This window comes from Desmodus rotundus, chromosome 6 (assembly GCF_022682495.2).
Source record: "Desmodus rotundus isolate HL8 chromosome 6, HLdesRot8A.1, whole genome shotgun sequence".
Classification (NCBI taxonomy): domain Eukaryota; kingdom Metazoa; phylum Chordata; class Mammalia; order Chiroptera; family Phyllostomidae; genus Desmodus; species Desmodus rotundus.
Genome location: NC_071392.1, coordinates 29,438,228 through 29,510,316, shown reverse-complemented (window position 1 = coordinate 29,510,316; position 72,089 = coordinate 29,438,228). Strand labels below are relative to the sequence as shown.

General features: G+C 37.3%; 1 protein-coding gene across 2 annotated transcripts; it reads left to right on the top strand.

Moving 5' to 3' along the window:
* Window positions 1–27,163: 27,163 nt before the first annotated feature.
* Window positions 27,164–71,878, top strand: CASD1 (CAS1 domain containing 1). Of its 2 annotated transcripts, XM_053926428.2 has the most exons (18): window positions 27,164–27,798; window positions 35,224–35,320; window positions 35,872–35,992; window positions 43,549–43,593; window positions 45,053–45,115; window positions 49,740–49,784; window positions 50,198–50,321; window positions 51,465–51,679; window positions 53,468–53,890; window positions 54,897–54,986; window positions 60,346–60,465; window positions 61,466–61,622; window positions 62,849–62,928; window positions 65,162–65,263; window positions 66,580–66,720; window positions 67,225–67,302; window positions 68,536–68,628; window positions 70,407–71,878. In XM_053926428.2, the coding sequence occupies exons 1-18, from the start codon at window positions 27,228–27,230 to the stop codon at window positions 70,674–70,676; spliced, it is 2,835 nt and encodes a 944-aa protein (XP_053782403.1). In that variant the 5' UTR covers window positions 27,164–27,227; the 3' UTR covers window positions 70,677–71,878. The 2 variants fall into 2 exon arrangements, with proteins under 2 accessions (XP_053782403.1, XP_053782404.1); XM_053926429.2 differs by lacking the exons at window positions 27,164–27,798; window positions 35,224–35,320; window positions 35,872–35,992 and adding an exon at window positions 42,817–42,870.
* The last annotated feature ends 211 nt before the right edge of the window (window positions 71,879–72,089 follow it).

Below are 72,089 nucleotides of genomic sequence, written 5' to 3'. Positions count from 1 at the left end.
AAGATGCGGAGACAATAAAATCCTTTCATGCTGCTGTAGGCAATGTAAAAAGATAAAAAGAACTTTTTAAAAACAGTTCATCAGTTTCTTGAATGGTAAAAATTACCATATGACCTAGAAATTTTATTTCTAGCTATCTACTCATAAGTAATAAAAACATATGCTCACACAAAGACTTGTACACAAATGCTCATGGCAGCAATATTCTAAACTGCCAAAAACTGGAAACAAGACAACTGTCCGTTCACTGGTGAACGGATGAACACTATATGGCGTATCCATATAATGGAATACTATTCGGCAACACAAAGAAACTACTGAAAGCAGCAACAGCATAGATGAACTTCAAAAATATTATACTAAGTGAAAAAGACAGGGGCAAATGTTTATATAATGCTTGGTTCCATTTGTATGAAACTTCTAGAACAGGCAGAGCTATAGAGACAAAAAGCAGATCAGTGGATACCTGGGGTGAGGGGTGGGAAGGGGGATTGACTACAAATGGGCAAAATAAACTTTGTGGATAATGGAAATGTTCTAAAACAGAATAGCAATGATGTCTCGCAGATTCATAAATCCACTAACACTTATCAAACTGGACTCTTATGTTGGGTAAATTTATGCTGTATGAAATTGTAAGTTAAACTCAATTTATATGTTTAATCTCAGGTCGACTCTCAAATCATGTCATGTGTCAGAAAAATCCAGAAAATGATTAAAGAACTTAACTGTGATTTTAGCAGCTACACAGGAGACAGAGTTTGAAGTTTGAGTTCAACAAAGTTTATGTCCTACTAAAATGAATCAAAAAGTCTGAACTTTTCGGAGACTATAACAGAATCCATAGTATTAACAGTGACAGTATCCAGGATACATTCCAAAGTTTCTGAATATACTTAAAAAACCATGAAAATGTTACCCATTCTCAAGAGAAAAGACAACTGATGCATGTATGCCAACCATGCATGAGGCAGAAGTTGAAATCAGCAGATGTCAAAAATCCAGAAGTAGCAAAATTAAAATCACCAAACCAGTCAATACTATTTAGTAAGAGTTTGTTGTACGTTTAAAACAGTTCATGAGCTGGGAACTTTCAAATTTAAAATTGATATAAAACTCAGTGGCATGGTGTTATGGGACTGTTTATAAGTGAAAATGAGGAAATTGTTTAACTTTGACAGTAACTGGCTATTACAGTGGGGTTTTCAGGTGACAAGGGATTGGTTGATTAAAAGTGATTATCTTACACTATTTTTACAAAGATAACTCAAGTTTGTCTTATGATTATCAGAGAAGGGACTTTGTAACAAGCAGCCCAGGTTTTGTTTTGCTTAAATTAAGCTTCACTCGTGTGACTTAAATGATTCTGTCTGCTCAGGGAATTTTCAAGTCTGGTCTATATTTTATATTTAATTTTAATACAGAAAAGGATTTTATAGTACCTATTGAAATTATACTGAGTGAGATAAAGGAAAACATTCTGGTAATAAATGAAATATTAGGAAATCTCAGCAAAGATATAGAAACTATGCAAAAGAAACAAATGAATTCTAAAACTGAAAAATGAAATCTCTGAAATAAAAAAAAATTCTTGGATAGGTGTAGCAACAAAATAGAGATGACAGAGGAAACAGTGAAATTGGTGATACGAGAATAGAAAATACTGAACTGAAAAAAGACCCCCCAATATTAGAAGAAAACGAACAGATTTCAACACTGTACTAGCCAAAATTTCTGATTGACCAGAACACCCATTCCCCGTCTTCGGTGGATCACGTGTCATGTAACTTCACCATGTTAGGAAAGCTTTCGTATTTTCACAACATTGATTTTGTGTCCACAACTGAAAAACAAGATTGGCTCTACGGACCTATCAGATGAAATAAGTACAATGCAGATCAAGAGTCCCTTTGGGTTTGTTTTTTTCCTCTTGTCGTCTTTTAGAATTCAGAACTTCTTGGATTTAAGAAAGTTGCAGATGTCTTATGTAACAACCTAGGGTGGTCTGGCAGTAGCTTTTAATCGTGCACATTAATAATTCTTCAGTCATACATACGAATATTCGCACAAAGGGGGATAAAGTACATAAATTGCCACAGATCAGTTCATGTCAGACCTTATCACTTAATGGGTTTGCTAAAATATGTCACTTTTCACCTGGCTTTTTAACTTTAGAATTGCAAATAAAGGATTGTGAACCCATGATAGGAAACACTGAAATTACAATTATCATGAGTCAGGTGTGTTCTAAAAGCTTTACATATCAACGTATTTGAACCACAAAAAGCCTAACATGGAGACACTATGATCAGGCTCATTTTACAAATGAGGAAACTGAGGCACAAAGAACTTAAATAATTTACCCAAAATTACATAATTAATGACGATGTAGAATGAGGATTCTGCTCCAGAGTTTATTCCTTAACCGCATTGCCCTGCTGGCTTTCTGAAATCCAATTTAAATCCCAATTATCTGGAAAGCAACACTTTTAAAGGTTATCCTAAACAACAGTTTAAAAATTCAGCAGGATATGTCAGTTTCTGGCCAAAGGGACTATTAGGGCTGTAGAAAAACGTCACTGCTCTGCTCTATGTGCATTCTTGCACTTCAAACAGAAATAGAAAACCCTACTCAACGTCCCAATATGTACAATATCCACCAATATGTACCAAGAACCACATTTTTTTTCTCTGCTATGCCGGCAGTTGAAGAAATAGCAGGGAGTGAGAAACTGGTGGGGGAGGCAAGCAGAAGGGAAAATAACGTGTGAAAATCAATAGAATCCCAGTGGGTAGTCTTTTGTCATTCCCATGTGTTCATCCTTTCTCTTGAGAGAACAGGGTGGCAAGTTGTCTGGGCTTGACTAGAAGTCACATTGCCATTGGGTCCCCTAGATTATGAGTCACATTAGAATGCTGGTTGTTGGTTTAGAACAAATTCTCTACCTCTCACTTACTCAATATATTAAATGCAACTTGAAAAGCTTTAGCAGAATTTTCTACAGGTTAAATTCAACTACAATGACGTTTTTGAGGTCTCTATGGTAACTGTAGCAAAGTATTACTTTTCCTTTGAAAATCAAATGATGAGTTTTCCAAATTGGACATCTCCATAGGTATACCATAGGTATACAGTAACCATACTCGGTCCCAGTATCTTCTGTTTAGGTGATTGGCTTTGCAACCTAGGACATTAGTGTTGGAAATGTATTTTTTTAATGAGGTGTTTTGATTGTTAGTCAAATAAACAAGGTATTCATTGTGTCCCTTGTCATCCTGGGTACAGCCAAATCTAAGCAGTGTCTGTAGATTGAAAATCATCTTTATTATATGTCTGTATCCCTGTTGGAAAACAAGCTGACTTATTTTCTACCCTTGTTTTTCTGTTCTGATTTCATGCCCTGGGGCCCCCAGGGAATCACAGTGCTGGCTCTTGGTTGTGAAAAACAAGTTTAGTGAGATTAGATTTGATTCTCCTTGGTGAACATGTCGGTCCACTTTAATGTTGTCTTTATGGTATTCAGAGAAGAGACAGAAGATAAAGAAATCTAAGAATCAAAGGGTTCAAGAAGTTACTGAGTTCTAAACAAATGAAAAGCTAAGTCAGCTGGACTTATCCTGAAAGATCTGAAAAACAAATGAGAATCTAACAATAAATGAACAACCACCAGGCCATGGCCTTGGATGACATCAAGTAGTATTATTTTCCCTAAATGAAAAATAACTTATTTTACTGAGATATTTTAATAAATAAAATTTAGTTAATTTATTCATCAATCTCAAACAGAATCTCCCAAATTCTCTTTTCTTTTTCAGTTCAATGGGAATTTTAAATTTGTACAATACAATCACTACAGAAAACTAAATATAGATTATTCCCCCAATCCCAAACCATGTCTATGCAGTTTCAGTCAATCCCCTCTCCAGCAGTATTTAAAAACAAACAAAAACTTAAGATCCATTGGGCAGAGGTGGAAAAGGACCAAATTATACAGACAAAACTTTCAAATAACTCGGTAGCCCCTATTATCTCTCCCCCAAGGACAGAAGGGTCATTACCTACACAATAGTTCCATCAGAGTAGCACAATTCAGGATACCTCCTTTGCAGTTACTAAGGTATGGGGAGTGGGTGGGGGAGTGGGGGTTGCAGGGAGGTGGGCACTGGACTCCAAGGAGATTACATGGACAGTGTTTATGGATATTTGGTCCAGGTTATATAGATGCATAGTAAATTATTCTCGCCACAGAAGTGTTCTTGAGAGAGCAAAATTTTTCTGTCCTTCAGATTTGGCATCTCCCTTCCGGTCTGACAATCCTTCTGAGCTGTCTTAGTCATAAGACAGACAACTCTTTTTTTTCCCCTGAAATTCAGCATTACTCAAATTTATTAGACTCTCAGCTTTCTGAAAATCCCTGTGACTTCAATGGGTTCCCTATACACACATTTTTAAAACTGCAATCATAATCTTAATGTATACTTTATAAATGATAACCAATGAGAGTAAAAGTTAAAAGAAAAATTCTCCCAAAGTCACTACATGAAGGATTATAGTTTTCCCTAAAATTGGAAAATGAGGGAAGAGAGACCTTAAATGGTTGAGCTTAGCACACGATGACTAATAACAAGAAACATAAAAGAAGAGAAGAAAAAGTCTTATGCCAGTCTTGAATGCATTAACAGTTAAAGAATGTTTATTTAATCAATTCCCTTTGTTCTGATCTCTCCTTCATCAAGTAAACTTCAGGTTATAAGCTGACATTGCATGTTCAATTATCTATGGAAAGAAAGAAAATGCACTGGTCATAGATTACAGTTTTTTGGTTGGTGTTACAACTGCATTTCCCATTAAAAATTAATAAACTGGCACTCAATTTTGGATATCAACTTTGTGAGCTGGGTTTACACGGAACTGTCACTGAGAAATGCATCCATTCTTAGGAGTTGACTAAAATTTCAGGGCTTCAAGCCTAGACGAGCTCAGGGCCAGATCATGTGCTGTGCTAAATCCACCAGAATAAAGCCCCTCACGGGGTTCTACCGTAAGGGGTCTGGAAAGCCAGCAGCTGGCTTGGCTCTGACAACATACCTCCCAGACTGGGTCTGTCTTCACATTTCTATTACTTCTGCACCCCGGCGTTAACCATAGCGGCCCAGTCATTGTTGACATCTTAGTCAGCCTCATGCTCAGGAATTTACCAAAAACAGAACATATTCTTTCCATCTAACTGGGGGAGGGGGGTGCACTTTTGTTGTCCTCTCATCCACTTAGGTCAGTTTTCAACTGTCACTTTCAGCAAGGAAAATGGAATTAAAGAAGAGAAAGTCAGTAATCACTGTCCGCCCCTCACCACCAAGAACATCAAGCGATACTTTTAAAAATATATGCTGGACTTACAGACTCTTTCCAAACTACTATCCATGTTTACTTTCACCAGTTTTGATTTTTTAAAAAAATTCAAGTTTTTTTCCAGTGCAATTTTTCTGTCTTGAACATCTGAAAGCAGACAGGTTTGCACAGCCATCATCAAGGTAGGATACTATAAACATATTTTATTCATGTTTACCCGTGTTATCTAGAGAGTTGTTTGCTTTCCCCACTGTTTCTGGGGAAAGTGAGAGCTCTCCTTTACAGCACTGCCACAAACAACACTAACTAGCTTCATGGCAGACATGAGGCAGCACTTCTCTGCCCGTTTCCAGGTGCAGTTTGAATTAAATCAACCAATATTTAGAGTCCCCCATAGAGGTGTTTAGCAGAGTAATCCTCAAATTTATGTTCATAAAGCTGTTAGATTAAAGTAGGCTATATGTATGTATTCAAAATTGTGTTGGGACAGAGACAGGTGGGGTGGGCTTCGTTTGTTCTCATGTTGCTACCATAAAAAGTTTTTTTCTGTGAAAAATTAAATAAGACCTATAAGCTTCAACTATAACTATATTCAGGAAGGAGAAAATTAAAATTAAACTTGAAAATCTCAGTCATGGAAGTATTAGGTGTAGTCCTATTGATCGCTAATAGCCTTTGAAACTGGTTGATCAAAGATGGCTGCTGGCATGCAAGCCGCACAGGCCAGTGGAATGAGAGTGTGCTTCTCTGACTAGGAATTATAAGCAACATCACAATATAAACCAACCTATTCCAATTCGTCAATAGAATCTTGGTCAAAGTGAGAAGAAAAAATATCCATAACAAAAGTATAATTTGTTACCTTTTATATTAGCTCTTTTTAAATACAGTCTGTGCTTATTGTTTTTATAATATAGGGGATGATATGTCAGTGTCTTCTAAGTGGGTGGAGAGACTGAAGAACCAGAAATATCTCAGCGTCCTGGGGAATGTGAGTGACTGCATTTTCCAGATGCCTTTGGAAAAAGAGTGTGATCACTGATAAGCCGATACAATTTGCTCGGTTTAGAGAATAAACTATGCCAAGAGGTATACATTCCCTTTCTCATGAGTGACCGTAAATCCTTTCTGAGAATGAAAAGACACAGTGTAACTAGTTAGAAACAATAATGAAAATCCCACAGACTGAGTTTTGGTGGCTTAGGTATTTTATTTGTTCATTTGTTTGTTTATCGGTGTTTCCTTCTTTCTTTGAGGTAGCATTTTTAATCTTCCTTCATCAACCTCATCTCACCCACTATTTTTTCAGTCTTTTTCATTAAGTCTCTCAATAGTTCCAGTGAAAACTCATCTAGCTTCTCTAGCCCCTGTGACTTACTATATAGTAGACATTTGTCATTAACCATTCTACTTCTTAATAGTGCTGTAACATCCTTTTAGAAAATGGTTTCACCCTTTTTTGTACAAGCCTAGTTAGAGAATAATTGTACGTGCCTGCCTTGTTAGGCTCCCGTCTTTAAGTACAGCCAAAGGGCGGGCACGCGATCTGACATCAGCATGTTGAACTCTGCATTCTACACCGTGAATCTGAGCGAGTGAGGCAAAAACGAAATAATGATTGACAGTCACTACAGCAGTGTCTGCAGAACAGCAGAATCCTGGCCCGACTGTCGCAGCCACGCTATGGTGTCTGTACTTCCTGCTCCTTTGCTCACCCAACCTTCCTGGAATCCTCCTCATTCTCAAGTTGGGCCTCCTACCTAGTATTCAACTAGTTTTGAGAGGCCCTGACATCTTTTGAAACAACTTGATGTTTGCTTAATTTAGTCGGTGGATTTCTTTTGTTTGTAACCAATACCCCTTACCAACATACTACATGAGTCAGTACAGATGCTCATTGACTTTGATGGGGCCATGTCCTGATAAGCCTGTTGTAAGTTGAAAATCTCATAAATCAAAAATGCATTTAACACATCTAACCTACTGAGCATCGTGGCTTAGCTTAGCCTGCCTTCAACTTTTCTCAGAACACTTACATGGGCTTACACAAGGGCAACTTTCCCTGATACATTGAAGTGCCGAATATCTCATGTAATTCACTGAACACCATCCTGAAAAGGAAAAGCAGAACAGTTGTGTGGGTAATCACCATTAACGTCCACAGATAAAAGCACAGGGGGCCTGAGGAATGTTTGAGGCATTGAACTAACATTAATTGCTGGATGATGCAGATGCTACAGCAACAATTTCATCAATTTCTCTCTCTTCTGATGAGGCTTGAGAATAGCTGACAGACAGCACTGGGGCATCGACACTTGTTGATGGTTCAGCAAGCAGAGTGCTCTTCAGCAGATTGCTTCCGCAGCATCGTAAAGTCAAAAATTCCTAAATCAAACCATCGTAGGTCAGGGACCATCTGTACTTAACTATATATTTCCCATAATTTTTGTACTTCAGTTTTGCCTCTCCAGTAGGATATTAAGTTACAGAGGTGATTTTTACTAAATGCTGAAAATCTTAGGATAATAGAAAACATAAACTGAGGGGGTTTAAAAACAAGTTATAGAAAATAGAAACTGATAGTTACAGAGAATAGACTGATGGTTGCCAGAGGGAAGGAGGGGGACAAGGTGAAAGAGGTGATGGGATTAAGAAGTGCAAATTGGTAGTTACCGAATGAATAGTCACAGAGATATAATTATAACATAGGCAGTACAGTCAATAAGATTGTCATAGTTATGTACGGGGCCAGGCGGGTACTTGAAATGTTGAGGGAACCACTCTGTAAGGCACATGATGTCTAACCGCTATGCTGTACAGCTGAAACTAATATAGAATAGTATTGGATGCAAATGTCATTTTAAAAAAAGATTCTATTTACAGTACTAATGAAGGCTTGTTCACATGTGTGCATAGATACATATTAACAATAATTATAAAATTCTAATAAAAAATAAGGACTTAAATGTTAAAAAAAAGAAAAAATAAGTTCTAGATGAAGAAACAGACACTACAGCTAAAGTAACTTGCCACAGGTCACATTCTTAGCAGTGAAATCGGGATCAGAACCAGAATTCCCTGCTCTGCTGTTTGTTACTCTTCCCATTATGACAAGTTTCCTCCATGTTCATGAAGTGATTTTTTTGGAAAACATCGAGACTAAACTATGAATCATAATCTCAGAAAACATTCAAAGAGAGTATCAGATCCCTTCAAACAAGGGGGCTTAACAGCAGTTACAGAGTGCTCTCACTAAACAACAGAACGGCCTCTGTCATTTTAAGACGTCACCCCGCAGAGCTGATGGAACACAGAACCCAGCTCCCAAGATTGTGCCCAAGAAAGTCATTTCCCATAAGAACCCAAGGAAATACACCGCTCTAATGATGACTGCACTAACGGACATGCTGTTCATAAGCCTTCATTTACCATGAGCTTTACAGAGTTATTTCCACACTGAACAGAAATTTTCCTCGCAGTTTCTTCCATGAGACAGCAACAATACCTAACGTTCAGGGTTAATGAGAAGGTGCCACGTTGGATCCAGCGTGACTACTTGCATAAGTGTAGCAGAGGGAAGTTTAAGGGGTCTGCTAAGGGGTCTGGAATTCACACTGGAGAAGACGTCAGGATCGTTGCTGAGGGAGGACTGAGCACACCTCCCCTGCAGCCTGTGTGTCCTTTCCCGTGGTTATGAGCAACGGCTCTAACAAGAGACATCATGTGAGGCTCCTGCCGGAGACGTCCAGCTCTGGAGTTGAAGTCTAAATCCAAGAGGAAATCTTTCCTGTTCTGGGGTTTAAGTCATAAACATCAAAGAGCAGAACTTTTAGCTGCCATGCTTTCATTATTTCCCACACATTTTCTCCATTTTCCACACAATCCCTATAGCGAATTGATAGTTTGCTCTTCTTCCTTTGGGCAGATTAATACGAACTATTTACAAGAAGACGTGAACCCTTCATTTCAGTCTTACAGCAAACAGATATATCATCTAGAATTTAGATGTCAATTGTAACGACTTAAGTATATGCACCCCTATGATAGACAAGAATTTAATCCTTGGGTATGAAGAGTTGAGCAAGATAAAAAAAATAGCACAGCATAAATAACATTTTTATAACTATCTTGGTATAGTAGTAGCATTAAGGTGATAAAATAACAAATGTAAGATATCTTAGTATAATAGTTTCTTACCTCTGCGACCAGAAGTATTTAGAATTATATGCTATGTGTGATCCATTAAATCCAGTCTTATACAAGCAGACTAGGGCCAAGAAAATCAAGAAAACGCTAAAACTAGGGGAGAGGGTGGCAAAGTTGACATTAACACATTTCACCATGGCCTACAAGCCCTTCTCCTTGCTTCTTGGACTCTGCCCACTTTGCCAGACTATCTTCTATCACCATCTGCCTCACTAACCAAACTCCATCCACACTGACCTTCTTTCTCAGTCTTACCCAGGAGCATTTAACTCTTTTGCCCCAGAGTGTGGAATGAGTGGCTCTTTCTCAGCATGGAAGTCCTCAACCCAAAGAAGCTTCCTAGACCACCATGGCTAAAGTAGCTTCCTACCTACCTACTCCCATCGTACCTGTTACTCTATTTGCTTCACGGCAGTAACATCAAAAAATTGATCCCACTTATTTGTGATCAGTTTACTTACAATTTGAACTTTATAGAGAAACAAACATGAAACAGTTTTATTTTTTTTTCCAATTACTGCCTGCAACCTTGCAACGTTCAGTGTTCCTTTCCGGCCTCTTAACGACTCAGGCAGCTCTCAGAGTTGTTGGATCACTTTCCATTATTAAAATTCCAGTCTAGTTGAATTTTAAACCTGTCTTACTTTCTTTCTAGGATGTGTCTTCCCGGTAGCCTTTACATCTCCTCTCCATTCTCTCTAGGGCTTCTGGAATTGGGGATGAAAAGGAAAAAAATACAGGAGTTAGCCAAGAGCTAACAGGTTGCCTGTTGATGGCTCTCTCTTGCTCATAGAGGCTTCTCTGGGTAACACCACCTGGCCTTTGATGGTCTCTGTGCCGCAAGCCTCAAAGTGCTGGTTCTTCAGAAAACCCTGAGGGATCCTTGACACAGACAATCCCCCTGTAGCTCACTCCTTCCAACCTCTCCACAGCAGCAGCCCCACAGTACACCTCCATGCTCTTGCTGTTAAGACCTCAGGTGAGGTACCAGGAGGTCAGCTCAAGTCCACCTACACTTTATAATGTCTATTTGAACTGGAGAATTCTCACATCTTTGTCATGCAAAGCTCAAGGACAGGCCATCTTCTCTCTGTTCTGCCATTTGTTTCTGACTTTTTCCTCTATATTAAAATAGCAAAGAGGCAGATCAGAAAGTATAGCACGAGCAGATGATCCAATAGAAAATGAGATGCAGTCTCGCTTCCTTGCAGATATCCTCCATCCCTAAGGGTGGCTTTCCAGCACTTCCCTTCACTTGGCTTTTGGGGTTAACAAACATTCCCTTGGCTTTTAAGGGACACCTCCCCAACTCCACCAAGTAGATTGAGGAGAAGAAAAATGCCAAGAACTCTCACTTGAGATAGTTGTTTCTTTATCTCTCTATCTCCTCTCTAATCTCCTCTAGCAGAAACTGAAGGGGAATGAAATAATCGAAAATGTCCTGAAGTGTGGAAGAATCAGTTAAAAACTCACAAGCCTTGAGGGGATGACTGTTTCCAATTTGTCTCTGTTGACTTTAGAATCTGCAACACATAGCATATTTTTCACCTCAGATTTTGGCTTCTAGTCATGAATGTAGGAATAACAAAGAAAAAAAGTCTCTTTTACTCATCATCCTATATTAAATTTTATTTTATTTGTGTGTGTTTATTTTTTAGCACATCCACCAGAGCAAAAGGTTAAAGAAGGCAAGGATGCCTTAGTTCACGACAACATTGCCATCCTATAGTATAGGGCTTGGCATATACAAGGTGCTGAATAATATATGTTGATTGATGGTATTCTTGAAAGAATATGGAGTTTAAGCAAAGTTGTAGTTTGAGGGGCTTACTACCCAGTGCTCAGGACAGGAAAGGGGGGTCGTAGGTTTACAGTAGTGAACAGACTAACTCTTCTGTAACAAGCTACTGACTAAAATGGAACTTTCATTCTCTCTCTCTCTTCCCTTCTTCCTCCATTCCTGAGTCCTTCCCTTCCTTTCTCCTTTCCTCCCTCCCCTTCTCCCCTTCCCTCTCCTTTCTTGCATTCCTTCCTCCCTTCCTTGCTTCTTTTCTTTCTTAAACAAGGAACAAAAAATATAGTACCTTATATCCATATATGGAATAAACACAGAAGCTTATACTAATTTAAGGTGAAATTTGTAAAATGTTGTGAAACCAGAACAGCAAGTTGACTAGTTCAAAGTAGATCTTTGATATAAAACTGAGTTTCAAAGGACCTTAAGTGAAGCAAACAGTAATACAGCCATAAACAAAGAACATAGTGTTCTTCGTATCTTTAATATGAAAAAGATTCCTGGACATATAATTCCCTTTTCACCCAAACTTTTAAAGGAGAAAATAAAATCTCTTCAGTTCCTTCTCCTATTTTTTTTTTTAACTCAGAACATTCTCTTATCAAATTCACATTGGGAAAAGAAACGTACTGAGCAATGTCTGCCTTGGTTGCCGGCACGACTTTCCTAAATTCCCTCCTCAATCTTTTCTGTAGGTCCATGAATGATTCCTGATCAAGCGCATCAAAAAAGGTGATACATTCTAAACCAATTTCAAAAGGGAAACCCAAAGGACGTACCCAGGAGCTGCCAAGCAGAGCAAGCAACTATTTTCACTTAGATTGCATGATTATCTCAGGTGGCTTTAAACTGGAGGGTCTAAAGACAATGGAGCAGATGGCAACCCTGCCCCCCTAACCCCGCCCCAAAGGGCCTCTTTTTACTGTCATGGAGCTTAAGTTTCTATTATGATCCCTTCTTAAAATATTTTGTTGTTTCTTCCCCTCATTGCCTCTGACACCACGTGGGCGATTACCTTAGTCCACATGAAGCAACCACTAAACACTTTGGCAATTGCCACACTTGTGATGAATGATCTTTGACTCCTTCTTCCCACTTAATACATCTAAGCAACTATCAAAATCTGTAGTTTCTGCCCCTAAAGCAATTTGCAAATCTGTCCCAGCGGTTTCCCATCACCAAGCCAGTCAAGCTCCGTGTAAGGACAAAATTATGCATCAGTGTAAAAAAGTATGTATCATTTAGCTCATACCCTTCCAGGTATCTGATTCTAGTCTTTCACTGGCCTTTAGTTATTTTAGAACTCCATAAATTTTAGATACCTGATAACAATGCGAAAATAATTATTATCTATAATTGTGTAAATTCTGTCTGGTGGAGTCAATTAAATTTCCTCCCTGTCTACCCACTCCAATGAGGCCATTTTTACCTCCATTTGCACATTTATTTCAATATTCCAGTGTCTAAGTGTGCCTTTTTAAAATACTCATTTCAGTTCTGGCCAAGATGGAGGCATAGGTAGAAACCCTTCCCTTCCTCGCACAACCAAAAGGAGGATAACAACCAATGTAAAATCAACAAACAACCAGAAGTGCCAGAAAATCAAACTGCATGGAAATCCAACAACCAAGGAAATAAAAAAGTCAACCAGAACAACCAGACCAATGCTCCGAGACAAAGAAATACGGCCCAAATGAAAGAATAGAGAAAAACTTCAGAAAGAGAGCTAAGCAATGAGGAGATAACCAACCTATCTGATGGACAATTTAAAGCCCTGGTAGTCAAAATACTCACAGAACTGATTGGGCTTGGTTCATGTTTTTTTTCAAAAAATGAAAAAACAAAGGAAAGATACCCAAAATGAAATAAAATAAAATATTCAGGGAACCAACAGTGACAGGAAGGAAACCAGGACTCAAAGCAACAATTTGGAACAAAAGGGAAAATAAACATCCAACTGGAGCAGAATGAAGAAACAAGAATTAAAAAAAGTGAAGAGAGACTTAGGAACCTCTGGGACAACCTAAAACCCAAATTATAGGGGTGACAGAAGGAAAAGAAGAACAGCAAGAAATTGAAAACTTATTTGAACAAATAATGAAGGAGAACTTCCCCAATCTGGTGAAGGAAATATACTTCCAGGAAGTCCAGGAAGCTCAGAGAGTCCCAAAGAAGTTGAACCCAAAGAGGAACGCATCAAGGCACATCATCCTTAAGTTACCCAGGGTTAAAGATAAGGAGAGAATCTTAAAAGCAGCAAGAGGAAAGGAGAGAGTTACCTACAAAGGAGTTCCCATAAGACTATCAGCTGATTTCTCAAAACAAACGTTGCAGCAACAAGTGGCTGGAAAGAAGTATTTGAAGTCCTGAAAGGCAAGGACATACATCCAAGATTACTCTATCTAGCAAAGCTTTCATTTAGAATGGAAGGACAGATAATGTGTGTCCCAGATAAGGCCAAGTTAAAGGAGTTCATCATCACCAAGGCTTTATTACATGAAATGTTAGAGACCTATCTAAGAAAAAGAAGATAAAAAATATGAACAATAAAATGACAACAAACTCACAACTATCAACAAATGAACCTAAAAGAAAAGAAAAACAACAAAAACAAAAGCTAAGCTAACAACTACAACAGGAATAGAATCAGGGAAATGGACATCACATGGAAGGATTTCAGTGGAGAGGAGGAAGGGAGGAATGGGGGGGAAAGTACAGGAAAGAAGAAGCATAATTAGTAGGCATAAAAGAGATGGGAAAGATTTAAAATGGTATAGGAAACAGAGAACTCGAAGAACTCGTATGTACAACCCTTGGACATGAACTAAGTCGGGGGCAGGGAATGCTGGAGGATTGGGGGTACAGGGTGGAGAAGGGATAAAGAGGGTAAAATTGGGAAAATTGTAATAACATAATCAATAAAAAATACTTAAATATAAACAAATAAATAAAAAAATAAAATAAAATACTCATTTCAGTTAAAGACAATTCTTAACCTCTATTCTTTGTTATAGTTTTGTTATAGAAACATATTTTAACATATTCAACAATGAAAGACTGTCACTTCTTCATAGCCAAGGTCATCAGTAGTATGGCCTTTGGCCATCCTACTCCCCATGTAAAGTCTTTGATACTAAAACAGTCTAAATCATTGTTCTCTAAGTACACCATGGTAGCTTTTATTTCTTTTTTCTGGTTCTTGACCAAGACTATTTAACTGTTTATGTCTTGTCTAACTCCACAGCTGGAACCATGGGCCAGTGGGTACACTGGACCACTGGTACAGTCTTGATTTCATTGTCAAGAAAGTGCCCTATGCCCTGGCAAAAATAAGCCTGGCATTTAAGGCAAAAATAAACGTTTTACTAAAAAAGTCATATACCTAGGCCCTAGGTCAATATTGCAGGTTTGATCACTGGTCAGGGCATGTATAAGAGTCAACCAGTGAATGCATAAATAAGTGGAAAACAAAGCAATGTTTCTCTCTCTCCTACTCTCTCTCCCCGCCCCCCCCCAAAAGTTATATACCTGGGTTGTGACTATCCACCCTGACTTGCTCATTTAGAAATTTATGATCAGATCACCTTGTGAGCTGCCTTTATGACCAGAACACCTTTTTCAATCAGTGGAAGCAACAAAAACATAAAGCTCCTCATTTCTGAGACAGCTAAGATTCCTTTCAATTGTGATACCTTTTTGTTATTTAGATTACTGTATTGTCACTTTGATTAATAGGTAGCCAATTTATTGTTTCTCAGGCACACCTGATTTCTGTCTTAATAGTTGATGTATTATACTCTGAAAATTCTTCTGATTTTGCTTTCCCATGATCATATTCTAGAATCAGAAAAATAAAATGTTCAGGATTTTTTTTTACACATAAAACTTCTTTGAAATTTGCCACAAGGCCTCTGGTAATTCATGAAGGTTTTTTCTTTTGCCTCATAAAAGAATTAATGACTAAAGTAATTGTTTCTTGACATCTTTATTTCTTAGTTAGCTCAACACTATTATAAGAACTGATAAAAAAAAAAAGTGGTCAAATTGACAGGCAAATTTTCCAGATAAAATGTTACTCGTGTGCATGTGTCTGAGGTTGCACGCACTACAGAGTGGATCGGAAGGCCCTGGAGCATCGTCAGTGCCCTCCCTGTCCATGAAGCAGGAGGCTCCTTTTCTCCGCGGGGATCCATTCAAAGGCCCTCCAGTGAATGCTTGCAACCTTAGGTACTACCTGGCCCTATACACACTGTGTTTTTCCTATACACACACACTGTGATAAAGTTTAGTTTATAAATTAGGCACAGTAAGAGATTAGCAACAATAATAATGAAAAAGGAAAATTATAATAATCCACTGTAATAAAAGTTGTGAATGACTTTGGGCCATTACCAAGTAAAATAAGGATGACCTGAACACAAGAACTGAGATAGTCCAACAGCCGATCTGGTAACTGAGACAGCTAAGTGACCAGTGCCAGCGGGGGGGGGGCAGTGTATATGGCATGAATATGCTGGACAAAGGAATGATTCACGTCCCAGGCGGGGTGGCAAAAGATTTCATGACATTACTCTGAATGATGTGCAATTCAAATCTTATGAATTGTTTTTTTTCTGGAATTTTCCATTTAATGTTTTTGGAGCACAAGTAACTGAAACCACAGAAAGCAAAACATCAAATAGAGTGGGACTACTGTATGTTCTTCCTCCATGGAAAACTTGATCAAATTCTTACACAAAACTATGTACAGCACTCAACAGAGGATTTTACTGTCTTCAGTTTTGATAATGTTGGTTACAACAATAAATTAACCATAATCATTTAGTCTCACTGACAGGGGATTCTGTTATTTTCTGATGCTCACCAAAAGGCTCAGAAGTTAACATTTTTATTTTCAATAAAGAGGGGCAGTGTCGCTATATACTCTGCTGATATTTCAATGGATAGGCTCATGTGTAACTACTTTGCTTAGAGGGCATTGCTTGCACAGTCGTCAGACATATGTGGAAACCAGCTGGATTTCCAGGACTCTAGTTCAGAAGCAGATGACTGACTTCAAGAAAATAGCCCAATGACCCAAGATGCAACAGAACAAGAAATACATACATAAAACTAAATAAACTAATAAGAGAAATTGAATTACAATTATTTGGTTTGGAATACTGATGACATCTACTTGTTAATTGTCTGTTTTCTGATGCTTGCATAAAGAAGCCCTTTCTTTTACTTGGTAATTTATCTCTAACTCTCTAACTCTGAACAACAAATGGAACATTTAAAAAATCACTTCTCTTAGTGCCTTCTTCAGAATTTAGAACCAAGTACCTTTACTGAGTCTCCATATCTAACATGAAAATAAAGTTACTCACATGAAGTCAATCAGAAGCTATCTTCCTTTCCCTAGGTATCAAACACTTATTTTAAAAAAACTATGGCTCTGGCTGGTGTAGCTAAGTGGACTGAGCATGGGCCTATGAACCAAAGGGTCAGCGGGTTGATTCCCAGTCAGGGCACATGCCTGGGTTGTGGGTCAGGTCCCCAGTTGGAGGTGCATGAGGGACAACCACACATTGATGTTTCTCCCTCTCTTTCTCCTTTCCTTACCCTCTCTCTAAAAAATAAATAAATATTTTAAGAAATAAAAATTATGTATTGCACCCCAATAGAGAATTTTACTGTCTTCAATGTTGGCATCATTATACAAGGGCATAGCTGACTGTCATATTTGAAAATATATGATATTTAATTAGGTATAGAAATACCATCATTAGGGAGCAAGTGTTGCATTTTATATGTGAAAATAATGTCTAAAAACCCCACCCAGGAGAACTACTGTGGTACTAGTTTTATGGTTAAAGTTCCAGGCTATAAGCATATTTGAGACTTCAAGTGGAAATGAATTCACCAGAATCTAGGAGCAATGAAGGTGAAGTCTTGATGGGTAGATTTTCTTGAGCTTGGTTCCCTAATCTTGAGATAGGAGGGAAAAAAATAAAGATGCTTTTAAATTATTGAATCCTATATTACTTAATGAAATTATGCGGCAGAACTTAATTATTTGGCCTCTCTCATTACTCAATACTTACTGCTCAATGACGCATATATGGTTAGTTAATACCTCTGGCTGCACTAGGTAAACAATCAGGCCAAAGCATAATGAAACCAGCCTTTTGTATGTGTGTGGTCAAAAATAATCTGTAGAGGTTATTAACAATCAAGAGAATGGACTGTTAAGCTCAATTATTTAAAACTTGGAAAAAAAGAAGGTGGATAGCAGGACTTTTCTGTGTCATACTGGGGTACTGTTTAACAGACTAAACCAAGGGTTATTTAATTATCTAAAGCAATGTATCTGTGCCTGGCTTGGCTATTTTCTATTAACTAAGCACTCAGTCTCTATGTCATATATATTAACTTGTAGATATTGACTGGCAGAGAGCAAACTTAAGAACAATTGCTGGTGAATTTACCAGTGGCAAGGAACTGTGAAGAAAGAAAGAATATTTGATTGAGCGTCACCAAAATGTCAAAAACTATACATTACTCACATAGTCATAAAAACAACCTTGAGTGATAGGTGTTTTTATCTCCATTTTATAAGTAAGATAGTTGAACAGATAAAATGATTTGCCACATTATTTAGCTGGTAAATGCTGGAGCCAGGTGTCAAATCCTGAACGCTCATTTCAAAACCTACTCCCTTTTTGCTACATCATTCTACCCCCATAGTATGAACTTTCTCCTAATGACCACAAAATCATACCTGCCACTTTTGCAAAGTGAAAATGATATCTAAATGTCACCCCCTTACAAACACGAGAATATGCTAGTTAGAAAGACAGATTCTCATGATGGGAAATGTAAGTACATGTTTCGTGTGCATAGAGTAAAATATCTATGAGTCATCTCCTGAATCTAAGGAGATGTTGAAGATCTCAGTGTTTAGTTGAAGATTGCTCTTCATCATCCAGCTAGATGGCCATTAGAAGTATGTGAGACAAACCACCCCTTGGGAAAATCTGGCTAAACAATAAATCATTTAAAGTGCTTTACAGACATCACCTAATACATTTTCACAGCTCCCTGTGAACTACACAACCCTACACAGAAGGACCCTAATTTGCTTACACACATTCAAAGGTGATAGAGTACAAAGAGGAAGGCCAAGATACTGCTAACAACATTAGACTTACCTGAGGCCTAAGCATTTTCCGGCCATTTCAGCGGAAATACCACTAAGTTAATTAACCTCTAGTGTTTTCCTTAACCTACTTAATGAAAATGTCAGTACTATTTGGGCCAGAAGCCTGTGAAGCCCGTGGGTCATTTAGAATTTTTTTCCCCCATTCTAGTTGTCCCCCTCTGATCTGATCAATGCCTAATTCCCTTCACCTTAGAAACAATGGGAGATATTCATATTCGCCTTCCCTAAGAGACATGGTACCTTTTAAAAAACAGTGAACTGTGAATTTCCAGCTAATTTAAAACAACTGTTCTACAGGAAAGAGAATTTGTCTTAGCCTGTGAGGAAGACCCAGGGGAAAATAACTGTTACACTACCATCCCTCTCTCCCTTTATTTCTTTAACTGATAGGAAATGTTGATTTCACCCGAAAAAAAAGTGTGCGATTTGGGAATGGAATGGGAGGTGCAATTTTCTGTCCTACACAGGGTATTGAAGGTGGTGCAGTGGGGCCAAATTTCACAAATGAAAATTTAATATGTACTGTATTTGGGGGGCTTTAATTTTTAAACATACTTCAATATAAACAAAAAAGAAACTCAGGAAACGTTATGATGATCTTTCCCAAGCTTGTCCCCATTCCAGTCTTTCCCGGGTCAGCAAATGGTCCCTGAAGCCAGCATCTGCTCAAGCCAGAAACAGGAGTCACCCTGGACTCCCACTCTCCCTTATCTCCCACATGTGATCCATCAAGTTCTATCGATTTTACTTCTGAAATCTGTGTCCAACCTGTCCACTCTTTCCTCATCTCCTCTTCTTTCTCTTTGTTCAAACCAGTACAGTGAATGAGGTTACCAGGGTAGGAGTAAAGAGCTTTCTCAAAAGTACAGACCTTTGGTAAACACTACAATTAGTGACAGAAGGAAAGGAGATAGAAGAGCTGAAAAGGTGGGAGAAACAGAACACAACTGAGATAAACAGAGAATTTAGACAGAAAGGATCAGAGACACAAGATTGACTCCAACGCATCTCCCAGTCTGAAGACAGGAACAGGTATAAATATAAGGTGAACTCAGGATGTGATTCCTATGTTTAAGACATTATGTATGCAATGTTTACTGTATAAAACTTCCAAATGATAAGATTTCTGTATAATTTTTTTCAAGGTGAAATCTACAAGTTAAAAAATACGAAAAAACACATAAAATAACTGAGTAACTGATTCAGTTTTGGAATATTTGAGTAAATACAAATTGGGCATTTGGTTTGGTTTGGTTTTGTGTATGCTCAACTTGATCAAAGAATCCAAAAGCTAATGTTCAAATTCACTGTGATAAAAACAAGTTTTCAGTCTTTTACAGGAAATTGTTCACTTGTTCAGACAAGCCAAAAATCAACTTGGGAAATATTTCTCTACTCCATAATCTCAAAAATTCTAAGAAGAAAAGTGTCTCAGTTTCATCCAGTGTTCTCCACTAAATGATATGTAATCTGAATTTTAAAATGTTAATATTTATTAAGTTCAAGGAATAACATGTAGTAAAAGACAACTTTTAGAGGAGGATATAGCATGGTTTTCATACAGATACCAAATGAACATGTGTCAAAGCTTTTATCTAATTCATTAATTAGTGAGGGAACCAGTAGGACATTACAACTGGTTCAAGAAAGAATTCAAAGAACCACACACACATGGGCATTAAGAATGGTGAAAGAAACTTGCTGAACAAATATAAAACTTCAAACTGCTCAGTATCCACAGGGCAATAATCAACTGAATCCCAGTGATTTACAATTTGCATTTCTGTGGACAAGAATAATTTGCATTACTGTAAGTATTCTATAACTCACAGCAATGTACAATAATTCAAAGACAATAAAACATTCAGAGACCCTATAGAATCAGATAATCTGGACAGTGTCCAATCTTCCATTGAAGACAGCCATAATATCTCGGTTCATTTCTAAGTCTTTCACAAATTTTCCCCTACAAATAATACAAAAATTACTGACTGCCTGTGGCCCAATGCATGCAATCTGGAGGGAGGACACTGAAGAAGAGGAAGATAGGCATAACAACTGAGTAGATTGAAGGCACACTGGGACTGATCCCAAGAGACAAAACTGCCCATCTCCCAATACACACAACACGCACAAGGAAGATCTCCGCTCTGACTGGATGGTGCCTGCGCTATAAGCCTGCTTAAGCACAGACAGAAACAAAGACCTATGACAAATCAGAGGAGGGAAAGAGTTATATTCCGTTAGAGAGCCATGTGGCTAACTTCACGGAAGAGGCAAAATGGAGCAGGTCTTTAACCCAGGAAGTTTTTCTGACTGTGGTAATCATTTCACAAAGTAAGTGTGTATCAAATCACTACGTTGTACACTATAAATATAAATAATTGTATTTGTCAGCTACACTTCAGTAAAGCTGGAGGAGAAAAAGAAAGAAGAAAGGTTTTAAGTAAGGAGAATGTGAGTTGTACGGGGAAACTTTTTCAAGCAAAGGGAAGAGTAAGAGACATGTGACATGCACATGGTGTTCCCAGCTCCTAGTTTAGTGTGGTTGGGTGGAATGAGAGCCGGATAGAAGAAATGGGGATTGAAGCCAAGTCATGTTAGGAGGCTGGGAATTTGTTTTGTCCCAATAGGGAGCCACCAGGTTTTTAAGCGGGGGAATGACAAGGTCAATATAAGCCTGAGACAATTCTAGCAGCAATTGGGGAGAAAAAGAGATTGAAAGAGAAAAGTTCGAGGCAAGCAGGCCGGTAGAAACGTGTTGCAATGGTCAGGTTGAAGCCTGAACCTGACCAGTGTGGGGAGAAGAACTTCAAGGAAGGCGCAAAGAACAGGATACAGTGGTGATTCACCAAGTAAGTGATTTGAGAGTTTTGACCATGCATCCATATCAGTTAACAATTTGAGCATGCACCCCCCCAACTTATTAACATATTTATTTAATTATAAAATGTGTACTGCTTTACCAATAAACTAATATAATGCATGTCATTTGAAACATTTCATATGGGGGAAGGGGAAAAATTCCCCTTTCTCTCCTTTGGTTCTTTTTGGCTGGTCAAATAAATCAACAGGAGGCAGATTTAGTATCACGCACACGGGGACCTCACGTACAGGAGAGAATCAGGCACAGAAAGGGGGACTGAGGTGTGTAATAAAACATCTTGAGCTGGGGGTGAGGTAAGGTGCCTTTGGGGCTTCAAAGGTCTTTTCAAGATGATAAGAAAAACAGACCTTCAGTACAAAGAAGTTTTCCATGCCCCATAGATGAGTCAAAAGAAGTTATCTCTGCTAATCTCTTATGGCGAAGGTCTCTAATTTAAATTCTTCTAGGTAGTTAAGGGTTGGGGGCAGAAATTTCTCTGGAGCCTGAAACCAAAATTGCCTTTAGCTCAAAATAATCTGCATACCAGTGAGGTACATCTTGGGGTGGCTCTTCCAGACTTCACGTACATGCGTGCACAAAACTTTCTTTGGGGGGTCTCAAAAAAAGAGCTTTAATTCATATTTGGATGCTTGACTTGTTAATTTTGATGGCTTCATGTAAGTAGTAACTCTCATCCCAAAGTACCATAAACTTACAGCAAAAGCCACAGTTTACAATGAGTGGATGTAAATTCTTATTTCAAATAATTTCATAATTTCCAGGCCTGCGAACCAGAGCATCGCCGGTTTGATTCCCAGTCAGGGCACATGTCTGGGTTGCAGGCCAGATCCCCAGTGTGGGGTGTGCTAGAGGCAACCACACATGGATGTTTCACTCCCTCTTTCTCCCTCCCTTCCCCATCTCTCTAAATATAAATAAACAAAATCTTAATACAAATAATTTCATAATTTCAAAATTTGTTTCTGGTTTCTTGCAGATTTAAGTTGTCTACATAGGTCTATTTCAGGTGTGATATATAACCTGTGTCTATATGTAATATGTATCTGATATATCCACATACTTTTTTTAAACCATGTAACGTAGCTCACGAGGAGCTTGTATTTAGGGGAAAATTCTGTTCTGTATGTTCTTCGTGTTTGGTAGGGTTTGCATAATTAGAATCATCTCCAATTCACATTCCCCATAGGGGTTTTTAAAGTCACTCTCCACTTTGTGAGGTTAAGTGAAAGTGGATAATATAATCTGTGAATTCGTTTGAGAGGCTCATGGGCACCACTTACTCTCCCCTCGGGACTCCATTCTAAACGCACTGGACATGGCTCTCCGTAAAGACTGAATCAGAGTACCAGGGGAGGTCCTTACATTAAATACTAATGAAGCCTTATTTTATTGTACTCAGGGATGTTGAAATAACTTCCTAGGCCCAAGACAAAGCTGCTCCTTCCCCAGGGGGCCACATCAGCAAAACAAAATTTAGGTAACTTTCCTATCCCTATAAATACTCCACTGAAGCAGAATGCAGTATATTCAGTCAGTCAATCCCCAGATGCCAAGCCAGCTCTGGGCTCTGTACTTATTTCCTTGTTTCTTCTTATCCCAAAGAAGGTTGAGTATGTGGCCTCAGCCAAACAGCTATTTTCTGTTTTTCTTTTCCTTATTCTTTATACTCTATAAAAGCTTCTTGCCTTCACCTTATTTTGCAGTTGTCTGAAAAGTGACACTAACTTTATTTTCTTTAATCATTTTTTAAGAGGAATTACCTGTAAATAGAAGTTTTAGTGCTTGGTTCTGACTACCCAAAGCCTCATCTTGTGAACACACCCCACCCCCATTGAAAACTATACTTTAAATAACGCAGAGGAAAAAGGAGATAAGTCAAAGATCAGCGGGAATGACTTGAAGGACAGTGGTGTCAATGAACTAAATGGTAAACACAACAGAGTGAATGGGTTTGGAAGGAAAATGAAACATTTCCAACACATTGAGTCTGAGGCACCATGAGAGACTCAGTGAAGCTGTCGCTGACATGTGTAAAAGAGTTCTGGAGCTAATCAGAGGATTCCAGGTTACATGCTTGGAGCCAGTGTGATCAGAGGCCAACTTGTAATGTAGGTTTCCCAAGCAGAAAAGCAGGCAAGAGAATTCTGAAAAGCACTTTCATATAGGGGGTTTGAAAAGCAAGATGACTCTTCTTAGAGATTCATGGGAAAAGAAATAAGAGAGCCAGAAAGATGTAGTGGCATGGAAGCCATAAAGAGAGGACTGTAAGAAAGCAAATATTTCAACCATGCTGCATAGTTGGGAAAGATAAAGCTAAGCTAAAGACATTGGCTTTGGTAATTTAGGTTGTGGTTGGCATTTGAAAGAGTGGTTCAAGTAAAGTAATAGGAGTAGCAGTCAGTTCTCAAGTGTTTAAAGAACCAATAAGTAGTCCAAAAAACGGGAACAATAATTGTACACTGCTAAAGAACAAACTGAACTAACAAGGAAAATGGAGACAGACTCATAGATGGAGAGCAGGATGACAGCTGTGGGGTGGGGGAAGGTTAGGGAGTGGAGGGACTGAACAAAAAGGAAAAAGGACTCATGGACATGGACAACAGTGTGGTGATTGCTGGGGGGGAAAGGGTTACAAGAGGACTAAATGGTAATGGGAAAAAATACAATAAAGATTAAATAAAAAAAAGAAGTTTGATGTTTAAGGAAGAATGTAGTGAATTAAGGAAAGTGCTTTATAAATAAGAAGCATTTGAGCTTCTATGGGGAAAGCAGTGAAGAGGGATAGATTGAAGGTAGAAACAAAGAAGGAAGCTTATGAGACCAAGTTCTCATATGCAATGGTATTGATACAATCAAGGACATAGATAAAAGAGATGGCTTTGGGAAGGGGGAAATACAATTATTCATACTGTATTGCATGTTTCAAAGTTGCTAAGAGAGTAGATTTCAAATGTCTAATCACAAGAAAAAATTTGTAACTGTGTTACGATAAATGTATTAACTATATTAACTAGACTTACAGTGGTGATCATTTTGCAATACATACAAATATCAAATAATTACACTGTACACCTGAAATTAATGTTATGCCAATCATACTTGATTAAACAAAATCACATTGGTATAAAGAGTAATAAATGAACACAGTGGAGTGGGAACCTCAAACTGTTCAGAAAAAAAGGAAACAAAAGAAACTACTGGTAATGGTTACGGAAAAAAAAAAAACCCAAAAATGAAAAACCTGTGCTCCTCTTACCGCACTGACTGCTCCGTTTCAGTCTCCTTTTCCTGTCCTGTTTATTCTTGTGACTCCCTGCGGTACAACGGGAAATAAATATTTGGTTTAAATAAAAAGAAGGGGATAATATGTTTTTTTTAAATAATGCACATTGAGAAGATAGGTTGAAAGAGGTCCTGCTGAGCATTAGTAAACATTCTGCGTGGTTCAGTGGTAGGCAAATAAACTTGGAGTCACTAACTAGTTTTTTTTTCCCCAATACTGTACTTTATTTATTTTTATTTTTTTAAATTTTTATTGTTATTCAATTACAGTTGTATGCCTTTTCTCCCCATCCCTCCACCCCACCCCAGCTGAATCCACCTCCCTCCTCCACCTCCACCCTCCCCCTTGATTTTGTCCATGTGTCCTTTATAGTAGTTCCTGTAATCCCATCTCCTCACTGTCCCCTCCCCACTCCCCCCTGGCTATTGTTAGATTGTTAACTTCAATGTCTCTGGTTATATTTTGTTTGCTTTTTTCTTCTGTTGATTATGTTCCAGTTAAAGGTGAGATCATATGGTATTTGTCCCTCACCACCTGGCTTATTTCACTTAGCATAATGCTCTCCAGTTCCATCCATGCTGTTGCAAAGGGTATAAGCTCCTTCTTTCTCTCTGCTGCATAGAATTCCATTGTGTAAATATACCATAGTTTTTGAATCCACTAACTAGTTTTTAGCATCATCCAGATCCGAGCTGAAGAAAGTTCAGCCTGATCAAAAGTACGTCAAAGGGGCAATCAAGACAACTTTTGAGCCAGACTTGAGCAAGATAAGGACAAAGGATAAAGTCAGGCAAGAAAATATGACTTGCCCAAGGAAACAGCAAGGGGATGAGAGGAGACAACGTATCTGAGAGTTACTTAGAAGGGAGAACCAGAGTGGAGCAAGTCAACACAGCCAAGTCAACACTAGTTTTTCCAGATACTTGTCCAAGAAGGACAGAGAGATGGAGAGGTAAACCACAGAAACACAGAGGAGTCTATGGGTGTGTTTCAGTCAAGAGAGAAAACAGAGTAGTCGAAAGCAAACGGCCAGGAAAGAAGTAGAGTTTAAAAAGGACAGAGAGATGATGGACATATGGATAACTGATGGAACCAACACCCCAAGAAAGGAGGACAGGAAGAGATTCAGAGCTGAGGCAGGGATCGGTTTTAAGCTAGAGTGGAAAAAGGAAGAGGTCCACAAGCAATTTACAATATTTCATAAACCCTTCTGGAAATTGCAATTAAATAGTCAAGTTTCTTTACTTTTGGCAGGTATTAAATCAACTCTGCAGGGTAACACAATGGTTATTGCACACTGGTCAGAAATTCTAATTGGCTGTTGATGACATCCTAGGATGTGATTGGCAGACCATATATTGTTAGCAGTGCTATTTATCTGATATTTACAATATCTGATTTAATTCTTCCAGTATGTGATCATTTTTGGATTAGGAGAGTGACAGCCAAAAATAAGCAAGCATTTCCAGGGAACAGTGCCTACCATTCCTACACTTATTTAACTTTATTGCTTATTAGCATTACACCTATGACAGTGATATATGTGATTTCATTTAAGCGACAAAATCTTTCAAGATATGGGGTTCCTGGATGAAAACATAATAAAGAGAGTCCTTGGATGAAAGGAATTGGGATGACAAGATCTCCACTGTCCCTTCATATCTAACATTCTATAATTTTAAGAGGCGCCTGTAAACACAAGCTCAGGAACGGCTAAATGGGAATGTTGTAAAGAATACTTGAAAACACCCAGCTAACCAATGACTCATGCTAAACAAGGCAAGAAAAAAGGGAGGCAAGGTAAACAACCATTCCCACCTGGAAGGCAGTACAGGCCGAGGCCAAAAATAAAAAAATAAAATAGGATAAAAGAAAGGCGAAGTATAGAAAGCAAGCGTTTAATAGGGCAAAGGAGTGTTCACTTTATTTATTGATAACCACAAAGTATTAACCAACTTCGGAGCGGGAATGGTTGTTGGGAGCACACGTTATGTTTGGCACATCCACCCAGCCAACATCTGTGTAAAATAGCGTGAGGGTTCTTTTCCCACCAACGCCCACACTAAGCTAGGCTCGTTCTGTACCTTGTACCCGGTACTTGGGTGTGTCTTCGCCCACTGGAACTGGGCAAACGGAGACCTTAAAAAAAAAAAAGTTACAAGAGAAATGGGCCAAGGTGGTGAATTGGGAGCTAATGCTGTTCTTATCCGTGGCCTCAATACCACAACGCGTTGTGGGGCAGCCCGACAGGCCAGATAGCCAGAAAATAAGCCCTGGTGACAGCGGGGTGGCCTTGGCTCCCCGCTGGGCAGGATCCAGGGTTAGAAAGGTCAGGAAAGTGTGTTGGGGGTTAGGAGGAAGTGGAACGATGTGTACTTTTCTTATGGAACTGTACTTTTATTGCCCCAACCTGGGCTCAGGTAAAGGCCAATAAGCCAGGAGAAAGTTCCAGGGCTTGCATTCCGGCCAGGTTGGACCCCTGGTCCCCTCTCCACTTCCCCCATGTCTGTGCCGCCACCGCACCCGCCCGCCGGCGCCCATGACCCGGTGACCCTGGAGGGCCATCTGGGGCCCGTGACCCCGGAGCCCCGGGCATCCGGAGCCCCCTCGCAGGCGCAGCCGCTATTAAGGCAGCAGGCTAAAGGGGAGGAGGAGGAAGGGGAGGAGACAGGCGTCCAGGGCGCCTCGGGAACCGGCACGGCGGAGCAGCGGCGGCGGGGCTGGGGGGAGGCCGCCCAGGCGGCTGGGGCCGAGGAGGGACAGGCAGAGGTCGGGGACGCCTCGGCGGCGGGGTCAGGCTCCTCGGTGGGAGGTGCGGGTGGCGGCCGCGGGGACTGGCGGCGGCTCCTCGCCTGGCTGCGGCGGCGGCAGCCCCAGTGCTGCCCCTGTGCGGCGCCCCTTCCCCGCTCCGCCGCGCTCTGTTGTCATGGAGGAACCAAGATGGCGGCTCTGGCCTACAACCTGGGCAAGCGAGAGATCAACCACTACTTCAGCGTGAGAAGCGCCAAGGTGCTGGCGCTGGTGGCCGTGCTGCTGCTCGCGGTGTGCCACCTCGCCTCCCGCCGCTACCGAGGTGAGCGGGCCCTCCCCCGGGCCCGGCCAGGGGAGGAGGCGACGCGGCGGCGGGAGGCCGCCCCCTCGCCCTACACCCGCCCACGCTCGCGCGGCCGCCCGCCCGCCCCCGCGCCGGGCCCGCGGGGGAGGCGGCGCCCCGCGCTCCCCCCGGTGTCCCTTTCGGAGGGCCGGGCGGCCTCGCCCGACGCGGCGGACCCCAGTGGGGCCGCGACGGGACGAGGCCCCCAGGTTCCCGGCGTCCCAGCCGCCCTTGCTGCGGTCGGGGACGCCCACCCGGCCTGGCCCGAGGGGCTGCCGGGGTCCCGGCTGCGGCGGGAGCGGGGCGCGGGGAGACGCGCCGGGCCGGGGGCTCGCGTGCAGGTGGTCGGGCCGGCGGCTTCGCGGCCAGCCCGGGGCGTGTGAAGGCAAAGGCCTCCTGCACGGGGGCACATGCCAATGCAGTGGCGTCGCCGTTTTTCCGTGCTAGGGGTCCGGCTCTTAGCTATTGTTAAATCGGGTCTCTGCCCCGCAGTCGCGGGGCCAACCTGTTGTGGGACAGCAGCAAGGGCCGCCCCACTTTCCTTTGCCACGGGGGACAGACACCAGCTGGCAAAAGGTGCCCTTTGCCAAGTAGAGGAGGTGTCACCCAGACTTCGTGGTTCAGAAGTGTTCAAAGGGTTCTGGTACACACTTTTTACAAAGTAAAGGCACGGGGGCAGATCCCTGAAGAGAAGTTAGTAGTTGACAGTAATCCAGGTGGGCAATGGAAGCAAGTTGGAAGCAGTTTGGAAGGAGGCCTGGGCTGTTGGTTCTGAGATTGGTGTGAAGGGGAGAAGGACACGACCTCCTTATTTCACAAGGAGTTACCTTTCGGTGATCAAGGAATATTTACTTATCCTTGTTGGTTGATTTGTTTTAAAAAATTGTAAAAATGCTCCTAGGAGAGAGACGGACAGGCTGAGGAAAATTAATAATGATAGGATCTTTTCTTTTTTGGCGCTTCGTATTATGGAAGCCATTATCAGGACCGCTCTTGGTGACTGTGGGATTGGTCAAGATGGAATGTGTAATGGACAGGTGGGCATTTAACGCTATTGCCATTTAGGTAATCTCACACCCACTTTGGTAAAGTATCCAGTGAACTGGATTCTGGAATCTGAGCTGACTTCTCATCCCAGGAAATGTTTCAAATGTGGAATATTTTGGTCAGGTTTGCTATTTTGTTTTCTCCAATGTTTGAGGATTAAAAAATCTCTTACTCTAGTACCATACTGGATGAATAGCTTTGTGTATAAACAAACTAAATTGATTTAAAAAAATAAATTTTTTATACCCTTTTGGCCTTTTTCCTCCAGCCTCCTATAAGATCACAGCCATATGACTTGGGAGAGCTCTGGTTCATCTACAGTTGCTGTAACAGATCATAGGCAAAAAGAAACTAGCAATGTTGGTGCATTCATCTGTGGTAATTTTGAAGAAGATTTTCTAACAGCTATTAATCATAGGCTAGTTGGGTATAAGATGACAGTAATTGAACTCAGTTTTTTGTAACTTTGGTACCTTATTCTTAAAGGTAAACATGGAGTCTTTCCCCTTGCACACCCTCTCCTCGTTTTTAATTGTGCTTTTACATCAGATAAGCGTGGATACTACTGACTATTTTTAGATTATTTCATCTTTTCAAGATCTGTCATCAGCAAGGAAAACAGAATGTCAGATGGAACTTTATGAGTCAGTGTAGCAATCTGGGGTTGTTTGTAAAGCCTCCTCCAGAAACTAGTCATCAGCTTCCCTAGGTGCTTCAGTTCCTTGAGTGTGAAGCAGAACACCTGGTGTGTGTACTTGCCCAGACTGAATGTCAAGAACTTGAGCCAGAGACTGTTTGAGAAAAATAATCTTACCAGGAACTTTTTAGCCAGCCTTATGCTTTAGCAGTGTCAAATTCAGATGCAAAGCCCCTTTACACAAAGATAACTGTACACTTGAACAACAATATCACATCTTTAGAATAAAAAAGGACTTAGATACAGAGGTTTAGGCTGTATATTAAAAAGATCAAAACTATGAAAAATAAAGTGGCAAAAAATACGTATCTCTCTACAATTGAATCTGAAAAACAAACTAAGCAAACAAGAGAAACAGAGACAGTATCATGGATAAGGAGAACATTTTGATGGTTGCCAGATGGGATGGGGGAGAGGGAAAATTGGTGAATGGGAGAGGGGCTTAAGAGATACAAATAGGTAGTTACAGAATAATCATGGGGATGTAAGATACAGCACAGGAGGTGTAGTAGCCAAAGAACTTATACACATGACCCTTGGAGGTGGACAATAGGAGGAGTGCCTCTGGGGGTGGGGGTTGCTGGGTGGAAGGGGGAAAGGGGGAAAACTCAGGACAACTGTAATAGCATAATCAATAAAATATAATTAAAAATTAAAAATAAAATCTCCAATGTGTGGGCATCAGTATGCATCAGGCAAGGAAGAATGAATGCAGTAGAATTCACATATTCAGTATCTTGCTTCACTGCAGAAACTAAGGCTTGGCCAACACTACATACTGTCATTGAACACTTACTATATGCCAGGTGCTGTCCCAACGGTTTTACATTTTAATTCATTTTGTATTTATAACCATTCTGTGAGGTAGATATACTTTACCATATTTAGTCCTCCTCCCGGCCTGTTTATAACATTTCTGTAATCAGGATGAGCTTTTGATTGAATGTCAAAGTTTAATTGATAACATTTTTTCCTACTGTTACATAAAATAATGATGTATCTTATAATCAGTGCCCTCAGATTCTTTGAATTACAGTGTTACTTACATTTTAAAGATGAATCATGAGAGGGTACATTGCTTAAGGATATAAATTAGTCTGACTGAGGTAGGATTTAGAACCCAGTTCGCCTCAAGCCATTATGTTATAGTCTGGTGTGCCTTTCTCAGAGCTTCTTACCTGGTGGTGATGTATATAGAAGGTGGAATGGGAAAGCATATTCCAGAAGGACATGGATTAAACCGTTTAGAAACATTAATTCAGCCTCACAGTACCAGCCAAGGGTTGTCCTATTCTTTTTCCACTAAAGTGACTTTTTAAAAGCTGCATATGTAGAACTTCCAAATCTAACCACCTTACTTTTTGTTCTGTTTTTCTTTTTTCTTCATCCTACACTCCAGTCTCACAGTCTAAATATGTTTTGCCCTTTTACATATCTCACCAATATTTTATTTCCTATGCCTGCAATGGTCTTTCTCTCCTGCACAGGAAGTACAGGTTTTTCCTTAAAGGCCTGGTTCAAATGTCACCACCACAGAAGTAGGAATTGGGAATTCAGTCTTTACAGCAATTACTACTTACTTATCACATTGTATTATAATAATTTGTATCTGTCTTCACACAAAACCCCTTGAGTTTCCAAGGGTATTATACTTCAAATTATCAAAGCTTAACACACAGAGCTTAAATTCATAAATAATTATTGTATAAATAGGTGTTTAAAGTCTTTATTTCCTTCTGTTTTTCCTCTTGTTTGGTTATTTTGCTTTTAATTGAATTTCATGTTCTAATAGTATGTTCTCATCTCAAGTTTAGAAGTAGGTTTTTGTTGCATTATTATTTTCACATAGTTGAATGGCGTTTTAAAATAATTAAGCTTTTGAGTACATTTAAAAAAAAATTTATCAGTCTCTAACATTACTGAATCACAGAATGTCCATGAATATTGTGATTACAACTTGAAAACATTACGTCTGTGATGAAAGGCCAGTATCCATTGCCTTGAGGGTAGTTCTCATCTGGATATATTTCAGTTTTTTAATTGATAATGTTAACTTGCTACAGATGCTTTAGTTTTGTTGAAATGTTACTCCTTCCTATCAGTAGGCATGTTAAATGCAAATGTTAGGTATTGCATGTTTTGGGGAAAAGTAAGTTCAAGGCTTCAGAAATGAAAGCGAGAAACAGTAGCTCTAGGTCTCTCAGACCTTGCTTTCTCTGACTGCCAGAAAAGTCCCCATCTATGCAACCCCAGTTGTAATGAGGCGCGCCTGTCTTGTCTAAAGAAAAGTGTACATGGTGATTTCTCAGCACAGACTGAAGTACACCTTGGCGAATTTTAGGCAGACAAAATACACTACAGATCATACTGTGAACTTCATGACCTGGCATTTTCATGGTTGGTAGAAAGGAACACGCAGCCTTGGTAGGACGATTTGTCTAAACGTGCCGTGTGCCCGAGGCAGTGTTCTCTCTGGAAAATAGAGGCTACACTTTAGCACAACAGATGTTTTCTTCAGTTGTTACATAGTTTTCAGCTGTGTACACACTTGTTGTTTTACTTACTCTGCTTGCTTTGGGTACCCTTCTATGATAGAAATATCATGCCTTAAAACCTGAGACTTAAGATTGGCAAAACAGAATACTTGTGCTTAAGATAACAACGAAGAGGAAGACAGCCATTCATGTAGATAATCTTATTCTTGGAGATAGCCGAAGTGGATGATTCTGTACCTCTAGTTGCCTGTGTGTGCGTGTGCGTTCACAGCCTGATTTATCCGAGCACTCGGCACCTTTGATCTCCCGCTGCTTGTATTCAAGTAGCTATCTAAATTATATGAGGCAATTGAAAATAATGACTGGTTTTGTTGTTGTGTTCTTTTGTTTGGGATTTTTCTGGGTAAATTTTGAAAGGAAAATACATGCCAGGGTATATTACGTATAGTTAGTATACACAATATGACGCATTAACTTATTTTAACATCTAGATTTACATTGATTTGATCCAAAAAATATTTTCCCCGCAAAAGAGAGCTTTTAGAGTATGGAATTTTGTGGAGTTTTCTTTTCTAGACACGGTTACTTTATTTTGCTGACAAATATAAAATGCCAGTCTCTTATTTTCAGTTGTCTAGTTAATAATTCTTTTAGTCTTCTTAACAATTCTTTATACTAGAGTCTGTTTGTTAAAACAGCTGGTATAGTTCCTGGCTTCTGACAGGACCCTAGCTGATGTACAGAAACTATTAATTTCAGATACAGGACTATAAGAAAACCTTTGCATCATAAAATACTTTAAGAGTCATCATCAACTAGCATTCATTAGCAAATTAAGAATTTCTTCCCTGGAAAAGTTAATAGTCTCAAAATCCCGTGTTTGCAGCGCTGATTCGTTAGTGACAATGTCAAATCTGCTTTGCTATGAGGCTTTTCTAATACGGGGTCATTAGATTAGAGATGTTGTTTTCTACTCACTGAACTACTGAAGAACAATGTGTGAGTAGTAGGAGAAAAGACTTGGTTTTTTTTAAAGATGTTGCTATGGTACATCCTCCCCAGAAAATCATACTTACTGATAACCCATAGAGACGGTTAACAAATGACATAATCCCACACACTGAATATTGATCAAGGTGTTTTTCTGTTTGGACTTATTATAAACAAAAATCAGCTTTGGCTGGTGTGGCTCAGTGGATTGAGGGATGGCCTGTGAACCAAAGGCTCACCAGTTCGATTCCCAGTCAGGTCATATGCCTGGGTTGTGGTCCAGGTCCCCAGTAGGGGGCCCATGAGAGGCAACCCCACACTGATGTTTTTCTTCCTCTCTTTCTCTCTCCATTTACCCTCTGTCTAAAAATAAATAAATAAAATCTTTTTTTTAAAGAGAAAGAAAAAGTTTACCTAATTAATACCCAATTATTTGCACCTTCTTGTAACTTTTTACTTAGTTTAATAGATGTACTTAAAGAGGTAGAAATGCTATAAATACAGACTTTTCATTCTAATTTTAAACATTTACTAGAATTCTAGCAATAGGATCTTGCCGCACTGCCATTATGAAAGAAGGCAGCAGGAGTGCTGTTTTTAGGAAAATAACTTAATTATGTGATCCTATAGTTCCTTCTTTACTCTTCCTTGATTGTTTATGTAGCTTAAATTTGTTTTTTGGGTTTTTTGAAACTAGAACTAGTTTTTAATAATTGTAAAGAATTAAGAACTGATTATTTATAGTTTCCTTAGCGAGATGTTATTAAACAAATCTTTGAAATACAGAAAACCTACATGGATTACATATATAATTGCAAAGATTTAATAATTGATACTCTGCTTTTCTTATCCAGTTTCCCACCAGTATAATAATGCAGTATTGTTACTTTTCCTTCCTGTTTTGGTTTAGACTTTCTGACACTGAAGTAACAGTACTTTCACTATTTATTCATACCTGTCTCGCATTTGTATTACCTTTCCTCAGTATGTTGACCAGATAGATAAATAGATGACTGGATTTTAAAAAACGTGTTCTACCTTAAATATTTTAGGTCGTACCTGTCTTCAGTCCGAATGATTCAGTACAATTCTTGTTCTGTGATATTCTTCTCATCAGACTCCCTGTCCTGACCTTAAGTATCTGTAAATCAAATAGAGTGTGCTGTTGACTATAAGTAAAGAACTCAAGATTCAATTAAATAATACATATCTTTTATTATAACCCTATGGTTAATCTAAACATCCTATTTTTCCCTCACCCATTGGCCGTATTTGAACTTTTTAAATGCCTCCACCCCCCTTTTTAACTCCTTGAAGTCATTTAAGATTATGTACAGTCAAATGGTCAAAGGAGGAAGGGTGACTATCTGTCCCAGGTGTAGAACTTTCTTTGTACAACTGTGACTGTCTCAACCAAATTGAGAGAAGTTGGTTGGTCATCCTACAGGAAGGAAAGAGAAATCAAGAGAAGCAGAGAGGCTGATTATTAATAACTATGAAATCTGCAGTTTGTTACTGATAATGATTATGTACATCTTTGGCCACCATGACATAGTTTTAAGTCTTATCTTTATAATATTCTAAAAGAATGAAATTTCATTAAGCTTTTTAAGAGATTCATGAATAAGTCCTTTTCTCTGTTCACACATTTAGAGAATAGAGGTAACATACTCACAGGGAAGTTGTGAAAATCAGGGAGTAGGTTTATAAAGTATTTCAATATTAACTAGGTTTCCAAATATGCTAATGCACTATGTATTATAATAGTTGAATAGGAAGAAGTCATTTCCAAAGTCTTTTCTTTTATCCCTTAAACTTTTCTTTTCCAGCTAGAAATAGGAATGATAATTGTAAAGGCTAGTTTGTGATTGAGATGATATCCCCAGAAAGAAAACCTGAAGCGGAAGGAACTGCCGAAGCAGTGAATGTAGCATTTAGAGGCCAGGGAGTCAGTCTCTTCTAGTGTGAAGTATTTGTTATTAGTGGCTCTTATCCTCCTGAATAGTAATGCATTGATATTTACATTTCTCATGGATGAGTAATATGCACCTAGAAGATAGAGTGAAGAATAAAGATTTTGTACTTCCTCTCCTCAAAGAGCTTACATGGGGTCAGATAACCAACATACAAAGATTTAACTATTGTTTGTAATGCTGTTGTGTTTAACTATTACAGGCAATGATTCATGTGAATACCTTCTTTCAAGTGGCAGATTTCTTGGAGAGAAAGTTTGGCAACCTCATAGTTGTATGATGCATAAATACAAAATCAGGTGAGGTTTCTCCATTTTGTTTTGTTTTTTTTTTTCCCTATGCTGGGTCGTAATATCTAGTGAAGTACAGCTGGTGAAACAAAGAAAGCGCTCTGTGGCTCTTCTGTATATGATGGCAGAGAACTGCTGAAGGAGGATAGAGGTGGAGTTGAGTCCAAATGAAGATTCCTGCCCAAGAGCATTGGGAGACAGTTCTGGTTTCATCTCAGGTGAAAAATAAACAGGCCCAAGGCAAAAGGCCTTGAATGAAGAACTCTTGCTTTGGGACTTGGATAGCTACCTCATAGACTTATTCTGAAATAATGGATATGAAGCACTTAATATGGTTAGAGTATATCTTAAAGACTTGATAAATGGGAGCTGTTGGGAGTTACTGATGTTAGTTCATCATACAGGAGCCAGCAGGTTAAACAAACCTGGCCACCTGTTTTTAAAGCAACGTAGTTACTATGTATATAATAATCCTGTACTACTTTCTTCACAGACTGTGCTTTGACACGCCAATATGCTGTTTTTATTTATTTTAATTAATGTTTCTTTGTTGATTTCAGTGAAGCAAAGAACTGCCTTATAGATAAACATATTGCATTTATTGGAGATTCCAGAATTCGTCAATTATTTTATTCATTTGTAAAAATAATTAATCCTCAGTTCAAAGAAGAAGGAAATAAGGTAAAATTTGTCTGTTCTCTTCACTAGGGCATTATTTTAGAAGTTAGACAGCTGAATAGTTTTAGGAGGAATGTGCATCCTTACATTAAGGCAAGAAACTGTAGAAGTTTTACTCTGGTTTGGGAGAGGTATAGGGGAAAAAGGGATGATTTGCTACAGTGGGAAATAGAAGAAGAAATAGTGGGTATTGGCAAGCCTTTTATTAACTTATTTTTTTAGTATTTGGAAATAATAAATTCTCTTCATGAAAAAACTTTTACAAATTCCTTAGAAAGATAACAAAGAAATATCCTTATCCTCCTTTTAATGTTTGCCATATATCTTTTGTCCCTTTAAAAATATATATATAATGCTAATCTTTTCGTATGTACAATTTTATGTCTTATTTCTCTACCACTTATCATAATCCATCATATTATTAAATAATCAGCATAAATATTTTCATAATGCCAACATATTATTGAGTGGATATAATATAATCTTACATAATCCTCCCTTTTCTTAACTTTTTGTAGTTTCCTATTTTTTCACTTCGCTATTTTTTAAAAAAGACATTTTAAATTACATCTTTGTTTGAAAACTTTGCTCTTTAAATTATTTCCTTAGGATGGAATCTCTACCATGTAAATACTAGGTATATAAATATATAAAAACTTTAAAAATTATTAATTATATCGTTAAAATATTTCAGTTTATACTCTAAGTAATATATGTCAGGGCCTCATTTCCTGCAGCCTTACTGGCACTGGGCAATCGTGCTACAAAGTTCACACAACACTGTAACAACAAATTTTTGCTCTTTTTATAAAATATTTCTTATTTTAAAAGTATACCTTTCTTCAATATAGTCATTCTTCTGGGAGAAAAAAAGTAACCAAAAGATTGTGCGTGTGTGTGTGTGTGTGTGTGTCTTTGAAGACTAACAAGTATGATCATCTATGTGTTTTTTTGTGAACTATCATATTTTTCTGTTTATCCATTTTGAAGGGATCCAAATTTCTAACCCCTGTCTTCAACTGCATATAATTGGCAGTGGGCAATGGCAAGGAGAGAAAAGTGAAGTACAAGAAAGTTCAGAATTATAGGGGAACTATCTCGTGAATTTATGGTGAAAATCTGCCTGTATACTTTCAATTTGCCCTGTGGTAAGGAGTTGAAAAATCAGGGATTTCACAACTAGGACTTCACAAGTAGCTTGGTACAGAGTGATGATGGTAGCAGGTCCTAGATTTTTAGGAACTGTTTCTTGTGAGAAGAGCCCTTAGGCTATTGGAGGTTTTGTCCACCAGGAAGGACTAGTAGAGATTTTAAATCTGAATAATAGAAAATTATAAAGTCCATTTTTCATTTTATTTATCACAATTATCAAGCAAGATACATTTAAATTAATATGCATTTATGAAAGAGGCAAAGACAGTTTGTCACAGTCTTAGAAAGACAGTTATTGGGGCACAATTTAGTTTACACTGCTAGTGGAGCATTTGCTGAGTTGTATTTTACTTAGTTCTCTTGTCTCTGAACATCTTGAGGACAGAGCTTGTTGTTATTATTACTTAGTTTCTTGTGCCTAGCACAGTCTGGCACTTTGTAAAGGCTGCTGCTGCTGATTTAGCCTTGGTATGGGTTTGTTTGGGTAGAACAGAAGTTTTGAAGGTAATTCTTTGTTTGAATATGTTTCTTTTCTGTGTTGAGGGGGAAAAAATGTTTTAAAAAGAAACTTTTTTCAAATGATATTTTGTGGAAGACTAATTCTGTGAGAGGCTCTGGTCAAATAAGTTTGGGCAGAGCTGGATATTATATCCCCTTCTTAGATGTTTTTAATTTAGGTTAGGATATTAAAAACTGAAGAGCCTTGCAGGAAAGCTGTTTGTGTTGCTTCCAGCCGGCGGGCAAGCTAGATACTCTGGGGCCCCTTCTACCTCAAACCAACTAAATCCTAGATTAAAAAAAATACTTGGTAATGTATTTCTAGACTTTGGATAAATGGAAGACACTCCCCCAAAAGGAACAACTGTGAGGCAAAAGCAGATATGGGAACAGTAACAGTGGGCACACAGTGGGTACTCAGGTTGCCCTGAAGACATGCCAATAGCTGCAGTGCCCAGCATGCAGAGAACTAAGCTTTGGGCCGGCGTGTTTCTCAGGAGTAATGTTGGAAGCCAGAGGACAGTAGAATAATGTCTTTAACATTCTGAGAGAAGATAAGTTTCAACCTAGAATTGTATACCTAGGATACAAATTTCTCAGTTCTTGAAATAGAGAATATTTTCAGATAAACAAAAACTATAAGGGTTTTTCTAAAGATTTTCTGAAGGATAAACACCAGGGAAGAGAGAAATAACTCAGAAAAACTTGTCTTAAAGTATGAGAAACAGTTGTTAAAGAAAATATTAAACGTCTATGTAAATCTATACAGTACCTGTATAAAATAATGTCTTTTTATACTTTATTAAAAGAAGGTATTAAAGAACTATCCAATAATATTCACATGAAAGTCAGAAGGAAATTATCACAAGTGTGATAATTTATCAGACAAATACTAAACAAAAAATACATCATATTAATATAACATAAAGTAAATTTTAAGTGATAAAGCATTATCAGAGATACAGGTACTTTTAATAATGGAAAGTTCAGAACACTATCATTTGAAACTTGTAGACATTTAATAAATTAATCTGAAAATGTATAAAGCAAAAAACTAATATCATTACAGTGAGAAGTTGACAAATTCTCTGGCATAGTGGGTTAACTGCTCACTGTTCATGAAAATAATCATAGAAAAAACAAATAAAGTTAGTGAACACATAGGAGACTATTAATATGCTGATGTTATAAGCTTATAGCTCAATACTTAAAGAATATACTGAAAATTCAGAGAATATATTTTTTCAAAGCACACACAGAACCTTTCTTGACCATCTATTGGGCTATTAAAAAAGTTCCAAAGATTTCAAAAAACTGGTACCATTCTCTATAAGTTAAGTTCCTCTATTGTAACTTAACCTAATAAAATTTCTAGAAGTCTACAGTAAATGGTGAAATATTAGACACATTTTTGTTAAATTCAGAAGACAAGAATGCCCATTATTGCTGCTTATATTCAACATTATATTAGAGGTTCTTTGCCAAAGAAAGATAAAGATGTAAGCATTGGAAAGAAATAAACTCAGGATATCATCTGATATAATTACCTATATAAAAATCTCTAAAGAATCTATAGAAAACTTATTAGATGTAATGAAATTTTTAATAAGATAGCTGATTATAAGATGAGCATGCAAAAATTAATCATGGTAGCTCAATAAAGCTGTTAATTAATTTCATATCAACATGCCAGAAATATAGTTCAAAGATATTATTTAAAATATATTGTACGTAATAGTAACAAAAACCCCATGTAGTATTCAGGAATGAAATGTAGCAAATGTGGAAGATCTGTATGCAGGAAAAAAATCATAAAATTTTATTCAATGATAACTTAAAATGATATAATTAAATGGAAGATATATGCTATATTCTGGAATGGGTAGACTTAATATTGTAAAGATGTCAGTTATTCCCAAATTGATCTATAGGTTCAACATAATTCAAATAAAATCCTAGTAGAATTTGTTGTGGAACTTTACTAGTTGATTCTCAATTCTACATGGAAGGGCAGTGGACAAAGAATAACCACAACAGAGCTGAAGAACAAGGTAGAAAGGACTTGTTCTCCAGTACCAAGCCTTGTTTTAACTCTGTATTAATACATTGTGGTGTTGGTAGGGCTAATCAGAGACACCAGTGGAACAGAGTGGAGAGCTCTAAAATAGACACATGCATGATAGACTTAGTAAGTAACAGACATGTCGAAACTTTGAAACCTTTAGAAAACAAATGTAAGAGAATATCTTCATTACCTCAAGTAGGGAAAAGTTTCTTATGTAAGTAGCAAAAGTATTAACCATAAAATACAAGATAAGATAAATTTATATATTTAAGATTAAGAGTATCTGTTCATCAGAAGATAGCTTAAAGAAAAAAGACTAGCTATGAAGTGGGAGAAGATATTTAAAATATATATATTCAAGAAATATAAGGAACAACAAATTAATAAGAAGAGATGACTCAACAGAAAACAAAGGGGAAAGGTATGACCATGCATTTCACAGAGGAGGAAAACAAATCCCAGTGTCCATCTGAGAGATACTTAACCAAGGCAATGAAAAGCAAGACCATAATGAGGTACCTTTTTTTTTTTTTAGATTTTAGTTTATTTATTTCTAGAGAGGAGAAGGCAGAGGGAAAGAGAGGGAGAGAAATATCAATGTGTGGTCACCTGTCACGCACCCCGAACCAGGAACCCAGCCCACAGCCCAGGCATGTGCCCCAACTGGGAATTGAACTGGCAACCCTTTGGTTCACAGGCCAGCACTCACTCCACTGAGCCACACCAGCCAGGGTGTGAGATACCGTTTTATACCTACTTTTGTGGCAGAAATTAAATTTGACAAAGGCAAAGAATATGAAGTCTGCAAGGTATATTAGAGAGTCTGTGTCTCATAAACTGTTGGTGAGAATATAAATTGTTACAAACACTTTAGAAAGTAGTTTGTTTTATCATGTGAGGATGAACATTTGTATAGCCCATGAATCTTTAGAACAACGATTTGGAACCAGTGCACCGCAAGAATTTTTAAAACATGCGATACCTGACTACTTAGTCAGGGGCACTAACCTCTTTTCCCTTAGACTGTCAAATACAAAAAATTACACCAGCCAACACAACAATAGCCCTCTGGTGTGAATGAATGAAAATTATACCTATTTTTGTCAGATCAGCAAAATGTATATTTGTTGGTGTGTGTGCCCCAATTACTTTATATGTATATTTGATGTATATTTGTGAGGGAGCTCTGTCCAGCAGAGCTCTCCCGGCCACCATGGATGAGAATGAATCTACCAAGACATGATCTGCTTGGGGAGGAAAGGCTGACCAGTCTCTCAGGGGAGAAAGGCCTCAAGCCTCTCTCTCAGTGGGCTTTCATTGGGTTTAGTTTGCATAGGAATGCAGGGCGTATATATAAAGCTCTTCAGTCATTGTCAGGCAGTAATGATCAAGGGATAGATAACATTCAAACTATAAGGGCTTATTCTGAGTCAGGGTCATATAGATAGAGTGATGCCTAAGGGCCATAAAACTTTGGGAAACAAACTCATTTTATGCTGTGACCCTTAACATTTAAATTGAGGGTATTCTTAGCAAAGCAGGTTTCACAGGATTTTATGCATTCTTTCTTAGGCCTGATCATCCCTGGGAACTGCCCATTCCAGCACGAGGCCACACCCCCCTCCGGCTTCCTTTTAGGCTTAAGTCAGACAAGGGAACTAAGGCAGCCAAGAGATTAGGAGACTTCTTACAGACAGAATGAGACTCAGACTGTGATAAGCTGAGGGGTGAGGGTTCATTTCCCCTTTTCTATAGTCCCCTAAAGTCCTTCCCTGATGGTCCCTTTGTGATGTGCCTGTCTTGGGTTGTTCCTTCCTTGGGGAATCTTACCTGTCATTGACTCTCCAGCCATCCTCCAGGGGCCAAGCAGGGTGAAGTAAAGTGGGCAGAGGCTGCACCCCTGCTGGGAAGATAAGTTTTGTCTCCTTAGTGGCTTTTGGTCCCAAGGTCTTTTCACTCAGCCTCAGCCATGGGGGGTTACAGCTTCTGAAACCAGACAGGGCGGTTCCTAACATATATTGATATAATAAGTTGATACGTGTTTTTGAAGGCCAGGGAATGTTCTAGATTAAATGAGGCTAAAGAGACATGACAATTAAATGTAATACCACCTGATTTTAATTGAGTTCTAGATTAAAGTATAAAAACTACAGAAAGGACTTTGGGAAATTAGGGAAATTTGAACATGGGCTGTATTTTAGATTAGATTATTTTATCAATGTCAAATTTCCTAGGTGGGATTGTAGTATTACAGTTATGTAAGAGAAAGTACATGTTCTTTGGACACATTATGCTTAAGAATTTAAGGATGAAATATTACATCTGCAATTTACTTTCATATGGTTCAGCAAAAGAGACAAACTATATGTGTGTACAGAGAGAGACGTGAAGCTAGCGTGGAAAAAATGCTTGTTGGTAAAGGGCATTTGGAAGTTCATTATAATTTTGTCAACTCTGCCAACTTTGTGTAAGTTTGAAATTTTTCAAAATTGAAAGTTGGAGAGAAAGTTAACACTAAACAATATGTTATTTAAGGATCCACATTCTGGTAACAAAACTATATAATAAAAAATTAAATAAAATTCGAGGTAGCTGTTTCCTTTGGGTAAAGCAGGGAGTTAAGAGGGAGCGGTCCACCCATGCCTTTCAGTGTGTTGGCAACACTTTCATTTGTGCCATGGGTTCAAAGTGCTTGTGTATTTTTACTGTGCTTTGTGACTCATACATGAATCATATTTGTCTGTATATATCCGGTGTTACCTTAAAATCATAAAGGAAGAGAAGGATGAGTTGAATTAATTGAACTGTACAAGAGGATGAAAAAGAAAGTTCATGACATTATTTCTCTGAGGAAAGTTTTAACAAGGCCGGGGTGGGATGGGAGGGGGAGAACAGAATAGCTGTGTGATTCTGTCTGACACACATTTTTGGCCAAGAAAACTCTTTTTCATGTAACACACCTTAAAGTTCCACTGGAGTAATTGTCCCTGGTTTTTAAGTCTGAAAGGATTTGGTTTTTATATGAAACACTTGATTACAACAAGTTGTCTCTAGATTTTAATTTTTTCTACAGCTAGACTACGTGCTGTCCTCAAAGTGAGATCTGTAATGACCTCGAGTCACGTGTGTTTATTCTGGTTCAGACTGGACCCGTACTTGGACATCGGTGAGAAGGGATTGGATGTTGCTGCAGCAACAAAGCACTCTAGAATTTTAACACAAGACATTCACGTCTCATTTAGCACTGCACGTCCCAGGAGAGGCTTTGTTCCTTTGCCCCACGCAGTCACTCAGGGATTCCTCCTGTGGGGTTTTTATCCTCTTTTAGTTATACCACTTGGAACACTTACCCTCCTCCATCTCTGCGTCAGGTGAAGGCGGAGACTCGAGAGTTGCCCTGGGAAATTCAGCTGGGAAGTGACCCACATCGCAGCTGGCCACACAACGTGGGCCAGAACTAGTCGTGTTGCCCTGTCTAATTGGAAGGGACTCGGGAAATATAGGGGAGCAGTTCGTCTCTGCCATAGATCATAGTACTGGCACTAAATTGGAATCGTGGCCAGCTTGGCAAACAGGTCATTTATACGGGCAAGTTCATACATCTGTTTGCATTGACAGTTGAGGTTTTATCTTCGGGCTGCATCTTTGATGTGGAAAAGCGCACACAAACAAGTTAACTAGTGTCGCTTACTTTTTGGTGTTCTGTGCAGTTCTTTCCCTCTTCAGGTTAACTATACGTAATTGAGATATAATGCATAAATAAATTAACAAAAGCAGCTAAAGGGAGAACTATTTACATAAAATGTATACATTACTATTTCTGGTGTCTCCTTTTTTATGGCAGCATGAAAACATTCCTTTTGAAGACAAGATTGCATCAATTAAAGTGGTAAGTTCATATAATAGGAAGCAAAATGTTACAATGCTAAAACTATATTCATTGGTTAATTTATTTACAGAACAGCTAATGCTTTGTACATATTAAATATATTTCAGTGTATTGAGAGTAGGTAAGAATAGTAAAATAATTGAATAAATGTGTATACTATTTTGTGTAATAAAATAGAAATTCTGGACTCTCAGGTATTTAATCCAGGAAAAAATAACCTTACACATCAATTTGAAACCAGTATATGTGCCAGGTTAATGTTCGTAAAAGAATATATATGAATTTTTTGAATTACTCGTCACGGCGACCTCTCCCAGACACTGAGAATACAGGGAGGACCAACAAAACACTGTCCTGGACTTGGTGGAGCTTGCAGATCATTACAGTTCTCTCCATACAAATAAACGGGGGGTATGGGTGGCAAAAAGGAAAAAGTAGGGCAGTAGGCATATACAGGCAATAAATTAAAAGTAGTTGTCCTTCTCAAGGAAGTGATGTTTTAACTGAGGCCTGAAAGATTAGGAAGAGCTCATCAGGCTCAGTGGAAGAGTTTATGAGCCTTTTAGGCAGAAGGAACAGTACGTGCAAAGTCCTGGAGAAAATGGAATGGACACGTAGAGCATTCCAGGAGCGGCCAGATCACTGAGCAGGTGTGCAGAGCAAAGGGGAGGAGGCGGGAGAAGAGGCAGAATGTCTAGGCAAAGGCCAGATCCTGCACCTTCTTAGCACCTTCAAGGACTTGAACTTATCCTGAGGGCAATTGAAATTCCTCGAATATTTCAGCAGGGATGTGGCAAGATTAGATTTTATATTTTTAAAAGGTTACTGTGACTACAATGTGGAAAATAGATTAGAAAAAAGCAAAAGTGGATAGCAGGAAAACTATTGTGACACTTGCCAAATTGAGACAGGAGATGAAGAATGCACCAACAAGGTGGTCTTTTTGTTTGCTTGTCTCTTGGGGTTTGTTGGGTTTTTTTTTTTTTGGTAGCTTGAGATAGATTTAATAAGGAAATGAATTATATAAGTTGTTCAGATCTTTTAAATACAGTGCATTTGGCTTTAGTTTTTGAGCTTTGTCTTATGGTAGATTTATTTTAATGTAAGATTTTAGTAATTAGCTTTTTTTTTTCAGTTAGAATTTACTTTCAGTATTATTTTGTATTGGTTTCAGGTATACAACATAGTGATTAAAGTCATACACTTTATAAAGTATTCCCTCCAATAATTCCAGCACCCACCTGGCACCATAATTATTGACTGTGTTTCCTATCCCCATGACTGTTTTGTACTACTTAAACCCTTCACCTCCTTTACCCAGTCCCCCACCCGCCTTCCCTCGGACAACCAACAAGGGGGTGACGTACTGTCAAGTACTGTGTAGGAAATAAGTTAATGTTAATTTTGAATGGTGGATATACAGTTTCTTTGACTTCTCCTTTTCTTACATGTTTCTTAGGATTTTCTGTGGCATCCAGAAGTTAATGGTTCTATGAAACAGTGTATCAAAGTGTGGACTGAGGTCTGTATTTGAAAATATAGGTCTGTCTGGTTTTGAGCAACCAAATTTTAAAAGCTCATGAGCACTCATTGTTTTTCTCCCCTACTCAGCTGCCCCCCTCCTGTACTTGATACAGCCTTCTTGATAGCGACTGAGCGCTGCCGGGGCGGTTCTCTCTCTGTGCTGAGAAGAGAAAGGATGTTGATCCAGTATCTCCGCTGTCACCGTTCCAACCCTAAGGCGATTATGCTCATACCATCCTTCCCAGATATAAAATTTTCTGTTACTGCCTGTAGCTCAGTTAACTTAAACCCAAGTAATCTTTCAATCGCAGTACACATTCCTTGGAGTGTTTTTCCACTTTGTCCTTCAAACTCGTGCCCAAGTAGTTGGGGAAACTTTGGGTTTTTTTTGTTAGCCAGTTTTTTTTCCCTTTTATTATTACATTTGTGACCCAAAGTCAGGCCTAGTATATTTGGCTCCTAATGTTCAAAGATGAGTTGTAAATAAAGACAGGCGTGCTATTAAGGTCAGAAAACCCCTAAGTCCCCACAAGTCCACTTTAGAATCTCCATGGTAGTCTTTATATAGCTCCTCATCGGTCCTTTCATTAAAACTGTATTCTTTCCCAGAGGGATTTGCATTTGGGATAGATAAAACAGTATTCCATTTTGTTGACCTTATTTTGCTTAATTACTCGTGCTGCAATGGTATTTTTATTTGCTTCTTTCCACAGCAAGTGTTTAGTATTGCAACCACTTCATACACCAAATAAGCTTTCATACAATCTGGTGGGAACCTAGTCAACGTTTCTAATTTTGTTTCTTCGAGAAAATGTGTTTAAGTTTTCAAAAAACAAACATGCAGACGACTTCTAGAATTCAGCTGTCTGATAAATTAGAGTATCACGTAATCGTGTTTTGTTTTTACTGACACGTTTTTAAATGTCCAGAGGTATAGAATGTTATGTGTATATTTCAAATGACTTAAAAATATGTTTCATATTTGTGGTGGACCTGACAGTATATCCATTAAAGTAGTAGAAATTAATGAAACATCTATGTAGTATAATTTACAAGTTCTGCAAGTTTACAGAAAACCATTGTTTTTATTACCCTGGAAATAACATTGCATATCCAGATTTTCAGTTTTTATAATGTGCTAAAACTAGTTTTTGGAGCTTTAGATTCTGTTATAAAATTTCTTATGATTATGATGAAAGGAAAGTTTCAACTTATTTAGGTAGATGGTCATGTAATTACGTAAGCTTTATTGGTTGATTGGTTTTATTTCTTTAAAGACTATATATGTATTTATTTTTTACTGTTTTCATACTAAACTGCTAGATCCTAAGAATACAAAGATCCAAATTTTTATCATTTATGTACTATCGCTAGCCTTATGCTGGTTATTAGGAACGTGGCAGGGAATTAGCCCCACTCTCGGCCCTTGGAATTTGCAGTCTTATGTGTAGAGACTGTCTGATGAATGACATGGTAAAATGAAGGGTAACAGCAGATCAGGCACACAGGACGAAGGAGAGCACTGTGGATGGAGGCACTTAGGATGGGGTTGGTTAGAATCCAGGTGATGCTCCAAGAAAGCGTTACAGAGGAGATGATATTTCCAGAAGAACTGTGGGTTACAAAGATAAAGTTATATGTCTTGTAGAAGCTTATTGGCGTAAAAACAAAGTTGAATTTAGACAACTCTACTTTTACTCAATAGATATTTATAAATCGCCTGCAATATTTTAGGCACTAGGCTAGACACTGTTGATACCCTGGGTAACGTAATAGAATTCTTCTCCTCAAAGAGCTTCTAGATGAGCTCTTTGAGGAGAAGAATAAATACTGGTAATTAAGGAAACAATGTGACAGGTGCCAAATAGGGGGCTCTAGGGTATAGCAGCATTACAGAGGATAAACACTAAATGTAATTTTTTAGGTTTTCAAAACCAATTTTCAAAAAAAAATGATCCTAAAGGTGAAGGTCTGGAGTGAGAAAGGAGGGCTGTCCCAAGCAAAGGAAACAACATACGCAAAGATGCTGAAGGTAGAATATAGTCTATTCAGGGAATCATCACCCGTTTTAGCGCGGCTAGAGCTAGAATTCAAAGGACTCCTTTATCTGTGTTCGGTTTTGGTTGTTAATATCAGGTGATTCATTTTGGCAGAGAGTTGATAAGAGACGAGTTAAGCAGATAGTGATTATAATATTCTAAGCTGTGTGTGGTGTGGTATAGACTTACTTTTTCCATTTTTGATTACTTCTAAATACTTCAGCATGTATTTTCTAAAAATAAGGATATTGTGTTGAATTTATTTTGAGGGTAGTGGAGAACCATTGGAAGTTTTAAATGGGAATAGTGGGAAATTAGACTAACTTGTGAAGAAACCAGCCATTTCAATTTTTTAAAAGATTTATTTATTTATTTTCAGAGAGAGAGGGGAAGGGAGGAAGAGAGGAGGAGAAATATCAATGTGCAAGAGACACATGGATCAGTTGCCTCTTGCATGCCTCCAGCCGGGTACTTTGCCTGAAACCCAGGCATGTACCCTGAGCGGAAATCGAACCGGCAACCTTTTGGTGTGCAGGCTGGGTGCCTAATCCTGTGAGCCACACCCCTGGGGCAGCGATTTAGATTTCATTCTGTAGGTGAATGACAGTCATTAAGACACGTGAGCTACTTAGGTTTATTTGGGGAGTCTTGCTATGGAGTGAGGTGGTATTTGAAGTTACTTGAATGGAAGAAATTGAATAGGCAGAGAATTTAGAAATTAAAGACAGTTTAGAAATGGAACTATCCAAAAGATTCTGAGAAGGGGCAGTGAAAAGGGTAAGAGGAGAAGCAGGGGGAGAGTGACGGTCACGGAACACAGGAAAGGATTTAAGAAGTGGATAGGCAGTGCTGTCACACTGGGAACGAGGACTATAGCTCACAGGACTCGGCTCTGAGAGCAGTTTTAATGGGTGTTGAAGCCCCAAATCAAAACATGATAAACTGAGGCATAAATGAGCAAGAAAGAAATTGGCGCAATGAAGGCAGAATGCTCTTTCAAGTAATCTGTTGGTTAAGTGTGCAAGATAAAAGGATCTGAGTGTGGGAAAAGGATGAAGGAATATTTTTTGAAGAGAAAGATGAGTCAACACTTACAAGTTAAGGGAAGGCAGAAGAGGGAAGGGGGATGGCATTGATAATAGGAGTAAAAAGGAAGGGGACGTAGACACAGAGGAAAGGGTTTCCCATTAGAAGAGATAGGGACATACTTTATTTACTCTCTTGCCAAGGGAAGATAGGCTGGGTGCGTATTTGGGTAAAGCTGTAAGAATGGAGGAAGGCAAGAACATACAGCCAGATGAATTCGGTTTTCACTTTGAAATTTGAGAATTAGACCTTATGTGGAAAGTGAGGAGGAGGACAAGAGGAACCTGAATAAGGAAAATAAGATTTGGGACAACCACTGTGAACAGCGAAAAAAGGAGCCACCTAGGGATGAGGAAACATTTCGGTATAAAATAATGTAAAATGAGCACTGAGTACTTTTCCCTTAAATTGACTCATTTTAATATAGATTCTTGCCACCTGTGAGATAGGCAGGAAGATATTACATATACTTACAAAACAAAGATACAGACTTAGAAAGATTGGTTAAGGATACCAGACTGGAAACAGAAGTACCTCTGAAGGGAAATAGGTTAATTTTGTTATTTTTCTCTGATTGTATAGTTTTCTATGAAAGTATGTATCACCTTAAAATGAGACATTAACTCACTTTTATATACGGGTCAGATGTTTTCCTAACTTCTTATTTTTAATTTTTTCTTGTGCACATGGTTGTAATACCGAGTCTTCTGAGTCGTGGAAAGTGCACTGAATTCGGGAGTCAGAAGACTTAAGTCTGACTTTGTCCCTGCTGAGCTTCAGCAGTACCCTGGAAAGCTTTCTGAGTCTGCATCCTTGTTTTAGAAGATCTGTATAACATCTTCCTGCATTGTGTCACAGGTGGCAAGAATCTATATTCAAATGAACTAATTTAAGAGAAAGTAATATTGGTAGGGTTATTAATAGTACAATTTGCATTTTCTGGGGATTTCTGCCAAATTTCTCCTTTTCCCCCCACATTGTTATCAATAACAATTATCAGTTTATTTCATTATATACATATTGGATTTAGCTTTCCCCCAAAAGTATTTCTTTGGGACACTGATATTTTATTTAACCCTTAAACTATGTACTCCACGAGTACTTTTTAATTGGCTGACATAATATACTAGAGCTTTATTCTGAAGCCATTTAATCACAGTTCAGAATAATATTCAGCCATTCAGCAATATTAGATTTCAGTAGTGGTTTTTGTTTGTTCGTTTATTTGTGTGTATGTGTTTTTAAAGAACATTAAAGAATTAACCATACAAGCCTCATGCCATCCTGTGTAACCACGTAAGCATATAAGATTTTTTAGGCATTGGTTATCCGTCTGTATGTTTCTTTAAGGGTACCATTTTGTTATAGCAGAAATTCAATAAGAAACTCCAGAAAATTAAAATGCATTTTGAAAGAACTTAAATTTAAGGAAAAGATTAATTGTATTAACTCTCTGAACTACATATAACACTGTTATAAAGATTTTTCTTTCTTTAGGATTCTGTTGCAAAGCCCCACGTGATTGTAGCAGGAGCTGCCACAGTAAGTTATCATCTGCAATCTTATATAATGATTTTCGTTTCGTACTTAAGGACATGCTAAGAAAAAGTTAACTTATGTTAAATAGAATTCTTGACTGTACTTATGTTTTACTTCCTATTTCTATTATAATTAATGAGACTAATGAATTTTAATAAATAGATATGAATGAACTTAGAAAATTTGTTGTTAAGTGTCAATATTTGATATCTAAAATTATATTCTTCTTGAATGTTATACATTGAAAGCCTAATTTTATGTTAGCTTTTTCTCACTGCCTTCACATATTTCATGAAATAATGTGACCATAATTTATTCTAATACTAAGGTAAAATGGGACTTACCTTAAAATAACAACCCTTGTTAAAGTTACAATTATGTACTTTAATTTTTCTGTGATAATTTCTCCTCCTTAGTGGTCTATCAAGATTCACAACGGCAGCAATGAAGCGCTTTCTCAGTATAAAATGAACATCACTTCCATAGCACCACTTTTAGAAAAATTGGCCAAGACCAGTGATGTTTATTGGGTCTTACAAGGTAACCAATGAGTAATGAAAAAGTGTCATTTTGTGTATATTTTGAGTCATGGATTTTTATTATCTCCTATTTCAAGAAATAAAATTGCTGCTTTATGAGAATACATTTTGAAATAAGGTTTGCAAAATTAGAATAAATTTGAGTTATTTGCTTTCTTCTTTTGAACTTAAGGAAAAAACTAATAAATATAAGTAAAAAATAAATAAGAAAAATATATTCTCCAAGGAGCCTCAGCAGGCAGAACGGGGGCAGAATGTAACAAAGAGCGTACGTTCTATAGGCAAATGAGATGTTTACTTCTGATTTTTTTTACTTCTTACAAAGTATATTTAGTATGATTGGGAAATATAGGAAAAAAATTACAAAGTCTGTTTCATAATATTAGAATCATTGAAAGTAAATATTCTTTGGAATTGACAGAATGTATTTAAATTTATGCCATCTAGTTTATACTTGGTAATGAAATTCTGTAAGAGAAATGACATTAGATCAGCTCATTTCAAGAGTTTATTGAATGTCCATTATTTAATGCTAGCACGATATGAAATGCCTTGGGTTTTTTGGCAATTCGAGTTGTTTGTCAGAAACTCTTAGGATTATTTCCAAGTTGAATGTCATGCTGAGAGGAATAAAGGGCTGGTGATAATGTGTTCCACAATCTCTGTTTACAGACTCCTTGTTAACCTTTCTCGTACTAACATGAGAAAAAGGGAAATTTAAATTATTTATGAGACCTTGATCCTCAATAAGATAACCTCTTAATTGTGTGAACACAGTTTGCAAAATTAAGCAGTGACTGGAGTGAAGAGAAGACTTACTGCTCTTTCCCATCAGGCAGGCTTCTGCTGTCCAGTTTTAAATTCCCATTACTCAGTACAACCCAGCATCCCAAAACTCTGAGCTCTTAAGACATGCTAGAACATAAAACTTAGGATGGTACTGACTGATTAATTCATAAATTGAATGAAAGATAAATCTTTTGCAAATCTTGGCCAGCTTTACTTTAAAATGAATTACTAAGTGCCTGGAATCCTCTAATTTGAACAGCGAAATATGAAATGGAATCAACTAACTTGCACAATCACAATTTCTACCAAAAGGAATTTTTAAAACTATGTTTTTAATAGTATATTTCATGTACAGATCCTGTTTATGAAGACCTATTAAGTGAAAACAGGAAAATGATCACTAATGAGAAGATAGATGCCTACAACGAAGCTGCAGTCAGTATTTTGAATAGTAGCACCAGAAATTCTAAATCAAATGTTAAGATGTTCAGTGTTTCCAAATTAATTGCTCAAGAAACCATCATGGAATCTTTGGATGGCTTACATCTTCCAGAGTCGAGCAGAGAAACTGTAAGAATTCTTGTATTTGTCAGTAGAGACTATAATATCTAGTTGGTTATAGCTGTAAGTCACTATAAATGGTAATAAATGATTTATTTTATTGCATTGTTAATAACTTGGTTATTCTGTCTAAACATAAATGTAGAAGTAATTTTGCTTTCATCACCTAACTGAATATATAAGTGAGAGTTTTCATATACTTAAAGAAGTTATGGAAAGGAGGAAATGAAAGTTTATTTATTGAGTACTAGTCACTCTTACTATGCCTTGTCTAATCAAGAAACTTAGAAGTTCTCAGCCCACTCATGTTTGAAAACTACTGCTTTATGTCTTGCCATAAACTGACAAGATTAAACTTCTATGATAAGTACCTTTTTTAATATGTAGAATAATTGTTATTACTTTTATAGTTTTTTTACCCTAAACATTATTCAAGGTACACAGTAGATACTGGAAAAAATCCAGATCGACAAAAGGGGAAGGATGTTAAGTCTGAAAAAGAACTGCTCAGTTACGAATTTTCACGCATAGTAAAATAGATTTGGAGTCATTTTCTTATAAAGCAGTAACCTTTTGGAGGATCACATGACCCCTTCAAGTGTTCAGTAAAAAGCAGTGGCTCCATTCCTGTCCTGCAGAAAAATGCACATTTGTATAAATATACACACTGAAGGGACTTTCTGGACACTATGCAGCCAATTAAGAACTTAGGGATGCGGTCTGTAGGCTGGTATCTGCAAGAGTGCCAGGCACAGAGCCCAGGGCTAGCAGGGTGAGATTTCCTGAATGGTTGAGTACTTGGAATGCTTAGGCTTAAATAATGTAATCACCTTAGACTTCCAAAGATGCCTAACCTATAAAGTTTTAGTAAAACTAGATTTGACTGAATCTTCAACTAGACAGAATCTTGACAGCTTGCCTGGAATGTTTTTATTATAATGAAACCACGTTCAAGATTCCGCATTTTATTTAACATTAGAAATATTTAAAATGTAGAATCCTAAGTTGTCCATGAACTGTAAACCAAATGAAAGGCATATTACAAATATTGTGAGCTAAGAATTAATTATGTTTTGTGTCAGTTGTTTTATATTCTTAATTCTCATCCAAGGACATGCTTTATTGATTTTAGAGAAAGGGGAAGGGAGAGAAACATCCATGTGAGAGAGAAACATTGATTGGCTGCCTCTCGCATGCGCCCTGACTAGGAAACCCACACCGAGGCACATGCCCTGATCTGGAATCGAACCCACAACCCCTTGGTTTATTGGATGATGCTGAACCAACTGAGCCACACCAGCCAGGGCTACATTCTTTTTTTACATTTAAAAACTGGGACACTCTCTTAAATATCCTGGTTATCTTCCATATTAAAAGTTTGCTAATTAAAATTCTTTGTTCTTTGACATCTTGTCACTATTTTTTTTTAACCTAAGGCCATGGCCTGTTAGTAGCTATGAAATTAGTATTTTTTCTAAACAAAGAGAAAAGAATAATAAATGTCAGAGTGCATTTTAAGTAGTAAGGATAGGGATTCTTTCCCATATATGTGTCTGGGTCACACAAGAAAATGAATTTTTCATTACAGATCATGGCCCAAGAAGTTTGAAAAGCCCTGAACTAGCTATTACAGATCAAAGGAATGCCATTGTTTGCATGTGTGTTTGGGAAATGGCAGCAAAAAGTGCAAAAGCATTTTGGTGTCAGTGTTGAAAAGTCAGTAATACTCACAGGAGAGAATGGAAAGTGAACTACGTTGCTGACAAGATAATAACCAGTAGCTTGGTTTGTTCCCAGAGTGCGATGATTCTCATGAACGTGTATTGCAATAAGATCCTGAAGCCTGTGGACGGTTCCTGTTGTCAGCCCCGGCCCCCTCTGACGCTCATACAGAAGCTGGCTGCTTGTTTTTTCACCTTATCTATTGTCGGATATTTAATTTTTTATATAATTCATCGTAATTCTCATCGGAAGAATAAGCCATGTACTGATTTGGAAAGTGGAGAGGAAAAGAAAAATATTATCAGTACCCCTGTGTCTCCATTAGAAGTACTTTTACAATCTTTCTGCAAACTTGGCCTGATTATGGCTTATTTCTACATGTGTGACCGTGCAAATCTATTTATGAAGGAAAACAAATTTTACACACATTCAACTTTCTTTATCCCAATTATTTACATCTTGGTTTTGGGAGTGTTTTACAATGAAAATACAAAAGAGGTAAGAGTCATTTTCTTTTTAGCTCATGTTATCCTTTGTTATCTCATGAAAAAGCCTAGATTTTAAAAAATGTACGAGCACCTGTGTAGAAGAGGACGGACGAGCACTGTGGTTGCGCGTCACTCAGTGGACTCCGTTGCTTCACAGACAGCTCAGGCAGCCTGGAGGAAGTGCAGAGTGTGGTGAAGGTCACTGAAAAGGTGGCAATGACAACCTGTAAAATCGATGTATGACTCAATGTTCTTCTGCCTGCACGGGGATGGAGGAGGTGGGGGGCTCCCAGTCTTGTGATGGTCTTCAGACGTGATCCACTACAGCCTCTTATAAGGCAAAAGTGTATAATTATATTAATAAATGCCTGTATGTACAAGCATGTTTTATATTTACATATAGTCAGGCGTATGTACACAGGAATTAGAACTTAATAATAAGGGCACTGTTCACAATATTCTGAATTTCCTATTTTAGCATTGCTGTAACTCCTTTATAAGGCATGATTTATTTGAATTAATAAATTCTGTTGTAAGAAATAACTCTCATATGAGAATGATTAGTCAGTTCTGTATCTCCAGTGAGAAAATCCCACATAAAATAAGCTATAATAATAGAGGGGTTTTTTCACAATAAAGTGTAACAGAACTGTAAAATCTTTTCTAACTGAAATCCTGAGATTTCCTTAAAGAAAATTATAAAATGCCATTTTTTAGATTTATAAATACATCTGTCATACTTTAAATGTAATCTTAATATTAAACTCTAAGTGTCAAATACTATTTAAAATCTTAGTTTGTATTAGTTTTCAAATTCATATTATATTTTAAATAGTTTTATTATATCTTTTATCAAGAAATAAAATAACCATCTTTAACTCTTCCCCCACCCAGGTTCTTTTAACAAAAGCATTACCTTTATATCCTGTAAGAACAATTTTAACATACTTAAATATGTACTATCTAAATAATAGCTTCATGATGAATTTTAATACAGATGTTGGTTCTTTACACAGACTAAAGTATTAAATAGAGAACAAACAGATGAATGGAAAGGCTGGATGCAACTTGTGATTTTGATTTATCATATCTCTGGAGCAAGTACAGTAAGTATTTTAAAGTTCAGAAAACATAGGAAATAATGCCACTTTAATGTTTCTTTAAGGGTACCAACTCTTTTGTTTTGTATTCTCTACCATTTAGAGACCCTTCTGATTTCTAACCCAATCTTTCTGTCTTCCGATTCTTCCCCTACCACCGGACTCTTTGAGAGTAAATAGTTTCGAAAGCAAAATCATTTTTTAAAAAAGAGAAGGCAATAATTTATTTACATTTACTTGGCCTTAATTTTAATGTAGTAGAAACAGCTGATAAGCAAAGGGTATTGTTTCATATCATCCGGTTGAACAACCAATTTCAAGTCATCAAGAGTCTTTATAAATGCAGATGATACTTAACTGCAAAGGATTTGGAATAGGTAAGTTACTATCAAAAGAAATCAAATCAGATAATTGTATATTCTATCACTGTATGTTAGGGAGTTTAACCAACTACTTTTACACTTGTAAAGTTTAAAAAACTTAGAACGCTCTTGCCTCATGTTCAGGGAACTCAGACACTGACGACTGCCCCTGGAGACCATGTGGGACCTTGTCCATGAGATGGGGAGCTCCTCCTTTGCTCCGTACTAGACAAAGTCATTTTCCCCTTCTCCCTGACTGTCTTAAGAGACTTAGGATTCTCAAGGTCTGGGGACATCTTGGATTTGGCAAGGGGAAATCATGTATCAGAGTTGTAACATTTTAGCTACATTACAGTTAAATACAAGCTTTTGAGAGTGAACCTGGGTGTCTGATAACCACTTTTTACATGTCTTTAGAGTAAAGATACAAACTGATTTCTATAAAATGTTTTAAAAATTAAGAAACTCATTCCTAATTTGGGAACTGCAGAGCTGTTTCATTACTGCGTAATTTGTTTATGTAAAGCACACATCTTTAAACAGTATTTAAGTCAGTGATACATTGAGATGATGGGACTGTTGCCCAGACAGGAGTATTTTAAAAGTATCATAGCAGCAGTTAAGAAGGTAAAAAACAACTGGGGTTTTTCAGATATCTCTTAAGAATTTGAAAATAATGTTATTCTTCATTAAAGTCTATTATTTTTTAAAAGTAGTGATTTTATGGATTGGTTTGAAGGGCAAAAGGCAGAGGAATGAAGTGTAATTCTTACTGAACTTACACAACTGTGATAAGTGTATCTGTGGCAGCAGTGGAACTCCGGTGACATTACAGCCGGAGGGACCTACTGAATTCAGTAGCTGTGGGAGTGAAAGCGCCGGCTGTGGGCCGACAGTGAAAGCGCCAAGGCAAGGGGAGATGAAGAGAGTGAGACTTAGTTTATAAGCCTGGTTCAGAATTTATAGGATAAATATGGCAAATTTCTAAAAACTAAGTAGAGGTACATGCTGAATCCTAGAAATATCTCCAACATATACACAAAGATTAAATTAATTTGAGAGGGGGGAAAAAGGGTTTTAAGAAAATGCCACTTGGAGACATAATTAATTGCTGACATATTAAAGGGTGATAATAGTATTAAAAAAATCAGATAGAATTAATGGCAGATTAAGTTCCTCAGTTCAGTGATTCCAGAAAGGATTTGGATCATAAATGGATGCAGGCAATTTGGCATTCTTTTATAATCATTTGCCAAGCTAGCATTCTGATACATCTTAGACTGCATCCCAATACGTCCTAAATGACAATTTTTCAAAAATCCCTGTTCTGGAAGGACGTACTTTTCATTAATAGATCATTTTTTTGGATTGATTAACATATTCCTGTTCTTTTATACTGTAAGATTCTTTTGGTTAGAAATTACCGGTATCTACATCAGCAAAGCATTATTAGCATGGGTTCTAACATATTTCGGGATTTAATTCATGGCTATTTGAGGGATTACCTTAATTAAAAATTATTTTTAACTGCCATGATTATTCTAATTACCTAGTATTAATGTTTTTTATTTTGAGTAAAATATGTGAAACTTCAGTTATGCCGTGTTTTTATACTAAAATAGAAACTATATCAAAGATTACAGAGAATTCTTAAAATAATACACATGGTCTGGCAGATTGCAATTCTTGGTATAAACATTCTTTTAAAACAATTTATATCCAACATGGATAAAATACTATGAATTTAATATGGAAAGTGCAGCAAGGTAGTTATATATGCAGTGTATGATTCTGTGTTCCATTGTAATTTTTTTCATTTGACAGTATGAAGAGACCTGAATCAAAGGTCTTGAGGGGGTAATTTTGTGGGACTAGAAAAAGAACAGAACCAGAAGTCAGCCTAGCTATTAATTTCAATGAAGTTGGAATTTTAAATATACTTTTATACCTAAAATTTTATTGTAAATAATACTTGACTCATGAAAGACAAGAAGAAAAACAGTTTAAATTAAAGGGGACTAAAGAGGAATGACATGTAAGTGCCATGCGTGATCATTGACTCAAGGTTCCTAAATCAAAACCAAAAAATTTTTAAACCATGAGTATTACTGGGACGATCAGGGAAATTTGAATGTGCAGTGTACGGTAGCTGCTATTGTACTCATTACATTTCTTGGGTATGATGGTAATAATATCAGGTATTTTCACTGCCTAGGAGATACTTGCTAAAGTAGTTAGGGGGGGTGTCACGTGGTCTGCGACACACTTAAATGGCTTAGTATAATATGTATGTAAGATATCCATTGTACTATTATTGCAGCTTTTCTGTTGGTTGAAAATATCTTAAAATAAAAAGTTGATAAAACTATACATGAAATCTGTAGTGATCCAGTATTGTCAGGAATTTGGCAAATTGTTGTGATTGTGTTTAATTCCATTTAAATCCATTGTTTTTACTGTTTAAATAGAATGACCAAGTCCCAACTTTGTAGGCCTAGCGCTAATCTTGAAAGGACTTGAAAGCATGTTTTATGGAGAGTGGTGAGAGTGATTAGTCATGGTTAGCCTGGGTTTGACATCTGTTTTTCAAATAGTTCTAGAACTACTAGATGTAAGAGTGGTTAGGCCTGTGGCTTTAGAGCTACTCTCTTCATTGGGGTAACCACTTGCCGCCAGTGGCTCTTGAGCCCTCGGAATGGGGCCAGTCAGAATTAAGATGTGCTGTACTGTATGAAATGAAACAAACCAGATTAAGTATGTTAATCATGATAAATGCACTAACTTCAAAAACTTACTGTAAACATAGTATAAGATATCTAAATACATGTTGGAGTGATATTTTAGATATATCGACTTAAACTAATTTTAAGTTTCACTTGCTGCTTTTAACTTTCTAAAAATTCACTATGCGGCTCACTTTTATTTCTCTTGCACAGCAGTGCCCTGGAGAGCTGAAGTTGGTAGTTTCACGTAGAGTTACATTTCACCTTTTCATGAAAAGCAACTTTATAGCAGCTAAGGCCCATCTGAAAATGGAATGGATTGCCTTTGGAATTTGTGTTTTCAGCTTCTAAAAAGTGCTAAGATACTTAAAGGGAATATTTTAGAGAACATCAAGAATGAAGCAGGGGCATAGGTTTAGATTAGATAAGCCCTGAGGTATTTCAGGGCTGCATTTTCCACCTTTATCCCTATGACTTTAATATGTTACACCTTCGATGAAAATTTCTGATCTGCTGATAAAATCAGACGTTTAAAAAGAACTAATGATAAAGGGCAATAAATACAAACTGTGGTTTATAGATTGTTGATAGTCTAGCAACTCAGAGGAAGAAGAAACAACTTTCATCTGAGAGTAAAGATTGGAAGTTTTGAACAGGGCTCTAAAGAAGAATAGAATTTGACAGGAACTACTATAAAGGACACATGGACAAAATTAAGGGGGAGGGTAGAGGTGGGGGAGGGAGGGTGGTTCAGCTGGGGTGGGGTGGAGGGATGGGGAGAAAAGGCACACAACTGTAATTGAATAACCATAAAAAATTTTTTAAAAATCCTCCAAATAAAACACTGTATCTGAAATTAAAAAAAAAAAAAGAAGAATAGAATTTGAAGAAGCAAAAAAGGGTTCAGGAGAAGAACATTCAGGATAGAATAAACAGGTAAACAAAGAAGAAGTGACAAGGAGGCGCAAAGAGGGCCAGTTGAGGAGACAGAGAATCTGAACAGTTTGGCCAGAGTGTGGCTGTGGTAAAGAATTTATCAACTATTATAGATTCAGAGTTTTTTTCCTTCCAGAAAAAAAGAATACTATCCCTCAGAAAAGAAAAAGGTGTGTTCAAGGATGCATTCAAGGATATATAAAAAAGGTGCATACATCCAAGGCCTTATAAAGTCTATTTAAGGTGTCTGCTCTAATTAGTTTATTTTATCCTACAAAGCATCACTTGGGGAAGACCCACTAACCAAAGTGGCTAATAAGCAGTGTTAGTGCCGATTAATTACAGAGGTGATCAGATGAGTCTCTACAATAGAAGCCAAGAAAATGTACGTAAATTTAGTAATTATCCCTGAAAGAATGGCCTTATAAATGCGAGGGTTGGATGTCACTGAACAGTTGTTTAAAAGATAATTTTGAGAAGCAGGGTGCTAGTTATATCATAGAGATCATGAATATGCATCTGAAGGCCCAGTGGTTGGTGGGTAGGTGGAAGGACAGGACTCCAAGGTTATGAGGATTGGGGCTTGTAAATGAGATAATACTTCCAGTGACTCCCATAAAATGCAGAGTAGAAATATGGCATACCCCCTATTTCATTTAACCGCAGAGAGAAGTGATGCTCTGAAAAACCATGGCAAGTGGTTGTAAGGATCTTGGTCATAATGAAACATTTATGTAGGAGTGTAAAATAAAAGTATTCTATAAAATAAGAGTGGGAGGGAAATAATGTTTCTAAGTTATGTCTGCATATATTTTTAAATATGTATATTTTGCTAACTAAATATTTTAAGTAGTCATGTGGATCATTTTATTTACAAGTCTAAAGTCTATATATTTAACAGGGTTAAAAATGTAGACTTTTTTTTTGTTTTTTATCTTTGCATTGCGAAAATGTGAAAACCAAACTGGTGATTAATGATTACAGATTTCATACATTTGGTTCTAACTGGAGGAAATATACACTGTGCTTTATATTAACTCATGTTAACTATATTATTCTCACCCTTTGAGGAAAGAGATGATAGTCTCGTTTTGCAGTTTAGAAACCTTAGACTTAAAGCCACATAGCTAGTAAGTGGCAGAACTAGAATTCGAATCTAGGTCTGATTCCAAAGTCTGCATTTTTATCTCCTACTGTACTGCCTAACTTTTGAGAATAAATCTTTTCATTGAGCTAATGCCAAATGATAATGATCATTCATTATCTTGGTTAAAAGTACTGGTTATGATAATTCAGGGTATAGTTAGTACCAACATATGTTTCACTGTCTATTTTTGCCAACAGTTTTTGCCTGTGTACATGCACATTCGGGTTCTGGTTGCTGCGTACCTGTTTCAGACGGGGTATGGGCACTTCTCGTACTTCTGGATCAAAGGAGACTTTGGAATCCATAGAGTATGTCAGGTAGGAGCACACTCAGTTATTTTCGTTTTCTGTCAGTTCAACATGCTTTTGTGCCTGTGATAAAATATAAATATTGTCATTATAAGACCGTGAATAATTTGAATTTCTGAAATAGCACTTCAAAGTTGTGTTATTTCTATGTTCTGTGGTTAATAATTCAAGATAAATTATTACTGAGGGAAGGGAAAATAGAATCAAGATGAATGTATAATAAAAGCACTGGTATGCAGAGCAAAACATTGCTGATTAACTTTAGTTTTGTAGAAATGTACAGTTACCTGGAATTATTATACAGTAACATCCTATATTTTCTCTAAGGAGAGGAATAATATTTACTAAGTTTCTACCTTATTCTACCTTATTCTAGGCGATCTCTGAACATTATTTTACTGACCCCCCTTTACAGTTTTGAGTTGTGACCACAGACAAGGACACGGAGGCTCAGAGGGGTCAAATAATTTGCCTGTGGTCTCGTAGAAAGTGGTGCTGCTCTGACACCAGCCTCTCGGGCTCTTTGTTCTTTGACTGACATCGCACTGTGAAATGACAGTTACATAAGTCTCAGAGATTCTGTTTAATTTGAGTAATCTCATTTTGTATATAGGACAACTTTCAATTTAATCCCAAATGGGGTAAATCAACATTAAATAGAGATGAAATAGATACCTTTCCTAGAGGTAATCTAATCTCCACTTATAAACTGGGGCCCTAGGAAGGAGATTTATGATTCTTTCCCTGCATTTAACGTGATAGCACTCGTAGCCAGAGGACAGCTCAGGCTGGCGCTTTGCTGGGATTTTGTTAATATAGTGATGCGTAAATATTTTATATTCAACTCTTCACAATGATTGCAGAACAAATACAATTTTAGGGATTAGTAAAATATACTTGTACAGTTATTATTCTAGTCTTAAATAAACACTTATAATTTGTCAGAGAATCTGTCTTTGCTTTTCATGAATATCTGGAATGAAAACCATTTTCTTCTCCTTTTTAATAGGTCTTATTTCGTCTCAATTTCCTGGTAGTGGTGTTATGTATAGTAATGGACCGGCCTTATCAATTCTACTACTTTGTGCCCTTGGTCACTGTGTGGTTCATAGTCATATATGTTACTTTAGCTCTGTGGCCTCAGATAATCCAAAAAAAAGCAAACGGTAAATATACTCTCTTACTTATGTTAATAAATACATTCTTCCAATGTACTACATTTGCTTTTAGTTGCTAAAGACTATTTTTATTCTTTAGACATGTAAACAGTTTAAATTTATGTATAGCATTGACATTTTGGAAGTTCTTAAAAGTGTTTCTAAAATACTGCATTGTAAGTAGTTCACATAACACAACAATGCAAATAACAGTTTATATCTATATTATGTTTTTTTTAATTAAAAATTTTCAAAGCCATTTTACCTATTGACAACTCTGCTTCATTTAATTTCTTTTATATATGGGGGGGAGAGATTTTAAATAAACATTCATTTGCAAAAAGGCTTTTTATATCAAACAAGTTTAAAAACCTTTCATGTAATTTATGTTCGTGCAACCCTTTCAGCAGTTATTATAAGAAAACCTAAGTGTCCAAAAAGTTGTCATCTTCAAATTTCCTATAGCTGCTTACTGGCAGTGTTCAAAGTGAGACCACAGTCATTCATCTTAATGCTCCCCCCCCTCAAGATCATATCATTGAGCATTTTTCATAATGTATTTAACTTATCCAAATATTGTGTATCAAAAAGTATTTTCAGTTGACTTCCATTATAATATCAAATAATTTTTCAGGAAAGTGTTGAGTTTCCAGTCTTTAATAAAGTCCATTGGTGTCTTTGGACGGGCTCTGTAGTTTAATTCCTGACATAAAACCAAAATATGAAGTCAAATGAAATGAATCAACCAGTATGTGTACTGAACACATAACTTAAAACATGCATATGTTAAAATATATCTTATGGTTAAATCCTATTCTGTTAGGTAGTTCTTAAGCTCTCTTTTTAGGACTTGAATGTTTAAGCAGTCTTACCTAAGTTATATTCAACATGAGTGTTAGAATTACATTGAACATATTGTTCCAAATTTTGTTGCAGCTTTCAGTAATGCATAGGTATAACTGAGTCCAGGAGGTGTTTTCAAATATATTTATAGTGGGCGAACAGCAGGTATCGAGGTATCAGATGTATGTTGTAACCTCATTCCTAGCAAGCACCCTCCACCTTTTTTCCCTGGTTGTCCTACTTGTAACTTATACTGCCTAGATAATTTTGTCACCTGTAAGCAGCCTTAAATTCTATTAAGAACTGTGCAGTGTATTAATGTGTTAAATAGTATTTAATATTTTCTCATGTGAATTTACATTTTTTAGTAAATTAAATATTTTCTCTCTTAGGAAATTGTTTCTGGCATTTTGGCTTACTGTTGAAACTAGCCTTCTTGCTGTTATGTATATGTTTTTTGGCATATTCTCAGGTTTGTACAGTCTTTTTAGTTTACATTCTATTGTATTTTAGTGTTCAAGTCTATGAAAGTATGTGAGAAGAGTCAGAGCTTCTTTTAGCTTCACTTTTTAATGACTGTAATAAAGGTGTCATCCCGCAGTTGGCTACGTGGTGTAGTTCTTTTGAGACCTACTTTTGTTACCCGTGTTGTTGTTGAAAGAGCAATTTAAGCTCTTCCTCTGGCAATTGTTCAAAATCCATTTTACTTGATCAATCAAACATTTATTGAATGCCTCTTACAAGACCCTACCCTAAGTGGAGATCAAAATTCTCTTGACAGGATTCGCAGCTTGGTTTGTGCGTTATTCATTGCATCAGTGTTACTTGATTTTTCCATAACGGCATAGAGTAGAATTTTGGCAGTTAGTAAACCCAACTTAGGAGCAGAGGGATTTGTATACATGTAGTATGTTTAATTTCATTAAAGTGTTGGTTATTTTCTTATCTCTAACCTTCTATGATGGCTGAGATTTCTCAGCTACCTCAGCAGGGTGGCAGACTGCTACCTGCTGGCTTGGTCCGTCAGGCAGACACATCAGTTGGGCAGCAGGGTATTTATAACAAGATGTTTTAACTTGAACGCCTAGAGTTGTGACTCATCCTGCAGTTTGCTTTTGTCTCCCGCACTGTCTGTCTGGGACACTACCTGGCTGCATCAGGTGCAAATGCTGTGTAACGGGTGGGGGGGATGTGTAATTCTGTAAAGCTGGGTTTTTGCTTGTTTGTTTTGTAGGCTTTCGTACTTATTTTCATACTTAAAAATAAAGCATTGATGTTTCTGCCTGACCTCTAAGGTTTTTTTGCAGCAGATACATAAAACAATAAGGAAACAATAGGCACATGTGTAAAGAAATAGCCAGGTAACTGCAACAGCTACTTAACAGCCATTCATTAAAGTTCCCAGCACCCTGTGGTGCATCTGAGGGAGAAAAAGGCAGGTGGACCAGAGGTTCGACAGAGGGGCTGAGGAGGTTTCCCCTGCCCTGAGTCAGTGTTTACCACTGGACAAGAAAAAGTATGTGGTCCAGTGTGTAGCTCAGTGTCTCACAAAATGGGTACTCAATAAATACTTGTTTATGGGTCACATAAACAATATTTTTAATCAGAAATAAAGTGGGACCTTATAAATATATCATGTAAAAGTGATGCATAAAATCAAATCTAATAGTTACGTACATATTGGATCATATTTCTATATTTCATATTGTATGCATATGAGATATATAAGTACTTCATAATACAAATTTTGTTAAGAATCTTATTTAATGTTCTGAAGCATAGTTAGGAACTAATTTTTAATAAGCTATAAGCATTTTAAGTTCTGTGGTGAAATGGAGAATATTATATTTTATTAAAATAATAACATTTTTCTGACCTTATTATTCAGCATTACCCAAAACAATAGTTTTCATATTTTTTCTTAATTTTTATTAGCCTTTAAAAAATGGTAATGTTACATTTTTCAATGCTGTGGCATTAGGTCTAATAACGGAGCTTTCCTTAATAGAGTTTGTCGTCATTCTTTAGTCTGGAAATTGAGGTTTTTGTTCTCTTCTTTGAAAGACTTCATTAATGTGCAGGAATGTACCCAAGACATCTGCAGACTTCTGCCTCTTCATTCTCAGATTTTCCAGGCTGTCAGATTAATAAAAGGCTACAATTCACTAACTTCACCATAGTAAAATTGTAAACTTTGTTTCAAAAGCTAGTAATGGTACTTGGGAATGGTTGATTGATTAAGGTGACTAATTCAGAGGATTATTTTAACTCATATGGTTAATTATAGATTATTAAGGACATTTAGAGAAAGAAAAACTATTTTTTAACATTAACCATCATTTTTTAGGTTATTTATACCATATTGACTGAAGTCTCTTGTATTTTTGTTTTCATCAATACATATTAGCTGTTTGTATAGTAGATTTAAAATATCAAATGGAATAATTTTCTAGTAACCAGCTTGTTCTTTTTAAATTTTTCAGTCTCAGCAGCCTGATCTGCAATGAAAATAAGTAAAAAAAGATGGTTTAAGTCATCTGTATTAGCCATTAGTAAAATAAATTTATTTTCAGATGAATTTCAAATGAAGTGCTATTTTTAAATGAAATAAGTAGCATAGAAAAACTGTGAATGATCCTTCTACAATCCTGTCTACAAGTATTGACTTGTACCGTCTTAATTTGTTTTCTGGATTCCTTTCTCAGGGTGCGTTTGAGAAGATCTTTTCTCTCTGGCCATTGTCCAAGTGCTTTGAGCTGAAAGGGAATGTGTACGAATGGTGGTTCAGGTGGCGGCTAGACCGTTACGTATGTATCACCTTGTGATCTTCGGCCATTTCAAACTGCGCTTTTAAAAACTTCTTTGGAAGAATTAAATATTTTTATTAGTTTTAGAATAAGGAAGCATGTTGATTTGATAAATCAGAGCAGCCCTGCCCCTCTGCTTCTTTATAGCAGAGAAAGGGTATGCGTGTGTATGTGTACCAGCAGAAACATGCCCTAAAAACATTGTCTATAACGTGGCCTTTGAGTCAGAATTTTCACTTGCAGGTGGCCCTGCATGTATGTGCTTCAGCCACTCAGCACAGTGTGTGTTGGGCCCCAGTGCCTGCTCTAGTGTTGGATCGTGAGGGGCCTACTAGAGAAAGAAGACATACCTCCAGGCTCCCGAACCTTACAATCTAGTTTAAAACCCAGGAATACCACTACTTATAACTGAGTGCTAGGCTATGCAGTATGAAGTTGGAGGTAGAAGTTTTCGAAGAAGAAGGGAGCAGTGTCATGGATGATTCCGTGAATTTAATCTTGAAGGATGGTAAAGATTCACTTGGCCAACAGAATGTAAAACATCCAGCACAGCATTTGAAAAATAATGGACCTTGAATAAATGTTAATCACTCCTCCTTACTCCTTTCCCTTTTCCTCCCATCTTTTACTTATTCCGTTTTTCATTCAACAACTGTTTTCCTGCTGCCTATTTCTCTGTGATTCCCTGGTTTCCGACACCAGTGCACTTTTCAATGAACTACATCGTTTCAAAACCATGTATTAATAAAGAGCTTTGTTAAGGTCTTACCATCAACTAATTTTAAATTCTCAACTTCCTCATTAGAGCAGTCTGCTATGATAAGTCTTTTTTTTTTAAAGAGAGCTTTCTAGTCCACCATGTGTTTCACTCTTATGCGCACATGCTCTTTTTTAAAAGTATGAATTTGGTGTTGTTAGTATTGTGTGTTTTATTTGATTGAAAGAAGTGCCAATATAAACTGTTTTTTCTTGGTTGAGTACAATTAAATTTTATCATTTGTCTTCAGAATAAGTTTTTATTATTACTTTTAAATTGTCTTTATTTCTTCACCTGCTGCCGAAACAGCTCAGAATGAGCTAGTTTATCTCATGTTGTTACAAGAGACGTTCCCTTGCCTATTGCTTACAGTTTGTAACAATCACAGGGGTTTACTTCACTGCTTAAAGTTTTATTCTTGAAGCTTAAGTCCTAGAAACTCTGAAACCTCAAGCTTTTAATCTACTTACTTTTATACATGTTTTTTTCATTTACCAGATTTTTTGCTATTTATTGGAAAGTAGCTGTTTAAAACAAATTTTATCTCCTTATTTTTCAGGTAGTCTTTTATGGAATGTTGTTTGCTTTCATTTATCTGGCTTTACAGAAGCGTCAAGTACTTTCAGAAGGAAAGGGTGAACCTCTCTTTTCAAACAAAATTTCAAATGTTCTATTGTTTATTTCAGTGGTTTCATTCCTGGTAAGTTTCAAAATGTAATCTTCTAACTTCCCAACATGCTAATTGGTATAGAAAATTAACTTTAAGAGATAGGAATTTAATCAATTATTTTTAATAAAGAAAATCTTTAAAATTCTTTTTCTACTTTCCAATTGAGCATAAATTCTGAAATGAATACATGTAAACTTTAAATGTGAATAATAACTGAAAGCTAAGTGAAATAGGAATTTTAAAAGTTGTGATAAATTGGGGGAAAGATACAAATGTACGATGTTTGACGTGAAAAGCCATCTCTGCCTCGTGATCACTACTTCCAGAAAAGTCTCTATGCCTGAGTGTCTCTCGGCTTGTGTTTGGGGAGTTGAGACACCAAAACAAGTGACGAGCAAAACTATGGGAAGTTTCTATGGAAGTTTTTTAAATACCATAATGGAGTATAATGTTATAAATAAAGACAGTTTTAACATTTCCTGAGAATGTGAGGCATAGCTGTTTCTGTGAAGATGGATGTGTTTTCTGTTTCAGACCTACTCCATCTGGGCCAGCAGCTGTAAAAACAAAGCAGAGTGCAACGAGCTCCACCCGTGTGTCTCTGTAGTGCAGGTAATTGTCTTGATTTGGAGACACTGTTTTTTCTCAATTCTTGACAAGAATGTAATCTTTAGAGGCAAAGAAACTTGAGATCAAACTTTTTAAGATGTATGTGTATTACTGAATCTTTCCAAGCCCTACTTCCTCTATCATAACAGGGAAATTAAAATCTCTTTTAAAGGGCTGTTATATTAAATGTATGGAAATGATCCGTATTTGTCACTTAATCGGCACTTAGAAAATGTTCACTGTACTTGTCATATTTGCTTGTGACAATTTTTAAGTTTAACAAATATTTGATGCCTAGTATGTGCTAGATAATATTTGGAAAGATACAAGGGTAACCATATCAGACATACTTCCTACCCTTATTGAGCCTACATTCTTCTATTACAGATAATAATCATATAGTTACCATGTAATTGTGAATAGAAGTACATGATGCAGTAAGGGAACATCGTGAGGAGATATGACCTAGTTGGAGTTGGAGTGATTTGGAGGGATGAAGGCACGGCAGGTAGTAAGACCTCAGGCCTGTGGTGGAAAGGTGCATAGCACGTTCAAGGGGCTTAGTATAGAAGGCCACTGGGGCTGGAGCTCAAAGAGCCCAGGACTAGAGAAGCGCGTGATAGTGCCTGGGAGGTGGGCAGAGGCTAGAGGCAACTCAAATCAAATTTACATTTTTGCAGAGATACCTCTGGTTGCAGGTAGTCATAGTACATTGTGATTAGTACGGTGATAATTAAGTACAGGGTGCTCTAGAAACACATGTGACTTCTTCCTAACCCAGCAAGGTTATGGGAGAAAATAGTGTCTAAGCTGAGACCTGAAAATTGAGTAGCCCAGCAAAGAGGAGCAGGGAGAATTTCTGGAGGATCTTTATAGAAGAATCAAAATTATATCGTGGGATTTTATAAAATTTTACACATAAATATGTTATCTCTTTCTACATAAAGGTCCTCAAAGTGGGTTCATATTTTTTCCAAGACATTAAATAAAACTATTCAGCTATGTACCACATCATATCTGCACTAATATGCAATATACAGACCCCATGTTTGAGAAATCCAGTTTGGATAGATGCTAGAACAAAAATAACTTGCTAATACTTTATCTAGTGGGGGAAAAAACATCATGTATGTATCAAGTTTAAGAATATAAAGCATAAAGTTATGACTTGAAGGAAAGCAAAAATGCTTTTAATTGTTAATATTTACCTATTTATGTTTATGGTTTTTTCTTTAGATTTTAGCCTTTATTCTCATAAGGAATATCCCTGGATATGCCCGTTCTGTTTACAGTTCATTTTTTGCTTGGTTTGGGAAAATTTCATTAGAGGTTGGTACATTAATATTTTTCTCTGTCGTGCTTACACAGCCAAGTGGTATGTATGCTTGTGTGCGTGTGTGTGTGTGTGTGTGTGTGGCTGTAACTTTTTTTTAACCAAAGCTATGTTATTTATGGAATTGTAGGGGGGAAAGGTCAGTACCTTCAAAAGCAGTAACATTGTAGAATTTTTTAAAGCTTTATGTAAATGACTAGAGGTAGATGACTTCCACCGTGTTCTTCATATTGTGATAAGCTTTGAAGCACACCCAGGATGCTGAGATCAGAAGAGAAAAAAGTGAAATAGATATAAATGAAATTTATGAATAGACATAAGTGAAATCAAGCCGAGGGGACTTTGATTTTGTTGTTCATTTCCACAATTAAATGTGATATTACTAGAATTTAGGTTATAATGCTTATAATCAAATTCATTCTTATTATTGGAAACTTGGGAATAATTTTAAAACTCATATGTGTGTAATATCTAATATTAAGTTATATTCAAAATCAGTTCAAAGTAGATTTTGAAATACATTCTGAGTGTTCTGAGCTTTATTTGAAACAGTATATTTTAAAATAATTCATATTGTAATTATAAAGGATAATTTTTACACCATAGGATTTACTTAAAAGATACATTTTTGAGTATAAGATTTATTAAGGTTTCTTTAAAATAGGGAAATAAATTTCTCTTCTGAGTTCTTGAACAAATGTTCTATTATTTTTAAGTCACATTCAGAAGAGAGATTACATAGAATTTAAATTCTCGATCATGAATGTCTTACCAAGTCATTCAGTGGACTAAGGAATATTTATTTTGCCAGTCCCTTAATATTTAAAGCATGAGAGGTTTTATCAACTGTAATTTAATTAATTTACTATTTAGGGTTTCTGTTAAAAACATAGAATGTCGCAGTCCTCATATTTGTTGAGGTAGACTAAGCGTATTCTGCTCTGGGGTTTGGAAGCAGTGCGAGGAAAGAACCGCATTGATAATCACAGTCAAGAGAAATGGTGTAGTTATCCAATATGTATTCTCACGGAACTTGAAATGCGCTGTAGAAACACGTGAATGTAGTGCAGAACACTTGTTTGGCCATTCATAGCAAACAGGAGGAAGTCTTAAACACCCTGCCATTTCCCACTCATATACGTACATACATAAATACATTCACAAATGCAGGGTCTGGCACAAATAACACCCCTGTTTTATTACAGAATCTTTTATTTCAAAATCATAAGCATGCAATCCTATAACATAATAATAATAACAATATCACACTCAGGCACACCATATGACATTTTAGGTGCAGTGTTCAATCAAAACTATAAATTATTACACCCATATTATTACCCTACCAACCACACCCAAGCAGGTGTTACTTCTGCCAGACCCTATATATACATATATAGACACATTGTACACCCATAGGCGTACACATAAGTTTATAGCTAGATGCACACACACACACACACACTCATTGTTTATTTGAGGTCTGAGGACGGGAGTCCAGACATCATTCTGTCATTTGTCTTCCATGTCATGCAAAAAAATATGTGTCAAGTCAGGGTTCCCGTTCTTGAGCACTTGGACGCAGTGCTTCAGCATGTGGGAGTTCTGCAGAGGAGACTCTGCAGTAGACTTTTCGGGACCAGTGACACAGAATTCAGTGGTTTGGGAAACGCCTGCTACTGTAATGATGCTATCAAGGGTTTGAATTAGGAAAAAATGTTACGTGTTCACGGACCCTCTGCACATACCTAACTTTAAATATCTTTCCTCCTAGCTCTTTATTTGCCAATACCACATTTGGCTGGCAGCGGACACCAGGGGCATCTTGGTGCTCATACCTGGAAACCCTATGCTCAACATCATTGTCAGCACGTTCATATTTGTGTGTGTGGCCCATGAGATTTCTCAGATCACCAATGATCTCGCACAGATCATTATTCCTAAAGATAACGCTTCTCTGCTGAAAAGGTTGGCATGCGTAGCTGCGTTTTTTTCTGGACTCCTCATTTTATCATCCATTCAAGAAAAGACATTAAGTTCCTAAAGTTCTAAAAAATGTAAACTCTTCAAGCTAACTTTGTGTCTGCCTAGAGGAGAAAAGCATCTATTTGGAGATACAATTGTACGTGTAAATTACAATTGGTGAGGTCAGAGGACAGCTTAGTGATGTCTGTTGAATGTGTGTCGTTGTATATATTGGAAATGTACATATCCCGTGTGAAGTAATGAAAAAAAGTGATGAAACAGACTGCATTGTATAGGGTTGCATGTGAAAAGTCTTTTCTACTGGATCTGTATTTCCATTTATAAATGATTTTACGTTAACATATGAAGGCAGGGAAATAATTACCTTTCCAGTAAAAAATGGAGATAATTTAACTAGCTTAGTGTTGCACTGTTTTCATATTGACTAAATTTGTGGTAATGAGATTGTCTACACCTGTATTCATCATGGAACTTCCTAGTTCACTGACAACTTTCTCACTCAAGAGTAACTACAGTATTGTTTTCTTCTCATATGTGCAATGATGTGGAGTGATAAACAGTATGCCTTTAATTTATGTATGTTCTTCTTCTGTCGTTACGTGTTTCCTGCCATGATTGTTTTTCTAACTGTGGTTTTCAGGTATACGAGCCTAAGCCTTTGTACACTTTGTCTCACAGAGTTGTTCTAGGCTCCACGACAGGGTTTTGTCATTGTTGATGTTTTTTTTTTTTTATAAAAAGGCCAAATTTTCTTTCCAACTCAGCCATTCACCTGTGTCCTTTTCTTCAGCTGCACCAGTGTAGGGTCAGTTACCCTGTGGATCCACTGACCACATTTTCCCCTGACTGATGTTTAAGTATTATTTCCAATGTTTGGAAAACGCTTTATAACCATTTTGTTATTTCCTATTACTCCCTCCTATTTTTAGAAAAGTATTTATCGATCTAAACGTCTAGTCTAGTAAAGATTCAAGTTGTTAGGATTGAGGTGTATGACCATCAGTAGAATTTTAAGTAAACCGGTGACTTTGGGCAATATATGTTCTTTGGTTTGGTTTGGTTTGGTTTGGTGTTGTTACAAACTAACTATTAGAGGTATAAATTTATTTATCTGTTGTACAGATTTTATTATGACTTTTAATGTTTGAAAGATTGCACTTGTTTGCTCTTACTATGTGTGGGGTAAAATATATTTTCTGTTTGTGGTATATGAAAATATGGAGTAATTTAAACAGTAAATAAACGTTCTGTGGATGCTTATTTTTGTATTGGCAAAGTATCAATTAAACTATATGTGTTCTTTTTTTAAAAAGCTGGATCCATTAATGATTTGTTTAAATGTGTAATTCATTTCCTCAACTTTAATTTGCTTTTTCAAACTCTGGGTGTATAGGGGTAGAACATTATGATAGTTGGAAAAGGAATAATTTACTTATCAGAGCTTTGGAGAATAATCTGCCTTTCAAATCAG

Bases quoted from the DNA above. Each gene is read 5' to 3' on its own strand.
- CASD1 (XM_053926428.2), top strand. From the start codon at position 27,228: ATGTCTGTGCCGCCACCGCACCCGCCCGCCGGCGCCCATGACCCGGTG. The intron at 35,993-43,548 runs GTAAAATTTGTC...TTTTTATGGCAG, and splicing joins TCAAAGAAGAAGGAAATAAG to CATGAAAACATTCCTTTTGA. The intron at 60,466-61,465 runs GTAGGAGCACAC...CCTTTTTAATAG, and splicing joins GAATCCATAGAGTATGTCAG to GTCTTATTTCGTCTCAATTT.